Below are 55,154 nucleotides of genomic sequence, written 5' to 3' on the forward strand. Positions count from 1 at the left end.
CCCAAACCTTTCTATGGTTCTAAACACAGCAGAGTACAAAAGTAGTCTCTTTGTAGTTTAAGTAAAACAAAAAGGACTTTTTTCTGGATTAAATAAAGTTAACTAATTGGCAGAGTATTGGTTGTATTTTTCTACGTTAAAGATACATTGTCAGTTGTGCTCAAATTACTGAAACAACCTTTCAGGGTTCTAGTGTTATCGCCTAGTGTGAAGCTGATTTAGCCCCAAATGATTGCTTCTTGTATGTCTAACTAGGGGGAAAATTTCTACCCTGATTTGAGAACATGTAGGAAAGGCCAGTCCTGTGATGACACTTCATTTTTGGGAAAGTGGAGATCATGTTAGGGAATAACAGAGGTAAAATAGCATAAAGTACACTCACAGATTAATCTGTGCATGGCATTCTTCAGGTGTATCTGTGTAAAGAATGGGATTTGTATGTTTGTGTTTTAGATGGACAAACATTTCCAGTGCATTCAGCATTTATGAAGGCATGCTAGTAATTACGAGTTTACCAAATAATTGAAAATTCTTTCAGAAAGTAGAAAGGATATTTACAAAAGGTTATGAATTATATTATACAAGTCCTATTGGCTCTGCAGAAGCTTGTGGATAAATCACTTGTGCATACTTTATAGAGTTACTAGCTTTTTCATAATCACTGGGGAAATAAAGATTGAATTTACCACCAATGAAACATAATTCTAAATTTCTTTTGAAAATGAAATGATATTAAATCTTGTAATCCGCAAGCATAATAATACCAATAACTATTCCAGAAAGCTGTTTTGTCTATAATGTAATGAGGTGTATTACATATGGGAATTCAATTTAATTAGAAGAGTAGGCATACTACTTGAAGAATGGTATAATAGCTATAGTTAAGCACGTTTGTAAACAATTGCGTACCTTGAGGCTTGTGGCTTGTTTTACTTCTCATTATATTAAAGAGATAATGTATGAAACCCAAGCTTCCTCCAGCAGTATCTGTCTTTGTTAGGGAATGCTTGCAATATCTTGCACAAATAACAAAGATGGGTCAGAATCCTGTCTTCACTTGATAGTCGTGTGTGACTAGACTGAAAAGCTGGGACTGAAGACTTATAGGGTGTTGAAGGTGCAGAATGATGGAGCTGTTTACATAAAATACCTTTTTAAATTTTTTTTTCCCCTACGGAGACTTTAAAAAAAATATTGTACAATAGACTGATGATAGAAATTTTGTGCTAAATCTGAAAATAGAACTCAGGAAATCATCTGTAAAATCATAACAAGGGTCGCTTCTAAAAATTGTATTTGAGTGTTTTAAAAACATAAATCACAGGTATGGTAAAATGTAATTGCCTTTAATTTAAAAGGAATTTTAGAATTTTCTTCATTTTTGTCTTCCAAATAGATTGTGAATTATTTATTGTTCACTTTGTGTTTTATAAAAGCAAAAGCTGGAGGAAGAGAAGGAGGCTAAACGTGCTCGGCTGGATGGCAGGCATGATTACTTACTGGATACTGTTGCCTCTTGTGTGAATCTGGACAAAGCAGAAGTAGAAGATGCTATACTTGATGGTAACCAGGTAATCTGATGACTTTGATACTGAAGCTCATAGGGTGCTTTAGAACTGATATTACTGTCAAATACTCAGTGAGCTAGTTGTCATTCGTGTCTGAGGTTACTCAAGTCTTATCGAGAAAATGTTTCTCAGCATTTTGTAATTAAGCTGAACAAAAGTGTCCTTAGTTTCAGGACATATTGTAACAATATCGATTTTTGAAATTGATTGGAATTTCTGCTTTCCAATGGTTATAGATAGTACAGTAAAACCTGTGACTATATTTCATATTGGATCTATAGCATGAAGTCTCTCAAACCTTTAATATAGCGTACATATAGATTCGAGTCCTGTCCCCAGCATGCTGCATGATACTGTTTCCATTAGGCTGCCACCAGCATTTGTGACACTACATTGTTATCTAGTTCAGGAAAGTAAATCAGGTGGAAACTACTTGACAAGGTAGAATGGCTAAGTGATCTGACTGACTACATGAGGGTTAATACAAGGAGTAAGCAGTTAGAAATATGTATTTTGGGGAAATGGTATATCAAAGTTGATGGTAAGTATCATATGCAATGGAGGTGCATATTGTGGTTTGAAAAGAAATCGTTATTTTTTTTTAAACCTGGGTAGATGGCAAGTAGATCTTGTATTACTCCTTGACACTGAAGTAAACATGGTTGTATTTTGTTTCCTCTTGTGTTCCCCCATCATTTGTATATTTTCAATTCATACATTCCCATTTTAGTGTTAATATTGTTGAGAAACTGAAGTAAGTCCAGTGGAAGACTACCAAGGTAGTGAGGGACACAGGGCATGTAAAATATGAGAAGAGGCAGAACAAGGGACTTAGGGGCAGTCAGATAGCCTGCAGCTGCTAGAAGAGTGGTTACAAAGATGACAGAGCTGAACTCTTCTCAGTGGGTGCAGATGATATGACAAAGGCAATAGCCACTACTTACAAACTGGATATTAAGAGACCCTTCTTTCCCAGGGGTGTAATGCAGCATGGGAATAGCTTACTCGAGTGAGTTGTGTAATTTCTGTCCATGAGGTTTTTGAGACTCAGCCTAGGCAAAGCTCACCTGAGCTGCTGTTCATGGTACGGGAGACTGGCCTCGAGTTCTCCCAGAGGTCTCTTCCAGAATTTCTGTGATTCCATGTAATACAGGAAAATAAGCTTTGGAGAACACTGTCACACAAGTTAAAAAGCAGAACTTGTTTCAGCCTTTGTGCATCCTTTCTTTAAATAGGTTTTCTGGCAAACTATATTGCCTGAGAATAATTGTCAGATGAAGAATATATTGGCAGCTGTTATACTTGGAAAGAGAAAAGTGTAATAGATGCTTTGACCTCATCTTGGAGGGCTCAGCCAAGATTTTCTGGAATAGCAGTTTATGTGATCTTGGTGTAACTGCAATCCCTTATTAATGGAAGAGGGATAAATGTGGCTTTCTTCCTGCTGCTGGTGATCTCTTAGCCTTTTTTCTGCACTAGGAAGCACAAATGGTACCAGCAAATGTTTCTGAAGAACTTACAGATGTAGGAGCTTTTTCCACTGGAAAATTGCTATGTAGTTAGGGACTATATGAAACAATGACTCGTAGCTCTAGAAAAATAATGGTTTAGGCCAGACTTTCAAGTGCTGAAACACAAATCGGCATACTAGCATAGAGCAATTGACTTTCTTCCTAGACCTGTGTGGCCTATACGTGAGATTCCTGGACTGCACTAGCAATACATGGTTCAAGGATGCTTGATGGAGAAGTGTGGATTTTTCCTGGTGCTTAAAAGTATAAATAAATAAAGGCTTCCTCTGTGGCTATGATATAGAATAAATGCAGCTGTGTATTTTCTGCTTTCAGCTAGTTAGCTGAATGGCAGTGAGCATGACATTGGTGAGGGACTTCAGTGAGGTGTTGCTGCACTTCACTAAATGAAGAAATGCCCTGTGCCCTCTGTTTGAGAGATAATACACAACACGCAGAGTAAGTGGTTTCAGTAAACTGAAACACGGCCTGGCTATATTCAGTTGTGTTCAGGATGGGAAAATTTAAATGATTCTATTAAGTAGTTGTGTGCTGCTAAAGGACAAGGCAGATCAATAATTTTTTTGGCAGGTAGTAACTGGGCCTGGTATAACTTTATTATTGAACAATGATAAGGTGATGAGTATTTGCCAACCCTTTATGTTAAAAATCTGAGCAAGTTAAACTTTTCATAGTGGGTACGCTATGCATAATGATCTTGACGTGTTCTCAAACAGATGGAGCGCATTGACAAATTCCTGGCACCTGGAGGTCTGCGCCATCTGATGTTCTACTATCAAGATGTGGAGACAACGGATACAGGTAAAGCAACTTATGTTCTCTGGCAACATGTTACAGGTGTGCTGAGCAAGCGTACAAGAAAAAAGCAGTGAAGTTTTTATAAAATGGGGCATAAGACAGGTCAAGTTTGGTCATGCTGGGACATCGATCCTTGCTCATGAAACGAGGATTGGTGAAATTACTGAAGCTGATTAGTACACTTCTGCATGTTGCTAGTACGCAGCAGCAAGATACTTCCTTGTGAGCCCAGCAGCTCTTGCCTGGGAAATGGTTTTCTGTAGTTAAAAGATGACCTTCATACAAGGTGAGTAGTGTCAGGTGCTCTGCCCCCTCCCCTCCAATCATGCCACTAGTCTGCCCTAGAAGCCCCCCACATTTCCTCCACAGCCAGAGGTCTGGAGCCCGAGCGCTGCCGCAGCAGATTCCAAACGAACCCTCTCAGCGATAGCAGCCCGGGAAAGCTAAACAGACCCACCAACTCCCTCACAAACCGGCCAGCACAGGAGTTAGCAAAGCAGCTAATGAGTGAGTCAGGGTGAGGGTTACCAAGTGTACGGGCGCAAATGAGACAGGGTAAGGGAGAGTAATGGCTCCCGGCCCCCCTCCTCGCCTCTGCCCCCAGCATGACGTACTATGGAATGAAATACTCCCTTGGTCAGTTTGGGTCAGCTGCCTGAACTGTGTGTCCCAGCACTGCCTGTAGCAAGACAGTGAGAGCTGGGAACGCAGCTGCAGGATCAGAAGTGGAGAAAAGACCTTGAATCTGGTGCAGGCATTCCCCAGTGCCAGCTAAGAACTTATCAGTGCTGCTCCCTGCATCCAGGAACAGCTTCCTAGCAGCCACGGTAAAGAGGGTTAACTCTTTCCTTACTGAACCCAGCACATATGTGTATACCTAAAACATATGAAAAGACTGTTTAATACCATATAAGCAACTCTAATAATTAAAATTTAAATGCACAGAGAAAGAAAATTAAATTAAAGTACAAACTCAGCCAAGAATTTAGAAATCTGCTGAGCAAGTTTGAACATGCCTGAGTTGAAGGGGTGGAAGTTTATTGGAGAGAGTGTGAGGCAAGGGACAAAGCCTGGGAATCTAATCAGAGTCCCCCTCACCCATCCCCAATTGATCAGATGATCCTACAGCATGACTGTGGTGGCCTTTGGTCTTCGGGATGTGATGCTAGATGTAGGCAACATGGAAAGCTGGAGAGGAGAAGAAAAAAAAAAAACAACCCAAAAACTGACCAACCAACTGAATAACCTCCAAACCAAACAAATTCACAACAACGTGTGCATTGGGTGAATAAAGACAAGTTCCAAAAAGACCATGCACAGTGAGGGGGGAAAGAAAAAAAAAGGAAAAGAGAAATGAGCTGGTTGCAAAGGAGAAGACACAGGTGAGTTTGGGATGAAGTGAGTGGGTTGAAGACTGCCTTTTCCCACAGTTGTAAGTGTACACTTACTTGTGATACCAACTCAGTGTGCAGCTTGTGCTGTACATTTTGGTTTTTTAGGTGGAGCAAAGTTCGTGAAAGAGTTTTCTGTGGTGATTGTTCTGGGGCCGTGGTTCACAGGCCAGTAAAGCAGAAGTTGCAGTTATAGTGATGGCTACTAATCAGTAAAGTGAAGTGTATTTTTGCTGTATTTTGTGCATCTTGTTGACAAGAGGACTCTACTGTACACCACCTCAAATGCAAGCTGATTTTCTGACCCTGATGTGGATCAGCAAACACTTGTGTTAGGGGTTGAAGATGACCTCATGCAGAGTGCCTGCAAGATATTTGGTGTCCCTGCAGAGCAGGAGACTATATCTCTGAGTTCAGAAAGATGTACTCCAGAGCCCTAAGGGGTCATTTCAAAGTCTGGTTTTATGCCCACCCTCACTTGCAGAATTTTTGCAATGTTTTGAATGACAGTTCTAATATGCAGCCAAACTTCGAGCATCCTTTTCAGTAACAGTACATCTTTTCTAAAGAGACTGCAGTATATTACCTCCTCCAGCTACTTGACTCTAGGTCAAGACTGTTTTGCTGGTGACAGAACCATTGGTGTAATTCTGAGGTAAACAAAAGAGGCTTCTGCAGGAGCTGGGGTGAGGAAGGTGAGGGAGAAGGTGATGTGAACCAAAGAGTGTGGAGGAAACTTATGGGTGGCCACTCAATCCAAAATAGGGGTCTCTCTGGCAGGTGGTCATGTGCCTAAAAAAAAAAAAAAAGGGCAAGAGACTTGTCACTTTTTGGAGTTTTTTGGACATTATCCTTTAACTGCTGGTATCAACAGCTCACTTTTTCATATTGTTATTCCTGCAGTTTCTCACTGAGATGTGTATGCATGTGACTTTACTCTGAGGTAACACTAGAAAACAGAAGTAATGTGGCCAAAAATCACAACTTAAAAGAATTACTGTTCCCCCAAAGACACTGCTAATTCTTGGTGACTCTTTACGAGTGTTACCAACAGCCTAAACATGGGAGCAGCATCTTCATGTTGGGGGAAGGAGAAAGGACAAGGAAGTCCCTTGTAGCTTCCTTATTGGTTTTTTTTGTTGGTTTTTTTTTTTTTTTAATTATTGTTGTTGATTTTACTTTTAAGAATCTGCTCTGGCATTTCTCTGCTTGTTTTCAGAAGCACACTTTTTTTTTTTAAGCAATAGAGCGTTATCTGCTACTGCATGATAGAGGGCCAAGTAAGAGAATCCTGAACCTTTCCTTAGAAGAAACACAAACCAAATAAATGAATAGAAATGAAAGACTTTTGATGTGAGAATAGCAAAACTGGAGGAAGTAGTTCTTACTGTGCCGTGAGGACTCTGGATGCTGCATACAGTCTGGGGATAGTCTTATGGGGCAGCGCCAGGGGACTGGAACTCAGAGATACACAAATGGTGACTGAAATGTTTGTTTAGAAAACTTTACTTTGAATAAATAAACAGTGTTTCTTAAATGTGTGGGTTTTTTTTTTTTTTTTAATTTGAATCTATAGGGCACTTTGGCCTTCCAGGAACACGAATGAACTCTCATTTGACAAAGAAGAATCCTAAAGTATTTGTGACAGAGGGAAAAGAAGTTGCTTTAACTGGTGTATGCATTTTCTTCATTAGATCTAGTCTTTTTAAACCCATCACAACTGAGAATATATATCAGGTAAGAGTCAGTCACTGTTGATCACTGCACATAATCTTGTTTAAAATTCACTTTCATCTAGGGGTATTTGCTCTCAACATGAAATTTGACAGCCTTTGACATGGAGGAATAGGCAAAATGACTTGTTTTGCCTAAATGAAACACAGGACAAAAAAAGAGGGGAATGAAAAAAACACAACATTACCTAGCTGCAGCAACTTGAAGTGTATAATTGCTATAAAGAAATGTGCTAAGGGGGGAAAAAAAAAAAATCCCAAGTGACATTAGTCATTAATCAATACCTAAATAATAAGCTGTTGAATTTAAATACATGTTAGCAAATCCATTAAAAATCAATCAAAAAAGATTTTATTTTTGAGAGGACATAAGCAAATTATATATAAACAAGTTTTTCCTGGTGAAAGACTCCTTAAATCTGTGACTCTCTGAAGAAAAGAAAGCTGGATCTAGTCCTCCAATAGAGGGGAGCACAGAGTAAGATCTGTAAAAACTGTAGGAAATCCTACAGTTGTAGACAAACTAATCACATTGTTAAATAAGAACGAATGGACTAAAATATTTTAGTGTTGTGGAAAATTTTCTATACGCCTTGAAATGGGAACTTCAAGTACAGATCCTAAACCAGCAATTTTAACTTCCCCCATCCCTTCTAGGAAAACCTTTAAAACTGTATTTTGCCCAGATAGGCAAGAAATGCTAGAGCAAAGGTTGAGTGAGCTGGCTGTCATCACCAGATTATTGTTTGATTTCTACAGGTATATCCTTTAAAGTATTATGCCTAACCTCTTTAAAAAAAAAAAAATATTGTTTTTAGTTTGAAAGATCTGCTGTAGATTGTAGTCAGTTATATACTATTTAATATTTGAAGTTTTTTTAATTATTAGTAATGCTTGTAAGATGGTAATTGCAACTGAAAAAATGTGTAAAGCAGACTTCTTCACAAGTAATGAAATAGCCCTTGCAGTAGATAATACCTTAAAACTAGGAAAGACAAGTTGAAAAGTAGAAATGGTGTGTCATCAGACACACCTAATGTGTGACACTTAAATACAAGTTGTTTGGTGTTAAATTGTGTTGCTGAAAAAATTCTTGTCGTACCTTCTGATAAAGCAAAAAATGGCTGACAGATTCATGTAACTTACTTTAGAATTCTACAATGTCTTTTTCAGAATATCTAAAAAGCAATTGTTCTGTGAATTGCTCTCTTTCGAACTGCATAGTTATTCTTCTTGGACCAAAATCTTTGGGCAACTGGAAGACAGAGTTAACTGTAGCTCATAATTCTTTAGGCATCTAAGCCTTTTAAGTGCATTGATATCTGCCTATATATATAAATATAATTCTGATAGCTTTAGAAGTGACAGGCTGGAATCATTTTACTCACCCATGTAAACTGAGCTTTGTAAGAACAAGTGTCTTACACTCTCATTATATTTTGGAAGTGTTTTCACATCTTTGTTTCCTCAGTTTTGTATGACAAACTGTGACGTTGTGCAAATATATTAGCCCCTGCTAGCAGTAATTGTGCTGCTGTTGCTTCAAGAGCATCTGTGTGCACTGGTAATTCTTGAGATACTTAAGGCAATAGGATTGGAATAAATATAATGATGAAAAAATTTTGTTTTCTATTTTAACTTATATTTGTTTTCTTTTGCAGGAAGTAAGTTTTAATATGATGAATGTAGGTCGAGATGGCTTACTAAAAAGTGTCGAGCAGTTGATATCAGAAATCTTCATTCCAGCCTTGCAGACTATGGACTGTGGCCGGGTTGAACCTCAACAATTTTCCAGTATCAAGCAGGACTTCCTTTTTTCCCTTGAAGCATTTGTTAGTGTGCTGTCAGGAACTCAGCAGAGTCTGTTGGAAAAGGTAGTATGCTCACGTTGCAAATAGAAATTTAGCTAGTAGAATGTCTCTTGCTCTGGAGCTTTTGAACTAACTGCTATTATAGAATACTTGTAAAACCTGCTTTTGTTAAACTGGAGAAAAAAATAACACTTTTAAAAGTTTGTTATCATCAGTAACTTGTTATACTTTGATGGCTTTAACAATTCTGCAGGTGCTTCTGTTCTTGTTTGTTCTGGCAGCAGTTCTTTAGAGCTATTAACCTCTTGACTTTTCAGTGTCTGTGGTCACTCTTAAACCGAGTGATTAATGTATAACACACAGTTCCTTTAACTGTTAATTTCTACTCAGCCTTTGTGAAGGGAAGAGCATGAGAGCACAGCTCCCAGCCTGGTGAATGTTACAGATTCTGGAGTTGGGTTCTGGCTCAAACCAATGCAATTTAAACTGAAGTGGGAATATGAAGTGAGATACCCCAAGTGGGGCAACCAGTTACTTTTTAAAGTTCCTGGATTATTTGTCATGAACATTTCAGCATTTCAGGGGTTTTTAACTTGTGTTTTAGATCAATCTGAAGAAATATGAAACATATGATCTGAAAACTCTGCGAGGACCTTCAGATTACCTGATGGTTGCTAATAGCATAGATGCCCTTGAAAGAATAGAAGTCTGCATGAAAGGGTGGACCAAACAAATTGAACAGGTGATACACTGAAAAAATGTGAAATACGACAACATCTGCCTGTTACTTTCTATAAACTTAGATGTGGCCAATCCCTGTGTTTTAAAGTACTGTTATGTTTTGTGTGCTTTTACTTCTCAATGAGAATATTACTGAGAGCTTTTTCCATCTACTAGTAAATAGAGCATACACATATCTTTGGAAGCTTAGTCCTCTGTTTTTGATAATCACCTATTTTTAAAATAGAAAACAATTATTCCTAGTGGGTTTAATGAAAGCAAAAGGAACACAATAATTAAGTGAACACTATTCTCAGTGGTCAGAATTGTACTTTGAAACGTGCTTTGCAGGTTATTTCCAGAAAATGTAATTGTCTGTAACAGTGCTCTTGAGATACTACTCCCTCTTTATCTCAGAATGAAAAAGGTCAAGCAAAATTGAGGTCTCTTATGTGAGGTGGTGGCTGAGTTAGGTAATATATCATGGGAGGTTAATACTTGGGGTTGAATTGTGAATTAATCCATGCTATCCATGCAGATAAAAAATATTAGCATATTTCACTAATACTACTGTATGACAAAAGGTTCTTGCAGAAAATGACCAGTTGAGGAAGGAAGCTGATGACCTTGGACCACGAGCAGAGCTTGATTACTGGAAGAAGAGACTGACGAAATTCAACTATCTTACGGACCAGTTGAAGAGCCCAGATGTGAAGGCAGTACTTGGAGTACTTACTGCAGCTAAATCCAAACTGCTAAAGGTTTCTATTTTGAATTACGACAGATGTAAAGACGAGAAATGCTCTGCATAAACTACTCAGTTTTGGTGATGTATATAACATTGCAGCTGGGGAAAATATTGAGGCATCTTTGGCTTTCGTTTTCTTTGTCCTTCCCTATTTCTCACCTTGAGTAGATGAAGTTTAAATCTAGTTTAATTTATTGGAAAAGATTGGGAATCCACGTTATCTAAATGCTGATAATGTACTGCATCCACATAGATCAACAGAAATAAATATTTATAAATATTTGAAAAGTTGATTATTAAATCAGAAAATTGAATTAATGAACTGTGTATTTAATGAAAAGAAAACAGAAACTCCCCATTTTTTTAAACCTCTTTCTCATGTTGTTACAGTGTCTGTCAAAACTGCTTGTGGGGTCATAACTTCTCACATTGACATAACAAAGTTAAAGACCCATTACAAACAGCAAAATAAGTGAATAAACCAAAAAGTTTGGCTCATCAAAATGAGACATGTGAAACAAATACATGGTTATATATTCATCAGTCCATTAAGCAAAAACAGTTAACAGATGATGTCTATGTATTTTACAGCAGCTTAACTTGACACTTCTACTGACACAACTTGTTGAGCCGAGTGGTCTAAACAAACTATATGTTCGGTCTAGTTATTGAAGCAAAACCTGTTCCTCATTTTGAGTAAACAAATGTAAACTTGTTTAAAGGTTAATGAAAAAACAGGGTAATCTCACAACAGATTTCTGAAATGCGTGGCTTTCTTTTTTTTCAACTTTCTATTCTTAGAAATGGCGAGCATTGGATATTCGCATCACCGATGCAGCAAATGAAGCTAAAGATAATGTGAAGTATCTATATTCTCTGGAAAAATGTTGTGACCCATTATACAATAGTGATCCTGTAAGCAGAACTTTTAAATTCTTAACATAAATCTCTTGAGGCAACTAAAATGAATGTATTTTGTAGGATCAGTTTGAAAATCACATAGATACCGTTTTGGGTATGTATCTCCAATTTGAGATTTTGAGTTATGCTAAAAGTGTGCTAAAAGTGGCCTAGTGGTAATTTCTGGCTCCAAAATAAAGTACTCGTTGTTTTCTTGCCATGGTACCTATGAAGCTTTTGGTCTGATGATGAAACTGTATTCTGTGCTATGGGAGGAAGTGTAATCTTTGCAATTAAAAAAAAAAAAAAAAAGGAGGGGTGTGTGTGACAGTAAACTCAGTGGTTTTTGTATTTGTATTAGTGGCCCGGTCATGCTTAGCCTAACATTTATAAGGCAATTTTCAGCTGTTTGGTTTAGAAAAACATATATATGATTATGAAAACATTAAGGTGTAAATATAAGTCAGCTTCTCATACCACAGTAACAGGATCGTGCAGGCATAACAAGTAGTAAACGAAACGAGCCACCCTAAAGAATGGTATAGAAAGAAGGATTCTCATGTTATCTGCTAAAGTAGGTGGCAAATAGTTCCTTTTATTAAAACTGGTAACTGACTGCTAGTTAGAAAAATATGACAAGGAGTGATGAAGACTCAAAACTTTTTGACCATCCTAGCTACCTCTCCCTCTCTCCAGACTTTTTCCAAAGTGAAATTGCTTCCAGTCAGTTCTGTGGACAACCATGGTATGGCTCTGTTTGTTTCCATTTACTGGATGGTATTATAACAGTGTGTTCTTTCAGTGTTTCCCAATCTGAAATTTGAGTCTCTCTGATGTAAGGTTAGTATGATACCCTTACAAAACAGAGTTAAAGTGAACATGCTTGCTATTGGCACTGTGCAGGGTCTGTTGAACTTGATCTTTGTGCTCCCCGTATTGACTTTTGCTGAGGAGGATGTGGTGCTGGCCTCAGAAGAGATGTTCAGTTTTGAGAGGGTGTAGCAATTGGGGTAGAAGCCATTGAGGCATGGAATGTGAGCCTTTCTCTTACTGATACTTACCTGTAAAATGTTGAGAACCAGTTTGTCAGGAGAGTAAAACTGTCGTTGCTTTGGAAAATCAGATGTGAGGAGGAGCTGTCTGAAAAATCTTTGGCCCATTCAGGGCTGAAGGCAGGGGAGCTGTTCTTTTGAATGATGCTTCTCTTCAAAGTATTTAGCAGAAGGCATTTGTCTTGTACACAAGACTTACTGAAAGTGCTCTCCTCCTCCCCAACAGAATCTGTGGGGTGTGTATGTGAATATAGGGTGAAAAAGCTCATGGATATTTGAAAGACATGGAGATCACTTACCTGTTATCATCATGGGCAAAACATATTCGACTTGGGGAAAAGTAACTTTATTGAAAGTGAAAAAAGATGGGGGTAGTGAGAAACAAGGACCAAAACTAAAACCACACCTCCCCACCATCCCTCTTTTTCCCAGTCTCACCTTCACCTCTTCACGCCTGACTCCTCTACATCCTCCCTCTTAGTGAGTGGTGTGAGGGGATGGGGGATGTGGGGCTGTGGTCATGGCTGGCGGGGCTGTTTCTCACACCGTTCCCCTCAGCCTCAGCTGCGGGGCTGCGTTTTGCTATTTATGGGCTTTTTTTATATGCAAGCTTGCATCAGGTTTAGCAGAGGAGTGTACAAACATACTTTTTGTGAAAATAAATGGCCTTTGTCTCTATAAAATTTTACTTCCAAACCAGAATTCCTCTAGACAAGATTCTGGTGAAATCTTTTCCCCACAATTGCAGAGCTTGGAGGGTGAAGTAGGGCAGGCAACTCCACAGGAGAGGCCCAGGGAAACAGAGGCAGAAATTTTTCAAAAACAATGTCTGTAAGGCTCCTGCATTCTCTAATTAGGTGTCAAGCTAATGTATGGCAACAGAAGTACTGAGCAGAGTTCAGACTGTGTGTTTCTTTCTAGGTGTCTATGGTGGATGCTATTCCAGGACTCATAAATACAATTAAAATGATTCAGAGTATTTCTCGGTATTACAACACATCTGAAAAGATATCCTCACTGTTTGTGAAGGTTGGTGCTACAGCGTGAAAGGAGATTTTCACAGATTTTTTTGTGTGTTGTTGCTTGAGAGACACAAAACACAAAGGGACCAAGTAATTAAGGAGGTCAATTTAATTCTGCTGTTTGAATGTATAAAGAATTGGAAGTAGTGGTAAAACTACTTCAAAGTTAGAATTTATTTCACTGTCTAATTTGGAGTTGTAAGAGTTTTTTCAGACTTCTTGAAGATCAGGACTGATCTCAACCTTGATATGAATAGATCAAGGAACTTTTTGTAGAACCAATTATGTTAAATTCATATAGCCATTAAACCTTTTTATATTTCCATAAAGAAGGAAATGGAGTTGCAAGGACAATCTATTCTTTAATGATCATACTCTCATAGGCGCTTGATTTTACCTTTGCTTTCAGAATTGCCAGTGTCTTATGACTTTGTAGGCCTCAATGTCATTTCAAGGTTGGTACAAGGTGTTTAGGATGAGTATAATCTATCAACAACATTTTGGTGGTGTAATGGTATGGAGGCTGGATATTGCAAGGAGAACATTCTGTCTTTGTGGCTGGTATTTGATACTACAATTTTGCGGGCTAAAGCTGGTTGCGTTAGAGGTATGGGGTGAGACTGAAAGAAGGGTAAGATCTGCTTTGTCTTGACATGTTCTTTTCACAAGATCAAACCTGCTTTTAGGTGACAAATCAGATGATCACAGCATGTAAATCTTACATTACAAACAACAATACAGCCACCATCTGGAATCAACCTCAGGAAAAAGTTATGGAAAAGCTACAAGCAGCCATTAGGCTTAAACAGGTAGGTGGGAAGGAAAACAGAATATAAGATGAGGTTTATGAGGGCATGATTAGGAAACCTTTGTACGAGGAAGCAAGGTTATAATGAAGAAAAATGTAGTAACAGAAAAATACCCTTTGCAACTTCAGTCTTTTATCTTAGAGCTAACATGTAATTTAGTCCAGTGTCTGTTGATCTTCTGGAAACAGGATTTCAATGCTTAGCCTAACTTAGCCATTCTTCTTATATGAGAATTATGTGGATTTTCATGTCTGAGTTTCTCTAGTAAGTTTTTCCTCATGTGACGAGGAGGGATGTGCAATAGAAATGAAAAAAGAGGAACTTACTGAGCTGGATATATTCCAAAGATGTGTGGACAAGCTACATCTTTAGAAAGGGCAATTTAATGAACTGAGAAGGATTCAGCTGCTCAGGTTGCTTATGCTTGTTGGGAAGTGAGCCTTTATTTTTTTTTTACATACACTTCCATGACCTCTTTTTTTTTTTTTTTTTTCCTCCTTTTTTCCGTTTAGAACATAGGATCATAGGATAATTTAGCTTGGAAGAGTCCTCAGCAGGTATCTAGTTCAACCTTCTGTTCAGAGACGAAGCAGGGACAGCTATGAGATCAAACTTGGTTGCCCAGTTTGTTCAAAGCCAAAGCAGGAACTGCTATGAGTTCGAACTTGGTTGCCCAGTTCTTTATGCAGCCTTTCTGAGCAGCTTCATAACTGCTTGAGTGTTCTTAAGGTGAAGGATTTTGTCCTTTCATCCAGTTAGAACATCTTCTGTTTCAGTGTATACCCATTGCCTCTTAGCCTCTGTCCATGTGTTATTGTGAAGAGCCTAGCTCTGTCTCTTTGATACTGCCCTGTAGATCAGAAGGTTCATATTAAGTTTCCTATGTTAATACTTTTTGTTTCCTTAATAGTATGTGCTTGGAAGACAAGAACTTTATCCATACACCTTTGGAAGAAACAAATCTTGCATAGTTCTAGCACAGATTAGTGTGGATTTATAAGACATCTTACCATCTGCAACAAGTTGTAAATTTGTGTATTTCTATAAAGATGTAACAAATTATTTGGTTGCTGCATTAAAATATGTTGAAGGATTAGGTTTTTATTTGAGTCTTATTAGTTCCAAAAGCTTTCAGAAATTCAATAGATTATAACTTAAAATTTGAGTCACTAACAACTTAGGAAACTCTGGGCTCTTTATATAAACATCTCCAAGTGGTGTAATTCATACATATACGTGATAAAAAGGAACATTGTATTTTAAAGAGAACTACTCTTGAAAGAAGTAATTTCAAGCAAATCTGTTGACTGTGTCTGACTTAGTGAAGAATTTAATTTTAGCTTGTTTGGAGTAAACCCTGTGCCCATTTAAGAAAGCAGAATGAAAACTGGAAGCTGCTGTGGAGCAGCATTTTAAATTCAGAAGGATTTTTTTATCCTGGAAAGTGATTTGGGAAAATTTGAAACATTATTACTCAGTAAAACTGCTCAACACACGATAATTATTTTCAATCTCTGAAAACTGAAATCTGGGTTGTTATCTTGGGTATTCAGTAAACTCATGAATCCCTGCTATGAAATGGAGGGATAAACAGAATGTCACTCTAGCTAAAGGTGGAATCTACAAGTACATATGTGTGCAGTTCATTCATTTGATGAAATCATAGAATGGTTTAGGTTGTAAGGGACCTGCTGGTCACTCTTCTTTTGCTGCAGTCCGGGATCCATTCTCCACCCAGCCTGTATTTGTGCTTGAGAATGCCCTGACCCATGTGTGATCCTGTAATTGCTGGGTTAGTTTTCAAAGACAAATTCTTTTATTGTCTATATAGTGGTCTTGATTGTTTATTTATTGAACTTCTACTTGCTATCTAGTTAGGATTATATATTAAATTTTGCATAAATCTTGTTCTAGCTGATGACACTGCCTTTTATAATTTGCTTGATATTCTTCTTTTACATTCTTCTTTGTTTTTAGGAGTATCAAACTTGCTTTCATAAGATAAAAGAGAAATTGGAACAAAATCCTGGTGAAAGACAGTTTGATTTTAGTGAGATGTATATCTTTGGAAAATTTGAAACCTTTCATCGGCGTCTGGTAAAGATAATACATGTTTTCAATACTATGAAAACCTACTCAGTACTACAGGAGTCTAACATAGAGGGATTGGAAGGGATGATCACAAAATATGAGGTACACAGTAAATTTTGGATATCCTATCAGTCTGACTTGAACTTTAAACAATAAATAATTCTGAATATTAGAAAAGTGTTTATCAAGAAAAATTAACTCTGTGAGTTCTGCTAAACTTACTGGATATTAGTGATGTAAATATGTGATTGCTGGGTGAGACAAGATGAAAAGGGGCAGGTGGATGTGTGAAGATGGGTCTGTTAAAATCAAAGGTAATTGAAAAAGCAATTCAATGGGGGGAACTTTGTAACAGGAGTAATTGAAGCCGTAGTTTTGTGCTATGATTGGGAGAAAAAGTGAGAAGTGTAACATTTCTGTCTTTACAAATGTTTTGCTGCCTATGAAAGTGTATTGTGACCAAAACTGCAGACTGTCTTCATCTCTTGGCCATTATTCTAGGGCTACTTGATCAGTGCCTGCTACTGAGGTTGGCTCACTTGCCATGGTGGTTGATGCTGCTGTTAGATTGTCCTTGCAGCTTGGAGTGAAACAAGCCCCAGTTCCATTTCTCTGCTGCATAAATACAAACAAATATAACTTTGATTTCTTGAAATAAGTAATAATAAAAACCCAAAAAACAAAACAAAAGGAAAAAAACCCCACAAAAATTCCACCAAAACTTGGACTCTCAGATTTACTTGGTTTCATTAAGGACATACCAAGCTTAATTCCAGCAAACCAGATTTTTAGGTTTACTTAAAATCTAGACTCTAGATCTGGAGTACAATCACCAGCTTTGTGTTTTATGAGGGAAGAAAGAGTTAATTCACTGATGGCTATCTTTAGGGTGAGGGAGGAAGAGAAATGACTTAGCTGTTTTGCTCTGAAAGCTCTTCAAGTTTAGACTTTTTCTTTTGTAAAAATAGAATCCCTTTGCTTGTTAGTATTACCATTCAGGTTTCCTTCCTGGTGTTTTTATTTAGTAGGAATGAGACTTGAAAAACAAGGACATCTTCTAAGAATATAAATAAACTAAATCATGTTCTTTTCCTTCCTACTTTTGAGCTTAACTTCCTTTTCTAGCAAGTAGTCTTCCCTGATTTTACAGAGCCTGAGTTATATTGTATCTCTATCTTAGTGCAGTATCATAGTTACGGCACTTGTAAGTATTAAAATAAATCAGAAGTAGTCAATGTGTGGAGTTTGTAGACTGCTTTTAGCGATCACGTGATACAGTGGCAGTACAGGCAAATGTGGCATTCCAATTTGCTTTACTTTGTCCTTTTCATTGTGGCCATGAGTAAATCACTTTGCTTTAGTTAAATAACTGTGGGGTAAAATGTGAGCATTCATTCCATGGTCTATCCTGGTTTGATTCACTCCCTGTTGCAGTCCAGGGTTTTGATTCCTTGACTGCATCCTTCACAGTAGCCAGTTTTCTCCTTTGTTCTCTTCTATAGTCTCCTGAGAAGAAACCTGGGCACTTCTGAAGTATAGCTTGGTCCAAGTCTATTCCGCATGGGCAGTGTGAGCTGCTCTAAATTTTTGCTTCCTTCACTGACAGCTGCTCTGTAAAACTATGCCAGCAGGCTTCTCAGCAACTGTGGTTGCTGAGAATTTTCAGGTCATACTATGAAGGTAGTATTTTGGTGGGCTGGAGCACAGACATCTCATTTATTTGGGGCATTTGTATTTGAAAAGCCACCTATGAGCTTTAGCCCAGGCTGTGACGCAGTCTGCAAACTCTCTACAGATATAGCACATTATCCATTGCAGCACTCAAATCCTAAATTAAGAGCTTTGTGTGGGACCTAGTTACTGTGAAGTGAATTGCATTTGGGAGGTGGTGTAGTGAAGGGAATTTGTACATGCTTATGTAGAAAATACTACAGGGAGTGTTGTTGGTAGTATGCATTAAGGGCAGAAAGTGACTGTACTTTTTTAATAGAAAATTGAGGTGCTGACGTATTTGACATAGACTATAGCTGTAGTTATGTGTTTGTATGACTTGAAAAATGTTTACAATAGGAATTTATTATGTTGCATTTTTTTGGGCTTTACCACTTAGCTGTTATCTAGGATTTGCTTGTTTTTAGAGGAAAAGATGGAATTTCTATTGACAGCAAAACAATAAAAATGAAGTTCAGTTGACTTAGAAAAAAAATGGTGGAAGTCTGCTGTGCTGAAAATTTGTAGAGCTTCACAGCTGTACTACGGTAAACTGCTAGGATATTGTTCATCATTAGAAATCCTTTAAGTGTGTGTACAGCTCAAGGGAGATGCTGATTAAGATGTTCTTACGTTTGAGTGGACAACAGCTACGTAAGGGAAGCCAGGAATAATAAGTCCTGGACTGGCGACATGCTGCATCTTACTGTGACTTTTGAATAGTCTGGTTTTCTATGGAATCAGTTAATTTAAAGACATGGAAAATACTAATGTGAAAATATTTTTCTTTGTTGAAATTTGTTAACTTTTAAATAGAAATAATGAGCCTCTGCATGAGAGAATACTTAATGGGTAACAAATTTCTGATGAAAAGCAAGCGTCTGAATCTTCTGTCAGAAGTAAATAATATAAATGAAATTCATATGGCCATGGTACCAACTTGTTTCCTGCAAATATGTCATTTAAGTGGTTTTCTTATATTGCTTAGCAATTACTGGTAACTAAAGGCAGAGGTAATATGTGAATGTGCACAGCCAATTGTGCTAAATATTTTGGTGGGTAAGCCTTTTGATAAGACAATTTTTTTGGTGATAATTTTAATTTTCTGTGAAACTGTTTAGGGCATTGTTGACATCATGAAGAAAAGGTATTACAATTTCTTGGATCAACGCAAGACTGATTTTGACCAAGACTATGAAGAATTTTGCAAAGAGATAAATGATCTTCATGTAGGTTTTATGATTCAAATAAGAATTTAATCTACTGATGAGTCCTCATAAAAATGAAACTACCTCTATCTGAGTTACCACCAAACAAATTATGCAAATCTCAAAGTTTGTGTTCTAAAACTGAAAAATTATTCTAATGTATCTCCACTTTAAATGTTGCATTAATTATGTAAATTTCAGACCAATTTCATAGAATAGGCCAGAATGGTCCTTGTGGGCTTCCAAAGAAAGGATTTTTTTATTATTCTAAATTATTTGGAAGTTATGCTAGCAAGAATAACACAAAAATACATGATTTCATTGGGTGAATGGGAGCATAACATAGATAAGTAACTTTCCCATAGTTCTGAAATCACAAGTTGGTGGAAGGAATTGGTACCTGTAGAAGAAAAAAAATTAAAATAAAGGCTTGTTGTGCTTTGGTTGCCAAAGACATAAGCAAGCATTCTTTGAGGGCTCTCAGTGTGGTGGAACAATTGAGAGTGCAAAAGCTGTTGTTGGTTGCAAGCTACAGAGGGAACCTGGAAAGAAAATGCCTTGAAAGTTAGTTGTATTTTGTTTCAATCTTGAGGGAAGGAAGAAAAGAAAAAATTATACTTACTGAGGTTAGTTTCACATAAGCAAATTATGTCCTAATATAGTGCATGATAAATCCTGTCAAATATTGCCTGGCATATTCGAGGTGTGTCCCTTATGTAGTTCTCTGCTGCAGAATTATTTGCTCTCCTTCAGGATCAATTAAGGATTTTCATGGATATCACCTTGGAAAATATTTTGCATACTGAAAGAGCACTGAGTATGCTGAAGAAATTTGAAAGGTACTATGTCATATCTACATTGCTAGAATTCTGCCAGGCGATAGAAATAACATTTTGAGTATGGTGGGAAGTTGGGAGGGAGGTGTGGAGGGGCTGGGCAGAGCAGGAGGCGTTTCCTTAAATAAAAATGAAAAACAACCCAACCTCTTCTCACTCAACTGTTCAGCTCTGTTAAAGGATGTCTTCTCAGTACTGTAGATGAATAAACCCAGTAATTTTTGTATTGGAAAATGCAAAATGTGAGTGCACTTTGAACTTTGAATTCCAAAATTAGCATAAGTACAGGAATACTTTAGTGCTGTTACCATATTTGACATAGTTTTGTCCTTGAACAATGACACGATTTTGCTACCACAGTGCAGTTAGGAAAGAGTAAAATGCTTGTATTAGGAAACAGTGAAATTTGCCTTCATAAATTCACATTGTTGCAAAGCAGCCTCAGTCTTTATTGCATCAGTTTTCTTACAATATTCTGTTTAATGGAGTAGACTGCTAATGGTGGATTGGTCACAGTTTGCTGTAGATAATTTTAGCTTAGTATTTGAAAACAGTGACAAAACAGAAAATGTGTAGGCTTACTTGGAAACTTTTATCATCTGGTCTCAATTTTGGTTGCTTGGAATCAGGTTGTGACAGCATTTGCTCAAGCTTTAGGGAAAACTGTTGCTGAAGTAGTTATTTTCTAAAGAACGCAAGGGAATCTGGAAGGACTATTTTCTAGCAATGCATCAGAAAAATTTGAGAAGTATCAAATGAATTTTGTTAATGATCATTATTTTTCTAAGCAGATTACAAATCCCGAATCTTGGCATTGATGAAAAGTATCAGCAAATACTTCAAAATTATGGTCATGACATAGAAACAGTCTGTAAGATCTACACTAGGCAGAAGCAGGACCCTCCACTGGCTCGTAATCTGCCGCCAATAGCTGGCAAGATCTTGTGGGCACGCCACCTATTCCATAGGATCCAGGAGCCCATGGAGTCTTTCCAGCAGCATCCGGCTGTTCTGCAAACACCAGATGGCAAGCGCATAATCCGCAACTACAACAAAGTAGCAAAAGTTCTTATGGAGTTTGAGGTGATCTACCACAGAGGATGGCTTCAGCAGGTAAACCAGCTGTTTTTGATTTGGATATTTCTTTAAAAAAAAATGTTGTGGTTTTTTGGGTGTTGGTAGACTAATAACATCTAGCTTTATGGTCCAGATTGGATTCCTGTTGTTTCAGGCCTCAATGAAATATTTGGTTACAGCAGTGTGAAGGAATCTCTGGTTAATAGCAGTAGTCAAGTATGCTTAGCTGTAGATTTAGGATGCCTCTTCAGTGAGGGATGGAATAAGAAAAAGTACTTTCTTATAAAGTGTTTCTATTAATAAACAGTGCCTGTACTGCCTGTGGCTGAATTTAGGAGCAATTGAAAGACAGTTATTATAACTAAGAAATTATAGTGAAAAATACTTGTTTTGGAAATGTATTATGCAAGATTCAGTGGTAACCTTAGTGGCCCCTCTGTCTCTGCTGTATCCTACTGACTCTGGTGCTAGAAGGTCATGTGTGGGGTGAGGAGGTTTTTCACCTGGTTAGCTTAAGGTAAAAGCAGACACAAAGGTTTCCTCTGGTCTGGACAATATGGATTTGGTTTTTGAGTGATAATCCTGATTATGGGTATGCTCTGAGTTAACATACATGTAAAAATCATCCAGTCTCAACAGAGAGAGCATCCTGTAGAATTAATAGCATACTCAGTCCACAAGTTTGTTTTGAGCCTGTTGTGGGTTAACCATGGTAGGCAGCTATGCACCACACAATCATTCTGTCATTCCCCGCTCCCCCCTCCCCCCTCAGTGAGACAGGGAAGAGGAAAGGAAAAGTAAAAAGAAGGAAAGCTTGTAGGTTGAGAGAAGTTGTTTATTAAGTGAAGGAGAAGTGGAGGAAGAGAGAAAGAAAACGTGTTGCAAAGGCAATTACTCACTACCTCCCATTGGTCTCCACAGGCAGGCCAGCGTCTAGCCAGTTCCAGTGTAAAAGATGGCTAACACCCTCAATCCCTCCCTCTCCCTTGTTATTGCTGAGCATGACATTATATAGAATGGAATATCTCTTCGGTTATTTCGGTACATCTGCCTGGTTTTGTCCCCTCCCAACCTCTTGTGCATCCCCCCTGTCTATTCACTTCAAGGGGCAGAGCGAGAAACAGAGAAGGCCTTGATGTTTTGCCAAGAATAGTTAAAACATTAGTGTGCTATCAGCATTGTTTTTATTACAAATCTGAAACACAGCATCATACAAGCTGCTGTGAAGAAAATTAACTCCATCCCAGCCAGACCCAGCCAGATCCATTTCATTTCCTATCAACCATTTGGTAAGACAGAACACTCTGTAGTCTGAATATTTTTCAGAAAACATGGTTTACCTTAAGTTCCAAATCTCACTTGACTGATTTTGATCTCTTGGGTTTTGTGTGTAGAACCTCTGACTGCCTTCATATTATCAAATGGCTTCTGCAGGAACTACTTAATAGCCTTGGAATCTCTTCAAGTTTCTACTATCCTGTTGGCATATTTTCCACCTCCAGTTTCTCTATTGCCTTGTCAATGAGCATGTGGTAAAAAAATTGGTCACAGTCTCTCAAATCTCAGAAAGAAGGATCAGAATCTCCAGATGACTGTTTTGAAGGTGGTAGCCCAATTAGCCATGCATCTACCTCTTGTTCTTGGAGCTCAGCCCCAACTTTTGTACAATGTGAAAATCTCTGGTGCTGATAAACATCAGTCTACTCAAAGTAGTCTTATACCAGATCTGAGACCTGAGGTTCCTGCTGTCTTTTACTCGGTCTGAATGTACAAAGATTTCCTGAGTTTTCTTTCCCCCTTCACACTTGCATTTGACATGGAGGTTTAAAGGATCATCAGATTTGATTGTCTGATACTGTAAGAGGGAGTGTTTGTGTCAATTTGATATACTAAAACAGAAGTGACTATAATAGAGGTTGTATAATATGCTATATTCAGATTTTCTTGGCTCTGGTGATTGAGGATCATGGTCTAGTGGGTATGGTAGTGTTGGTTTGATGGTTGGACTAGATGATCTTACAGGTCTTTTCCAGCCTTAGTGTTCTGTGGTGCTGGATGTATGCTACTGATGCTTAATCTGGTGTTAACTGCCAGCTGGGAGTCTAGGAACCTGTAGAGTATTACCTCAACTATAACTTAATTATAGATTATGTTTCAGGTACGTCAGGTCTGAGTTCGGCACTATTGACCGCTGTATAATTGGTCCTTCTCCCAGGCAGTAATGAAAATTGCCACTGTTGTACTTAGCAATGTCTTTAACTCAAGATCTGAGCCTGGAAACTTGAAAAGCCCATCTTTGATTTCATATGCTCTTCACAGAGAGATGGTATGGTATGTGTGTCCTCATGTTTTATGGAAGAGGAATTGATGCTTCAGGAAACCTTTGGCATTTGTTTAGTGTTTCTATGTTGGACTCAATTTTGGTGACAGTACTCATTCCAAGTCTGCTGATGATAGCTTTCACTGAATTGTACTGGCTGATGATACTATGTTCTTGCCTGGGCACTTTTAAGGTATATTCCCTGGGTTAGCTATGAAGACTAAGGAGCATGTATGCTTCTTGTGGGGCTATATCTGGCTTGTTTGATCAGATTTTCTGACATGTACCATCACTTGACAGAGCAGTCAAATACATTTTCCTTTCATCTTTTACAAAATGAGTGTAATATCCAAGGCATCTCCCTTAACTGGTTCCTTTCTTTGTGAGGTCCTAGTGATCCGCGATCTGATTCTGATCTGTGCTAAAAGAAAGCGTCTGCTTTCTCCTGAGGCAGAGTCATAATCGCACTTGGCAGCCATATAAACTTGCTGAACCTTATACTCATTAGGTGGTAATAAGAAGAAGTGGTTTTGAACACAATTTCAAGTTTTTGAAAAGAGCACACATGCCTTGAAAATACATGAAATCTATATTCACTTTAACATCAACGCACTCCTCTACTAGATATGGCAGAAAAATGTGACTATTCAGTAGTCTCTCGAGGCAGCAAGTGTAGGTGGATGTTGACACGAGTGTCATAGAACACAAGGTGGAGCTCCTGCTCTACTCCTGAACAAAACTAAAACGAGGCGAGGGGGCAAGCGTCCTGTGGGGAATACAAATGCAACAGAAATAGGACTGTAGCTCCTACTACTTTTGATTCTTCTATAGAGGGGCAATAGTTAAGCTTAGTGGCACTTTCTGATATATTTGAACATTTTTCCCCTCTTTTGCTGGTTTCTTATTGGATGGTTATCACCTTATTTAGCCACTATTTTTTACTAGCATAAGATTTAAAGATTATAGATTTTTTTTTTTTTTTGGTTGTTGTTGCTATGGTTAATGATGTTCAACTTGGATATATTAAAATAATAAAATAGTGGGAAGGGGGAATTTACACTGTGGTAGGATAAGATTTGTGCCTTCAATGTAGCCCTTAATTCTGTTACCTTAGTAGTTAAAACTGCATGAAAAAAACCCATAAGTGAGAGAGGAAGAGATTGATAGTGGAAATAATAAGTCTGACATCAAAAGAAGAGTGCAGTAAGATTTGCTAGTGAACTCTGCAGAAAAAAAATTTCAGTTGCTATTTAAGACAGCTGTGCTGAGACACTTCGACGCTAGTGGTCAGTGCATGAAAACATAAGTGACAAAACTTGATTATCTGATTTAATGAAAAATGCTCTGTAAAATGTCATGATAATACATGATACAGCTGAAGCAAGCAGTATAGTCAAATATATTTTGGACATTGAAAGCAGGTGCAAATTTTCAGTGTGTGTTTCATAAAAAAAGAAAAAATACACAGAGAGAAATCAATAGGTTATGAAACTATGGCTTAAAAACAAGCTCCATCTCAATGTAATGTGATACATGAAATTTGAAAAGTGAATAAAGAACAATAACATTATGTCAGTAAAAGGACAACTGGAAAATAGGAATAGCAGCGAAGTTTTTCATATTGGCAATATTTCCCTGCCTAAGGCATGACTTCTTCCTGGTATCAGCCAAATTTTCCATGTGTGGTGGTCTTATGAATTCTTTCCCTTCTAATCATATGGAGAAGAAATGGCATTCTAATATTCAAATAAGACAGTTAAACCAATAATGCGATTAGGCTTCCCTTTTAAGAATGAAAAAAAATCAATAATAAACATTTATTTTAGTATTTTGAAAAATTTACTCAGAGTTTGGATATAATTGAGGGTTCCATTAAGATTGGAACGTGTTATATCTGTTAGTGGAAAAGAAACAAAAGGAGAAATGAGGATGAGTTTATTCAAAAATATCTGAAGAATTTATCCAAGAATAATTTAGTTCATAAAGGAGGTTGTGTGCAGCCTTACTGAAGAATGTGCAATAAATTTTAAGGGAATGAGAGTTCAGATTTAATAATAGTGAAGCAAGAAAATCTATGGTTCTGCTTTTGATGTTAGACTGTGGAATGCAGTTTATGATAACCAAGAGCCATCAGAAAAATATATATTGGATAAAGAACAGTTAATGTGATTGGTAAGCATTTAGGTACATACAGTGTGTTAATAAAGTTTAATTGTTGATTCATACCATATCAGTCTTTATTGAATCAGCAGTACCTAATTTTAATATCTGCCAACATGATATTTATGTGCAAGACAAAGTATTTTGTTGTACTGGCATGTCTGATGAGGAATGATGACTTTGTTTTCTGCAGATTGAATTAACTAAAAGAGGACTTCAAGCATCACTCTTGGTAAAGGCTCCAGAAACAGGGGAATTATTTGTGAATTTTGACCCTCAAATACTAACTTTAATCAGAGAAACAGACTGCATGGCTCACATGTGCCTTGAAATCCCACCATTTGCAAGCATTATTCAAGAGAAGAGAGACTGGTATAAGAAGGTTGTCAACAATTTGCATGTAGGTTTATTTTAGTTATTTTATATATGTGTAGTGTACGTTAAGATGTCTAGATTTGTACATATGGAAGAGAAAAAATGAAGATCAACTACTATGCATTAAGAAAATTGGCAAATCTATTTTATATCTTTATGATTGTCTTGAGACACCTTTAAAAAGATTCTTTGGCTTTGTGTTTTCTGTGAAGTCACTTCAAAGATGCATGGGTTTAGGGAAGCTCTTCAGAGCTTAGGAAAGAAAGGAGGAAGGGAAGGAATGGAGGCTTATAAGTTGCCCTGCTCTGTTGCCTGCTTTCTAAATGTTAAGAAGTTTATGTTTCATCCAATAATGGCGTCAACATTGGACACGCTTTATTTTGAGAGGATAGCTGGGAAGGAGGGACAGGTGGTATGCCTTTAAAAAGTAGAAAGCATCCAGCAAGTAGCAGCATAGTTCTTGCACCAGTGTTTTATACAGATGTCTGTGTAATAGTTTAAAAAAGAGAAGCTAAAACTCCCCTTCCTGTCATCTTTTAAATTCTTTGGATCATTTTACCTACCTATGAACAGATAAGGTTCTCTGTGACTCAAGACGAAGATTCAAAGATAGGTGTCCAGAAACTATAGCTTCAAAGGGCTCCTTGATTCTAGGATGAGAAAAAAATGTCATGTTAATTCATAAAGTTATTGCAAGGATTGTTTTTTGCATAACACATGAAACAAGATCAGCATGTTAAAGTTGCATTAGAAACCAAATACCATATTAAAGTTCTGGTAAGGCTGGTCTAATAAAACTGCTGAAAAGCTCACTTACATGTGTTTTATTCCTTGGGCTTTTTGTCTCCTGGAATACCCATTTAGAGACTGAAATTTGCAAACCTTTTTTTATATTGTGGTTTAACCCCAGTAGGCACCTAAGTGTCACACAGGTGCTTGCTTACTCCTCCCAGTGTGATGCTCCAGATAATACGAAGGTTAAAAGAGATGATGTGGGTTGAGATAAAAAGTTTGACAGGGAAAGCAAAAACTGCACGCAGAAGCAAAGCAAAATAGGGAATTAATTTACTACTTCCCATCAGCATGCTGCTGTTCAGCCATCTCCAGGAAAGCAAAGTTGTATCATGGTTACTTGGGAAGACAAATGCCATAGCTCTGAACATCCCCCTTCCTTCTATCTTTATTTATTTGTTTTTAAATTTATACTCCAGGGTTTTTTTTTTGTTTGTTTGTTTTGTTTTGGTTTTTTTTAAGCATGATGCCAGTCCTATGGAATATCCCTTTGGTCACATGGGGTCAGCTGTCCTGGTTGTGTTCCCTCCCAACCTCCTGTGTGTCCCCAGCCTACTCACTGGCAGGGTTGTGTGAGAAGCAGAAAAAAACACCATGCTGTATGGGCACTATTCAGCAGTAGCCAAAACTTCCTGTGTGTTATTAACAGTTTTGGTCACAAATCTAAAACATGGCACCATATGAGTCACTGTGAAAGAAGTTAACTCCATCCCAGCCAAAACCAGTACAATTATAATTTCTTAAGAATTTCAGAGATGTACATCCAGAGGAATTTTCTTGAGTTATGATAAATATGTGTGTGTGAAGAGATTTGTATCAGTGTATATTAATCAATGCTTTGAATTTCCCTTTATTTCAGATGATGCTGGCAGAATATAAAAGAATTAAACTGAAAATACAAGAACCTATTGAACAACTGATGGCTCCTCGGTTAGCAAATGTAGATAATGCTATCCAGCCAGGTCTAATGTTATTGACCTGGACATCCTTGAATATTGAGAAATATATTAATACAGTTTTTTACAAGCTAGGTAAGTCACCCTCCTCCTTCCATTAACTTCTGCTTGTTTGTTTCTGTAAAAAGGCCAGCTATATTATTAAGCTCACTGTCTTTTATATGATTTGCACTTAATTGACTTATACATGAAATAAATCAGAATTTTCACCTGTCCTGTGCTTTGTCAAAGCCCTGCTTGTTAACAACACCTTCTTTTGGTCTTGCCTATTTGTCAAATTTTTACTAATACGGATGGGGTGGCAGTTAGGATTAAACCAAGCATAAGGTAGTGTGCATAACATCATGTGTATTCTGACTTCAAAGAATGATAGTTACTTTTTAAAAGAGCTCCTATGTTTCAGATGTTTTCTAATCTTGACTTTTGTCTCTATAATTTACAAACAAGTTCTCTGAGAATTATATCTTGACTGAGTTGACACTGTCACTGCTCAACAGCTTTTCATATTAACCTTTAATTTAACATTACTCTCTTTAAAACTAATGCACACACATCTTAGGCAACAGTTTTAGAAAACAGATGAGCTTGTAGTCTGTTCAAAAGTACAAGATTTTACTGAGGTGTGTGTTGTTCCTGAAGATACCAAGTTCCTTTTGCTGCAGCTCTATTACTACATCAAACATTTTTTAAATGATATAAGTACTTATAGTGGGAATTTTATTTAGTTGAAATGACAAATTAAAATGTATTTTGCATGCTAACTTGACATTACACTCAATTTAATTTTGAATAATACAGTAGTTTGTCTGGAACAGGCACCTTGCTGCTATTTCAATTTCAGCATTGAAAGCAAGTTGCTATTAAACTGTGAATATTCTAGTAATTGTTTTCTGTGAACTGTTATTTGGCTTCTAACATTTTGTTGAAGGATAGATATTTATTTGTCAAAATTTTCTATTGCTAGTAGTTTCTCCAAGTGGTAACAAGTTCAAGCTATAGGAGAAGTATTCCTGGACCTCAACTGAATTTGAATGTTTTTGTGTTTGAAATGCACATATTTTAATTTCATCCTATCTATATTTATAATATTTTGCCTATTAACTTTTAGGATACATGTATAGCATATGCTAGATGAGCATATGTTATGCAAAAAATTAACACTTATTTCAGTGGTGAAGCTTGCCAGAGAAGTTTATATGTTTGAAGTACGCTGGTTAAGGTATAGAGTCATATAAAATTAAATATAATATTTTGCTGAAGTAAAAATGTAAGCAGGATTGCAAAGACTATTGTTTCAAACTTTTAAGTTTTTCTTGAATTGTCTCTTTGATTCAAAAGCTGGGCTGGAGTTATTGCTTGATCGAGTGTATGACTTGATGGAGTTTCGTATTGATGCTGTCCTTCAAGAAATGAATAGAGTGCCGCTCTGTAAGTTGCCAGAAGATGAACCACTGAGCTGTGAGGAATTTCTCCAGAAGACTAAGGTTATTAGATAAAAGTTTCGTAATGATTAAATGACTTTGAATTCTTTTTTTTTTTTTTTAAATATATATGAGATAAAACAAATGTAGAATTAATGAAGCATCTGTGGGAAACTGAAGTAAGGAGATCCCCACTTGCTTTGCTGGAACCTTAAAGAATAAAAATACCAAATGCAAAGAGGTCTGAGCTTAGATGTTCCTTTCTGAGCTTATTCATGCCAAGCCAATTATTGCATGATATTTTTTTTATGCTTTGATATCACTCAACTTAAACGTTTTTCCTCTGTGGTAGTATATTTTTTTGTCATTGATGCTTGTTAGTGCATTTAAATGAGGGAATTGCCCATGTGATGTCTGTGAATAGCTCCATAACAAGTGCACTTCATTGCCTGGGAGAGTAAATACTATGGAAATGATTGTGTTTACTGAATATTTTTGTTAATCTCGAGCTCTTATGAGTTGGCAATGGGATGTGCAAAATATACTCAGAAGTACCTGGGGGAAGGTATTATGGGAATAACCCCTTCCTTCACTCCATCAAAATACTTTTATGTTGAGGAGGATTAACTGCAGTCATGTAAGTTGTTAGTTAGTTAGAAAGATGATTAAGCTGATAATAAAATTGAATGTCAGAATGATTTTTATTAGGCAATGGTGAGATATTCTGACATTTTAGGATATAATGTCGAATTTGTGTTTGCTGCTGAAATAAATTTTGCTTTAGAAAATATTGTAGAAGATCATGTGTATGATCCCCATCCCTGGCCTCTTGTAACCATAAATAATACAAATGAAAGTTTTGTTTTTCTTAGTGTACTTAACTTCTTGGCCTTTCCTCTTTTGTCCCTTGTAACAGCTCACCTTGTTGTTAAATACAAACTAAAATTTAAAATAATAGTTTATGGAATGAATGATATTTTGTAAGCATCACAGTCCATCTCTTTTTTTTTTTTTTTTTTGGTTAATCCTGCTACTGCTTACTGCTTTCCTGATAGGGCTGGTACTAAAACGTATACTAAAACTAAAGTGAAAATAAGTGAGAGTGAGCACAAAAATCTTCTCAGCACTGTTTCATAATTGATAGTGCTTAATGTTGATCTTCTGCAAGAAAACTTGAACTGCTACATAGCAATTACAATACCACAACAGTAACCAGTTTGAGTTAGCAGAGTAAGTGGTATATTGACCACAGTTATGGATACATTGAAAATAGTGACAGTGCTTGTAAAATGTAGTTTTTAATAAGAAGGGACTGGAAATAAATTCTATCACTTACAGGTGTATTTAAGTTCCTAAAGAAATTGCTGCAAGAAAAAAATTATATACCATGGGAAAAACCCCCGAAGTACTTTGTTTGCTAGTTGCTGTGATATAGCAAATCAGATTCTCTATCAACTGGACTGAATCATAAGGAACATCAAAGATTGTGTCTTAAAACTTGGAAAGAACTAAATCTTGCTAATATCTGATTTTTTTCCAATTACTGATTTTTAATTAAATGGCAGTAGCTAGGTTTGATTAAGCTTAAAGTAATAAATAACAAAGAAGAAAAAATTAAAAGGCACTTATAGTTAAAAATTATAATTGGCTAAATCATACTTGATCAGTTTTTCCATAAATATTAAAGAAAAAAGTGCATAATACTTTAATATATTTCTGAATTTTATCAAATCTCATCCTTTGATTCCTTCTCCCCCCAGTTAATGATTTTCTTGTTTATTCTAATAATAAATACAAGTTTTGATATATTTTATCTCCTGTCTAGCTATAAATGTGAAATACGATTTGGTAATACTCCTTATGCATGGTACAGCCAAGTAATGTAATGGCAATGATTAAAAGAAAAGTTAAATCTTTCATGTCTACATTGGAAAGTTAAGAAAATTACGAAGCACTTGCTTTTCGGAGGTCTTTAGTGGAACTAGGCTTTATAAATATTGGTTCATAATATTAACTATGGATGAATGGTGATTTAAGAAACAAGACACAGCAAATTTGAAAGCCATTTATGGTATCTTGTTAGACACAACAAGGAATCCAACGCTAAATAGTTTGGAACAAACCAATTTCAAAATAACATATATTGATCTTGTTTTTCACAAATCTGAGGCCTTGACATTTGTGTTAATGAAGACTGATGTGACCACAAAATAGACATGAGGACTGGGAAAATAAGAACACGTATTTGTTTTGGTTTGATACAGGAGCTCTGTATAAAAGGTTCTTGGACTTTACATTTAAAAAGCTCACTGGTGGAAGATGCTGCTAATGAGCTGATTAACATGTTACTTGACGAAGAGGTGCAGGTCAGGAAAGATAAGAAGTCAGTTGTATCCAGTGGTGAAATAAGAGGAAAATATACAGGTAAGAAGTTTGTATTGTAGCTCTGTGCTTATGTTTCTTTTGCATGGTGATAGTATGTGTTCAGGAATATTGTATCTCAGCTGACTGAAGTATCAATCAGTATCTAATGTCTAATCTTAGATTAGTATCTAATCTAAGTTTTTTGTTTGAATTTGCCTGGGTAATGGATCATCTAAAAAACAACTGTTATCTGCCGTATAGGTCATTATTACTATTCTAACTTGCATGTTGAAATGTTAATGCCATAGAAGCAGGTACTTACAGGCCTCGGTTAACTTCTGGACTTCCTAGAGAAAGAATATGAGAAATAATATCTAAGTTTTGGTGATAGTCATGCTGGTTTGTAGTGAGTAGAGAATGTGGATATGAGTAAAAGAACTGGTAGATTGAGGTACAGATTATAAATGAGTATAATCTGCACTTCTGTAAAAGTTAGCTGTATTTCAGACACCTGTGGAGGTGTTGCTTTATTATGTTTTCAGGTTCCCTAAGTCAATTTAACTAACTAGATTTATGATGTTTTAGCAACAGAAGAAGAAAAAAGATCAAAAAGCTTGACTTCCTCCCACAATTCCAGCGATATATGGGCTGGACTGTCACCTCCAGCAAAGAGGAAGAGAATGGATTTAGAAATGTTAGAGGAAAAAGCCAATGAACTGCTTTCCTACTTCAACCATTGTAATATTGACGCCCTTTTGAAAGTCACTCGAAACACTCTGGAGACCATACGGAAGCGCATCCATGCATCTTCCATGATCAACTTCTTAGGTGGCCATATTGCAATACTTTACTTTCTTAGCCTATCTAAAGAAATACGTAAATGTAATATGCCAGAACTATATAAAAAAGAGCCACATATGTAAAAGAGGAGAGAATGAAAGGAGTTTGAATAAGCTGTCTTGTTAAATCACAACTGGTTACATGGTGTATTTCCAAAGGAATTTTTTTCCTGGGACAGTAGTAATGTGTCATTGCGATGCCATTTCTCTTAGGATTGACTGTACTGTTCTGAAGATGGATATTGCATTTGGAGCTGGACTTGATAAGTGGTTACCTGTTTGACCTTGGCTTTTACATAAAACTGTATGAAAAAAAAAAAAGCACATTAGAGAAATGGGTGTGTTCTCTTTCTCTTGGTAATTGTCTTCAGGTCTTTCTATACATTATGATGGAAAGCTCTTTTGAAGTGTTTTCTTGTTACATACTTTTAAGAAACAAAAATAATGGCATTTGAATTTAGTATCTATAGGATATAAGACAGACAATATTATGAGATTCTAAGGAGTTTTTGTGATCAGTTTAATATACTGACTAGGAGTATAAACCAGATAAAATCTTCTGCTAAACAATGCTTAGCTGCACAGACCAAGTTGAAAAGGAGCTTCATGGAGAGAAATAGCATGACATTTAGTTTTCACTTTATAATACATCTTGTATATTATTCAAGAACCATTTTTTTCTTTAAGAAATTACACCCAGTACTCAACACTAGGATATATGTATTGGTTTACATCTTTACAATGCCTAGTTTGATGTCTTGAAAAAAAATGTGAACAAGTTTTCTTCTTTTTTTTCCCTTTCATTTAGAAAATCACAGTGATTCTATGCAGAAAAAAGGTGCTCATCCTATAATTAGGACAAGTATTAACCTATCTATCCCTAATATTATCATGACACCCTCTTTGGATGAGGTACAGCAGACACTTAATAAAGCTGTAGATTATATTGTTAAAGTAACAAAAGGAGTTGGACAGTGGAGTAAAGAGAGAATGTCCAAGGTTTGTGTCTTTAACAGCCTTACTTAAAGCTGATGTTTCAAAACTAATGCAAATGAAAAATGAAATTTTACTTTTTCCCCAGAAGAAGATGTTAGACAGAAAAGTGGCTGTGTTGCGGTGTGAGAGCAGAGACAGTGATTCTGATGATGGAATGAAAGAGACTGGAAAGAAAAACCTTTATGGTAAAGATGAATTCTGACATCACTGAATTTGAATGCTATGTAAATGACTTACACAGAATGTGTTAAAATATGTTAAATACAAAATGCATCAAAAGCAGTAGAACAAAGACTTAATGGATTTTAAACTACCTCAGAGAAGAAATAGTATATAATAAAAATACCAGAGCTTGTCTTTCTGGTTAGAAACCAGGCTTGTCTGAAGATGGTTTTCTTTGTGTGGATTTGAGTAGGGATTTTTTTTGTGCTTCTCAGAGCTATGCTGCCTTGTGTCTACCTGCAGCATGTGATAAAGCTTGTCTGCTTGGGCAGCATAGTAGAAATTGTGAATGAGATGGAAAACAGTTACAGTCACTGTTGCTACACAAAATAGCTATGATTTGCCAGTGTGGTTAGTGACTTGACATGTTCAGATGCCATCTTAAAACTTGTGCTGAAATTCCTTTAAGACGTGTAAGTTGACCTTAAACAAAACCTGGTATTGAATACAAATGTCTGTATAAATTGCAGTATTGGTGGGGGGAGGATTGTGTAGAGGATTGAATAGACTCAAATTTCTAAAAGGATTTTGGCTTAATTTGTTTTGTGATCAGGCATGGAATGAAGGTGTTGAAGGTATTAATTCAAGGAAATTTAAGATGGTGCCTTTGGTTGCTGGGTTTTCCTTGTCTGAAATGGTGTAGAATCAAACCAAATCACTGTACTTCAGACACTTCCAAAATATATTGAGTCTTTTTAGTTTAGCTCCTTCTTATGCACCTAAAAAGAAGGAAAGTAGTACTTGAGCTGGTTAAGAAATGAAATTGTTCTTTCAAAACTAAGATTGTCTCTTACCTGAGATGAAATAAGAAATGATAATATGTTCAGTCTTGTGGGTATTTGCTAACTAATGGACCTTCCTTGAATTTCTTTTCTTTTGAGTACTGGCTGTGATTATCATCTCTGATTTAATGTTAATTTGTATTTCAGATTGTCAGTTTACCCCACATTATTTCAGAGAATAAAAATCATGTCAGCTCAATGCTGACATATTAGTAAATCGCTTAGGTGAAGTGTACAGGATAAACCTTGGGGAAGGGTGAGAGAAAAGGAAAGATTGTATTTGAAATATTGGAGTGGAACTTGTTCGAAATTTGACAAGGTACCTAGATGAAGGAAGTTTCCTAAAATGGAGAGGTTTATGAATTTGTGGCAATTACATTGGCTACTGAGACTTCTAGTTGCCTTTTTGATTAATAAGAAGGCATAACTTTAAAATGCATGCTTATTGAAAAATGGGTCATTATTTTTTGTCTACAGAAATATGTTTGGCCTAAACAGTGTCTGTCCTAAAACTGCTTTTGTATTTGGATCTGCCTTTTCAGAGAGTGTGTCAGATGCAGCATCACTCAGTTTGTCTGATCCAGTGCAAAGCCAAAACTACTTCAAGAGTGTTTCAGAGAACAAAGAAATAATTAAATTAGTATCTTTACTCAGCACTGCTATTAATTCTACAAAAAGGGTAAGACAATTGAGATGTTAATTTAATATCACTGTCCAAGGGATATTAATGTATTACTTTTAATATCCTCAGGCAATAAGGGCAGGCATGTAAAGCAGTGATTAAACATACGAATGAAAAAGTGTAGGATGGTGGAGGGAAAAAATGCAGCTTCAAATTTGCAAATATGCTTTGAAAGTGTAACGTGGGTTAAGTGTACTCTGTTCAAAAATGTATGAGGTTTTGAATATTTCATAAAGTAGAACTTAGGCCTGATTAAAAACATATCTCCAATCGGTAAAACATCATAAAAAACTCTAGGTATAGTTGAGTTGTGTGTATTTAATATAGAACTGATAGCAATTGTGCAAGTGTGTTAAATGCAGTTTTATTAACATACAAATTCTAATGAAGCTAGCAGGACTTCTGGCCTATTATGAACAGTTTATGAAGGTTTCTGGAAGAAAAACTGGCTGTTAGCTTGGCATTTGTAAAGCGCTGCATAGGATTTGCTGCTGAAGGTTAGGAGATAGCTTTAAGGGATATGCATAGTTTCTTTGCTTTTTTTTTTTTTTTTTATTCTATGCACTCTCTAGTAAACTGTGTGTATTGAGCTGATACTTGTTTGGGGAACTTTTCATCAGTTCCTCCTGGGGTCAGTCCAGCCTTACAATGGAGGCTTGCCAGGGGGGAATTTTTGACTTAAAGCCTTGTAACTTCAGTGCTACTACAGCATAAGTAGCACATGAAATGCAGGCTTGTGCTGAAGACAGAGTGCAGTTGATAATTGTGGATAGTTATCTTGTTTTCTTGATACCAAATGTTTTGTAATTAGAAACTTCTATCATTTAGACATGTTTGAATGTTTGCAAGCACTGTGTTTATCATAAGTCATGATGTGGATTATCTCTTGTAGTAGTAGCAGTCACCTCTCATTTACTTGTTTAATTAGCTGAAGTGATGATGATTTAACTTTGACCTTTTCCTGAACTCCTGAGAACCAGAAAAATGTTTTTGTTGCACACTCTTTAAATGATATTCAGATCAATGATACCTGAATTGGGTCTAGAACTTAATGTTAACATCAGCAATATAATACATGTAAAAAAAATTATAACTTTGTTATTCAAGAGCCAATTGAGTTACTGCTGTTGTTATGTTGGGCCCTGGAGCTCAGGTTTCAGTTGCTAGTGCAATAAGTAGTAGGGAAGGCTGAGTGTACTGTATACTAGTCTTAAAGGGGTATTTTACTTCCCACTGATTCCTAGGATTTTATTGACTGACAAATCACTTCATTGGAAAATACTGTAACTGATTTGACAAACTGAATGTGATTATTTCCTGGCAAAGCTTGTGTTTGCTAATGGCACTTGCTTTAACATAAGTTTACTGTAGCTTTCTGTTTAGTGAGGTGATGCAACCTGCTCCACTATGGACTTCTTAATGTATTCTAATGAGCATACACTAAGAAATATGTATGCTATACATACAACACTGAGAATCTGTCTTTGAACTTCTAATGTGTTTCAGGAAGTTCTTACAGCTTTGGAAAGTTTTAATTGTTACCACCATGTATGGCAGAGGGACAAGGAGGAAACCATTGATAAATTAATGATGGGAAACCCATTACTTTCTGAATTTGAATCTGAAATTCTACATTTCCAAGCCCTGGAGCTGAAAATCAATTCTGAGCCTGAATACATCTGCGTGGGAGCTGTTGCACTGTACACTGGTAGAGTTCAGCTTTCTGCTTCTCTCTAGACATAGACTTTCTTACTATAGGAAGTGGCAATGTGCTTAGTTTTGGATGGGTGATCCAGGTTAAAGCTGGAAAGGAGGAAGAGAGAGAATGGCTGTTTGCTGTTTTGGTTGTAAATGCATGCAGGCAAAAAAGTAATGCAGGGGTGGCTGTGGGGCACAGCTGGAATTTCTTCTCCCACCTGGATACTTCTGCTAACTTATGGGGTGGATGGTAGATATTTTCCTATCCTTCAGTCACTGACAGACTTTGGATTTAGATGAGAATATTAACTAATTTGTTAGTGACGTGTAGGACAGAAATGTCTATAGTGATACATGAACAAGGTGACAAGTGTGCAGGCCAGCCTCTTCTTTCCAGTAGGAAATCTGAGAAGATTAGGAGGAAAGCAATCTGGAATTGCAAGCAATTCTATAAACCACTCAAAGGTTTCAATGTGATTTCATCTGCTCTGTACATGAATGGTTAGACTGCAAACCCAAAACTGGGAGTGAAGAGAACACATATTGAAAGAAGATTAAAAGTGCATCTCAAAAAAATATCTGCAATATCTAATATCTGTTCATTGTTCAATGTTTTCAGCTGATCTGAAGGTAGCACTGAGAGCAGAAACCAAAGCCTGGATGACTTCTCTGGGGTGTCATTGTAATAAGAAGTACCGAACAGAGATGGAAGCAATTTTCACTTTTATAGAGGAAACTGGCAAGAAGTTAAATCGCCGCATCAAGGATCTGGATGATATAAGAATAGCCATGTCAGCTTTAAAAGAGATCAGAGAACTACAGATCTCCATAGATTCTAAAGTTGGGCCCATTGAGGTAGTTAACAAGCATCTTGCAAGTATGGGTACTATTTCAACAGAGCTACTTTTTGAAGCAGGAGGTGGTTTAGTGAATAGTGCAGAAACTGAGTGATTTGAGTAAGAGGAAGATCAGAATACAGATATTTAGTTCAAGAAAGCTCTTGGTACTTTGTGGAATAAGTGTGCATGAAAAGCATTGATTTTTCCTCTTTTTTTTTTTTTACTTTGCTTACAGAAGAGGAGAAAGCTAACGTTAGCTATGAGAATGTGTGAGTGTGACTGCTTTATCAGCTATGTCATAGATTGAAATGACCATAAATAATTTAGCTCTTTAATGAAATTCACTTATGAGAATACATTTAGTGAAAATCTGACAAGGTAGGGACTTCTGGTCAAATGACAGAATTAAAAACAGATAGTAACTGTTTCTCTACAGTCCTGACTGGAGTATGGATTTAAGAATACTGTAGTTTGACATAACGCACCATTGACTAGACATGTTTTTATAAGACATTTCCCTCGTTATTCCTGATTATCCATAATTTTACTGTCAGGGTTTTGTTCTTATTGTTTTAAATTAGAGTAACCTAACACAGAATTCATATCTACCAAATACTGAAAATTCTGATACTCTGCTTTGTCAATGAAAAAAACTGTATTTGCTCTCAGACAAATGTCTTACACCTGTGTTTTCTGATGCTGTTTTCTCTGAGCTGAGGTAAACTACGGAATGCAGAATGTATTTGTATGTGCAAATAATGGAAATTGGCTTGGAGTCCTTCCATATTTTGCAGAATACAGCTAAGAAGGAATGTATCTCTCAGCCTTAGAAGTTGTAAGGGTCTCTCTAGTTGTGTGAAGGAGCGAAAATAGGACAAGTAGTTTATGGTGAAAAGCAAACCATTCCTACATCTGCAACCTTATGTGAAACTGTCATAGGGAACAGGTTCTGTTAGGAAGTGACGTTTTGGAAGTTCCTGCTAAGACCTGTCCTGGTTTGCTATGTTATATGAAGCCAAGGCAAAAGCCCTGGTAGCCAAGGATACCTCAGCTTCCAATTTTACAAGCAGGAGCATCGAGTCCATGGGAACAAGGAGTTGTTCTTCAGATCTTTGAAATGGAGGATTGTGGAGCATTTATACATTGGAGATACAAGTGATTAATATTCTGAGAAAACAAAAGACCATGAAGTAGATTTTTATTTAGATTTGTCATTCTGAATGGTAAATAACTATAACATTTGAAATAGTTGCAACATATTAGTTGTGGTAACTTTTGATTTAGTTTCCTAATTCTTTTTTGTTGAAAACATGAAGTTGGGCTTAATGAAGGTCTTTACTGAATAGTAGTTTGATTCAATTACTTGAAGGCCTCTGCTTAGTTGCTTTCCCATGGCTCACTTACTGTAATATTCAGCTTGGGTCATAACAGATAACTGAAGAAATGGATTGGGAAAATATTCTTATTAAAATGAAACAAAAACCTGCAGTCTTAAGGAGTACTTTAACTGGAAATAGATTTTTAGAGAGGCAAATTGCACTAGGGCAAATAATCTATCTGAAAGCAGAATTCTGTGTGAAAGGTAAGGAGTTAAGGAGAACTAGCTAGTTTTCATTTTTATGTTTCTTCCAGGTTTGTATTAGTTTGCCAGATTATGATAACTGCTGTGCAAAAAGAACAGATTTTTATTTTCTAACAGATCATTCTCTGTTTTAAGAATTCAAAATTTTAGTATACATATATGTGTAAAATTAATTTTAGTTACCATTCTGTGTATCTTGATCCAACCTTTTGACAGGAATCCTATGCTTTGTTAAACAAATATAATCTACTTGTGGCCAAGGAAGAGACAGAGAAGGTGGACACTTTGCACTACACTTGGGAAAAACTGTTAATCCGTGCAAATGAAGTGCAAAATGAGCTCATTGCTTTGCAGCCAAGCTTCAGAGAAGAGCTTATTAGCTCTGTGAAGACTTTTACTGAAGAGTGTGCGCAGTTCTATTCAGATTATGACCAGGCAAGTGTTTGTGGTGTATTGTATTAGAGGAGTTTTTGAAGAGCAGTGAGAGCATGGAAAGATTGTGGAGTTGAGTGATGTGGCACATCAAATGTGCCTCCACTGTCTGAAAAAGATGCTTATTCTTAATGTTGTATTTGAGTTTCCATGCAGAGCAGGCTTTGCTTATTTGTTGTATGTGACTAAAGTATGTAATGCTGGTAATCAGCTCTTAAAGATTAAGACTTGAGACATCCAGGTTTTATGATAAACAACTAGTTAGCATGAACAAATGTGAAGATTGTATTAATGAGAAATTATATTACCATGTAAGAAGCATTTTCTGATGTACTTATATCCAAATGACTTAAGCTCTTATATTCTTTCTCAGCAGAATATAAATAAGTCAAGCTGAACCAGTCTTGTATCATTTTCCAAGAAATTCTGATTTTTACTTGAAAAAGAAGCTACCATTGCCTAGCTTTTACAGTGTTACGAAACTTTAGTATTAAAAAGATATTTAATTGCCTCCTTTGTTTTTTGTTTTCTTTTTTTTGTTGTTTGTTTGTTTGGTTTTTTCTTTGTTTTGGATTTAAATAAAGGGCTTGTTGTATGTAACTGAGTTCGTGGTTCAGTTGTTACCTGACATAGTGATGGAATACTGCAGCTGCAAAAATTTTTGAGTTTAGCCTTGTTGTAGTATGTAACTGAGTTCAGTGGTTCAGTTGTTACCTGACATAGTGATGGAATACTGCAGCTGCAAAAATTTTTGAGTTTAGCATTTAGACCATGCTGATTAGAAGTAAGTTCTGGCAATTTTCACTCTCTAAATTAACTTTTTTTTTGTTTTGTTAGAATGGACCAATGGTGGTTGGCTTAGAGCCTCAGGAAGCAAGTGACAGGCTTACTATGTTTCAGGTACTGTTAATTCTAAGACATTGCTTAATACTTATTACAAGTAAACTAACACCTGAAGTCTCTGAAAATAGAATGGTTTGGGTTGGAAGGGACCTTAAAGATCACCTAGTTCCAACCCCCCTGCCGTGAGCAGGGACACCTTCCACTAGACCAGGTTGCTCAAAGCCTGATCCAGCCTGGCCTTGAACACTTCCAGGGATGGGGCATCCACAGCTTCTCTGAGCAACCTGTGCCAGTGCCTCACCACCCTCTCCGGGAAGAACTTCTTCCTGATATCCAATCTAAATCATCCCCACTTTCAATTTTAACCCGTTACCCCTTGTCTTGTCACTACAGGCCCTTGTAAAAAGTCCCCCCCAGCTTCCTTGTAGCCCCTTCAGGTACTGGAAGGCTGCAATAAGGTCTCCCCGGAGCCTTCTCTTCTCCAGGCTGAACAAGCCCAACTCTCTCAGCCTGTCCCCAGGTGTTCCAGTCAATTTCTAAAGATGTGACTCCAAACTAACTAAAAGTTACTTTTCTCATGAAAAGTGTTGACAAAACTCTTGACAGTGAAAGTTCAGTATCTCCTATATGTCTTTCTAGTGTTTACTAGATTTTAATCACTAATGAGTTCTAAGAATAATGCCAGATCTTAAATATTCATGTTATTTGTTTATTTATTTTCCCCTTAGAATCAATTTGATAATCTTTTTCGGAAATATGTTACCTATAGTGGTGGTGAAGATCTTTTTGGTTTGCCTGCTACTCGGTATCCTCAGCTGTTTGAAATAAAGAAGCAACTGAATCTGTTACAGAAACTGTACAATCTGTATAACAATGTCATTGATACAGTCAGTGGCTACTATGATATTCTTTGGTCAGAATTAGACACTGGAAAAATTAACAGTGAACTTCTGGAATTTGAGAACAGGTGAGAAATGGCTGCTGAGGTAAAAATGCCTAAAATATTTTTGTTACTTCTTAAATATGATTATAACTGGTTAAAACCAATAATCACATCTGAGTATGTATTTGTTCATTGTAACATGAAAAATGTGAATTTTAGGTGAAAAATATATATCCTTTACCAACTTCATATAATGAAGAAGCCTGTTGAGACTAAATGCTGAGGATTATTGTTCCTATGAGAGCTTATTTGTTAAGTTTTTTGATGAGATTGGAATATATGTTAAAATTGCTATTTATTTTGTTCATGAAGGGAAATTTTACTTGTTTGTTGTAATATTATTATTATTCATGAGGGACAGATTTACCATATATGTCTAAGGCAAGTTAGTGAATTGCTGAATAGTTTTCCTACAAAATGGTATCTAGGGCATGCATAGAAGCTGAACTTCTCATCAAATCGTGAATAAAATGATTTAAAGAATTAAACCTGCATGTTCTGAGGAACATGGTTTTTTTCTAGAGCACAGAGCAGTGCATATCATGAGCCTCACCAAAAGATGAAATCAAGATGTAAAGTGATTCTGTTGCTTTTGAAGATTGCTTGGACTAAGTGTATTAGAATTATGCAGCTACATTCCCTAATGGGAGCCTGTAGGTGCCTGCCCAGCTATCAGTCAATGAAATATATGGGAAACAGTTTTTCTCACCTGCAGAATAAACATACAGAATCTTCAAATACCTTCCAAATTCAGGTTACCTCTATGTGCTCTGCTATTAAGACCGTATACTGTTGTTAAATGGGTAACAGAAAGAATATTTGAAGCTACTGAAAAAGGTTGCATTATTTCTACATAGGTGTCGTAAGCTTCCTCGTGGTGTAAAGGAATGGCAGGCCTTTTTTGACCTAAAGAAGACCATTGAGGACTTCAGTGAGTGTTGCCCATTGCTTGAGCATATGTCAAGTAAAGCAATGATGCCTCGGCACTGGAAGCGGATTACGGATCTCACTGAACACAACTTTGACGTGGAAAGTGAAACATTCAAACTGAGAAATATAATGGAAGCTCCACTATTAAGATATAAGGAGGAAATAGAGGTATTGTGAAGGAAGAGAAATGGGTGTATGAAACAGAATAATCTGCTCTAATAGTGTAGAAGTAATCATAGTAAGAAGGAAACCAGAATATTTCTAAAGAAGGAGCAGGGAAATGGATGATCACTTCACCTTTCTGTATAAAAAAATGCCAAAAATGTATTATGGTGCCAACTCCTCTTTTTAAATCATGCAACTTGGTCCAGGAGTTAATATGTGAGGATGCCCTGCTTTGCAACGTTAAAGATAAGAAAAGCAATTACTGTATTATTCTTTTATTCCCTCCCCAAGCTGGCCATATTGTGATGTGGTATACAGATTATTAGCTATGGCGTTTGGTATGTTTGTAGATCTTTCCACTTGATAAGTAATTCCTCATCAGCCTTACTAGAGTTAAAGGAAATTGAAGTTAGATTTGTATATTGGACACTTGAACCATTCATAGCTTGTTTTGACAACTTATTTATTTAAAAGGATATCTGCATAAGTGCTATGAAGGAGAGAGACATTGAGCAGAAGTTAAAACAAGTGATAGCTGAATGGGACAACAAAACATTTATCTTTGCAAACTTTAAAACCCGTGGGGAACTTCTTTTAAGAGGTGACAGCACATCAGAAACCATTGCTACCATGGAGGACAGCTTGATGATTCTTGGCACTCTCATGAATAACAGGTAACAGGAAATGGGGTGGGGTGGGGGATGGGAATGATAAAAATATTGTCAAGAGGCTTTGTTTTACTGAAAAAAATCTTTCACAGAAGAGAAGGAAAATAAACGTCTAGATAAAAACTAAGAGCTTGATTGTCCTTGAACTGGTCATGGGCTGGTTCTCACTGCCTGTATCCCTCCAATAAGTTATTTTGAAACATATGGATTCAGTTCAGACTTCCTGAATAATGAACTGGGCAGTTTTCATCGATGCAGAAAGTGTTGATGGGCTTAAAGGAACACTGCCTGGTTGTGACAGGCATACTATGGGAATTACAGGCACTGCTACTCTGCCCCCTGGGATAGGTCACTGCCTCATGCCGAAGGTGCTGAAAATCACAGTTAAAATGAGCTTCAGATTGTCTGACTTCACATGTCAAAGCCTGCAGATAAGGAACACAGAACCTGATCATCAGGCAGATGTTCAAAAACGGGAGTTCAGTTGATAAGGAACTCTGAGAGTCATGTAGCTTTCAAGGTGTTGCATAGTCCTTTTTTCAATCTACTTTATCTTAAATTGAAATTACATTCTTGCTCCTATTCCCATTCTATTGGACCAGAGCTGCAATACTTACCACGTGTACAAAGCAGCAGGTTGGAGCTGATGTGGTTTGTAGCTGCTAACTAGCTGAATTGAGTCAATTATAGGTTTTTTTTATATAATTTCAGTTGACAAAGATACAAGCAGCAAAATTATTCCTCATCCTTATAAGTAACATGCTGGCTTTTGAGGGACTTGTTTCCTTCTTGAAATAAAGCAAGTGTCTTCTTTTTATTTTAGATACAACACACCCTTTAAGATGCAGATTCAGAAATGGGTGCACTATCTTTCCAACACAACAGATATCATTGAGAACTGGATGACTGTGCAGAACTTGTGGATTTATTTAGAAGCTGTTTTTGTTGGTGGTGACATAGCAAAGCAGCTTCCAAAGGTTTTCAGATATGTCTTTTTTCAGTTTGGTTTTCTACATTTTAAGAATAAATCTTAACTCTGATGTAATTGATGCAATAACATAAACTTAATTTTTTGGTATTCAGCAACATTAGTCTTGCTAAGAAATTAGATGAACAATGCCAACAGAAATATTGTGTTAGAAACACGAATAAAATTGTGTGAGCCAGTTTAGCTTTCTATTTTTAGATTGTAAAATTCTTAATCAACATGTGTTTAATTGTTGTGCCTAGTAGTAGCCTAGCCAGGCTAGCCTAGTAGTTAGTACCTACCCCTAGCCTAGTAGTACCTACCACTAACCTAGTAGTACCTAGGAATCCTTATCTTAAACTCCTCTTATACAGCTTTTCAAATGAAAATTTAGTTTTTAGAAAAAAATATCTTCAAATTTGAAGCATGCAAATCAAGCATAATGAGTTTTCTGCCTTCTTCTCTAAGAATGATTGAAAGAGAAAGTAGAAAGCCTGCTGTATTGTTTAAGCAGAAAGATTTGTGTTTTCCTAAACTGAGAAATCTTTACAAGTTGGGCATGGGATTACTAGTGAGAAGATTACTGATGAGATTACTGGGTGTCAGTTCTGCAAGCAAGTGAATTTTCCCTCTTCTCCCTTCCACTATCTCTTGCCTTCCACATTCATTGCCATTTTTCAACAGGAAGCAAAGCGTTTCTCTAACATTGATAAATCCTGGGTGAGGATCATGACTCGAGCTCATGAAACACCTAATGTTGTTCAGTGTTGCATTGGAGATGAAATCATGGGACAATTACTGCCACATTTACTAGAACAGCTGGAAATCTGTCAGAAATCACTCACAGGGTAAGAGTACTAAAAGACAACAGACTTGGTCAGATGGTTGTGAATTGTTTAACTATGGAAAGAGCAATTACCCGAGGACTGTCCCATGGACTTTACAAAGATCATGTTCTTATATTCTACTATGAGTTCAGTTGAACTGAGCAAACAAGTAAGCAGAATGATACAACACCTCCAAAGAAATTGTTGGCAACTCACTGATAAGTGTTTGATTTGTGACTAAGCTGTCACTCACTGTCTATATCAGTTGAAACAAAAGCTTGTTTCAGCCTAATTTCAATCCAGAAGGCAGTCTAGATATATATATGTCCTATTCAGACCCTTCACAAATGTGGGAGAAATTCAGCATGAGAGACCTAAATAGCAAGTAACAGACTTAATGTAAAAGCATTTTATTTTGGTTCAGATTCTTTTCTTTTTACTGGCGCTTACTTATAGCAGATGATAAAATCTTTCCATGAAATAATTTCTGATGCTAAAAGAATAGCTTTAAAGCAAGTGCTTAACATGAAAGTATAGTGGATAATAATTGTTGTTATTGCCACTGTTAAATGCTGCGATGATACAATGTGAGAAATGCCACCTTTAAAAAGGAAAGGATGTATAAATTAACCTAATTCACTTACCATCTACCCTTCCCCTCCCTCGCCCCCCAATTTTTTAAAATGCAGGTATCTAGAGAAAAAACGCCACCTATTTCCACGATTCTTCTTTGTGTCAGATCCTGCTCTCTTAGAAATTCTTGGCCAGGCATCAGACTCTCACAATATACAGGCACATCTGCTGAATGTCTTTGACAACATTAAAACTGTCAGGTTCCATGAAAAGGTATGTACTACCCAGACCTCAATGTACATTCTTTCAAATTAACAATGCATGATACTTTTTATATAAGAAAGATACCTTGATTCATAGGTTATTCCACTGTTTTACCAAGTGCATCAACTGTTTGTACCGTGTAGGCTTTCTTCATTCAAGATTTGGTTTCATATCCTCATTTGCATCATAGGAAAACTGTATATAGAATAGCAAAACAAACAAAAATTTGCACCAGTGATTTGGTTTCAGAAAAACCCCCACCCAGTTCTGTCTTCTGTGGCTTCATATAGGCTAGCATCCTCTCAGATAAGGTTTGGATTCTTTATGAGCATATTTTTATTGTTAGATTGCCTGTATTTGTACTTTTTAATTTTTTTTTTTTGATTGTAAGAAGTGTATCTAGTCTCTCACCTGTTACTAAATTATTCTTAATATCCCTTCAAACATTCTGTTTGAAGAACAATTTTCTTATATACTTTATAAGCATTTTCTTAGAAATTCATTGCCTCCCCATGCATTTGAAATTACTTTGATTGACATATTCCATAACTTTCGCATGTCCTTTATTTTTTATTGTAAGGTTGTAAATTTTGTTAGGATATTAACCCACCAGTAATGAGGGAAGGTATACTTTATTGTGACTGGGAAGTGGATTGAAACTTAAGTGAAATTTAGGAATTATATTGCTGTTTGTCTCCTTGTTCAGATGTCAGTGTTTTATTTAGTCTTTCTGCACACCAAAAGTAATGATTTAATTGTTTCTGCATTTCACCTCACAGGTTGGTATAATCTTTTAGTTACCTAAACTGGCCTAATGAAATGATGGCATGAAGATCAGACACCTATGGTGAAGACAACAATCTGTAAACACAAAATGTTCTTGTTTTGCTTTTATCAGATATACGATCGTATATTGTCGATTAGTTCACGAGAAGGTGAGACTGTAGAGCTGACTAGACCTGTAATGGCTGAAGGTAACGTGGAAGTTTGGCTAAATTCTCTGTTGAAGGAATCCCAGCTGTCACTCCATCACATTATTTGCCAGGCAGCTGCACAAATCCAGGAAGCTAGTTTCCAGCTGACTGAATTTCTTTCTAGTTACCCAGCCCAGGTAAAATTGTTAAACCAATAAAGAAATGTTCACAGATATGTAGCACACTGGTGTTTGTTTCTTGTCTTTGCAATCAAAATCGCAACTGGTGTTATAATGCAAAACTGTTATTTAATATTATCTTAATCAATTCAGGCTTTCAAGTTACACTTTATATATCTGAAACCAAAAAAAGCAGACTTGAAGGTCTTGTTCAAAAATAATGCTGAATGCAATAAATTAATGCAATGGAGTTAGCACTATTTGTTTACCAGCTCAATACTTGATTAGTCTGATGGAAGAGTAGTAAAATTGTATGTTTGTTTATATATTTGGGGAAACACTCAGGATTCTCAGGATAGTGCTTAGGAAAAATTATTTTCATAGTAGAAGCTTCTTCCCTTGTGTTCAGGAATGTTGTTGAGGGAATAGTTTGTGAATTATGGGAAAAAAATCTTAAATTTGAGGCATTAATTATTCACTGATTAGTTATTAATTATATAGAAACTATATTAATTATATCTAGTATTTATGTATGCTGTAAATTATATTGAACAGTTGTATCAGCAGTGCACTGTAGGCAGTATCTACAACACTTAAATGTGGACTTCACTATGTGGTTATGAATGAACATGTAAAACAAAGGCATGGGTTGAATGACCTCTGTATGGATGCACACAAAATAATTGTAAACAAATAGTAGAAGAACCATTACTTTATGTTATCTGTGTCTGTGAATGTGCATTTTATGTGAAGAAAATTATGAAGCATATACTTCTTTTTTTCATAAGGTTGGGTTGTTGGGGATCCAAATGATTTGGACAAGAGACTCAGAAGAAGCTTTGACTAATGCCAGGTATGATAAAAAAATTATGCGAAAGACGAACCAGTTTTTCCTGGATCTTCTAAACATGCTGATAGATGTGACAACAAAAGACCTTAGCCCAGTCGAGCGAATTAAATATGAGACATTAATCACTATTCATGTGCATCAGAGGGACATTTTTGATGGTCTGGTAAGTATTGAAAAAATTACAATGACCTATCAGGTGTTTTCTATGTAAAACAATGTGAAAGGACAAGAGAAAAATATTACTATACCTGTGAAGTCCTGCCTCTTTAGCTAATTATTTAATTTCAGGATGGTAATAATTATGTGACTTGGAGTATTATAAAAATGCTGATGTTGCTTCAGTCCGTGTCTTAGTTTTCCTTTAAGTAATTCGGTGTGTTTTTTCCCCTACAAGCAGCAGCAAAATTTTCACATATTGTGTTACAAGTAAATGTCCTTTCTCTGGACTACATTGTGAGTCTCAAGGATTAAATAGAATGAAGGTAGAGTTATATAACAGGAAAAAGTTTGACATTGTTTGAAGCTGCTATCCCCTGTTATAGTTTCAGTAGCATACCTAAATATTACTTAAGGATTTATTTATTCAATTTACGCCTTCTCTTGCTGCCACAGGATACTAAAATTAGGGAAATGAAAGCATTTACTCTTTAAACAATCAAATTTAAAGGCTAGTATACCCTTTTACCTAAAGGAAGCTATGGACTTGACTCTGAAACCAAGCTGCCTGAGAAAGTTACTGAGTTTTAACTCACTGCTGATAGGCAGACACCTATTTTTTCATTGTAGAACCAGTTGTTTAGATTTATAATCATGTTATGTAAAATATAATTTTAAGATACAACCTGCAGGGCGCTTTCTTAATCCTGTTTTAATATTCAACTTGTCAACTTTGAATTACTCTCAGCTCTGTTGAATTTCTTGAGTAATATCTGCATCGTGGCACTGTCTTGAAATACCTTTTTTCCGGTTTTCATGTGGTTTCATACAATTTTCATGACATTTTTAAAAATCAAGAATTACATTACATGCTTCCTACTAATATGTAAAAATAAAATGGTAGAGATGAGTAAAAGAAATGGCAGTTTTAATGTTAACTGAACTTAATGACTTTTGTTTGAGGTTTATGCAATGTTCATTTGTATTTAGAATTTTGACACTCACCTAAAGCCTGAAGTTCCTTTGCTTTAGTATTGCTTTCAGGGACAGCAATAACACAATAGCAATTTTTGTGGTAAAAATCAAGATAGGCTCTCCACTGTTCTCGTGTTACTAGCTATTCTTATGCCTCTCATTGTGACTGCAGTGCTGCTTTTGCAGTACTACTTAGATGAGATAATATAAATGGAAAAGTAAATGTTAACTGTTAATACCACAGCCTTTTGTTCCATCTTTTCTTAGTGTTGCATGCATATCAAGAGCCCTACAGACTTCGAGTGGCTGAAACAGTGTAGATTTTATTTTAATGAAGACTCTGATAAAATGATGATTAAGATCACTGATGTGGGTTTCACGTACCAGAATGAATTCTTGGGCTGTACTGACAGGCTTGTCATAACACCTCTGACAGACAGGTGATTTAATTCCTTTATTCTTTGATGCTAACGCTAGGCTTTTATGAGAGCAATTTAGTCATTCCTTCTGGATGCAAAATAGATCTCTGCAGAGTTTATCCTTCACAGTCTTATCAAAGTCAATAATTTTACATAGAATACATGAATATTTTTGTTTCTGTGCCTTGCAATATGAATAGCGTCCAGCTTACTTTCTGCTACATACTGTTGTGATCCCCACTTATATGATGTGTGGAACCCTTATCTTGTGTACGTGAGGCTACTATACCTGAGGATCAGGTACCTCCAACAGATAAAATATGCAGAGAGAGATACAGAACAAAACCAAGTGTTTCCATATAAGTGAATTAAAAAAGCTAAGGAAAAATAGACAGTTAAAACAATTTAATTCAGCTACAATAGATTAGAGGTCTTTGGTCTAAAAGGATGTTGAAAAAATTGCAGTCCTATTAACAAGGAGGTCTACCTACCTAACTGGAAAACTACAAATAATGCTTTATAATCTATCATTGGCAAAATAATTTATTTATTTTTTTTAAAATATTCCATACAGGAAGTTCTCTTTAGATATAACTGTGAGCTGGTGTTTTAATGCATGACACACAGAAGTTTCATTTATGAAAATAGGATGCACTGTATGATCAAATTTTAAAAGTGGATAGAAAAGAAAAGTTAGCTATCTTTCATTATTGTACTCCACAGTATAATGTAATTCAGACTGCTTCAGTTAAAGTAATGCAGGCACTAAGCTAACCAAACTAGATTAGGCAGCATGGCTGTATCTGCTTTCTTCCTTTCTCGTGACCTTTCAGGTTGTTGATTATTAAGGATTATCTATTCTTCCTCTTTATGTCTGAGGAGATGAACCTTAATATTACCTGCATTAGAGGCTGCGAGAAGGGTTTTCCTTCTTACTGATTTAAAGTGTAATTAAAGGCAGGCCACTTCAGTGTTTCCTTCTCTCTTTAAATCAGACCATCCTCATGTAACACGCTTGAGTAAGTTCCTGTGGCACTGTACAGAAAACTGTGCCCTGGAGCATATTAAGTGATGATAGCCTGTTGCCTTTTAGATGTTACATCACTTTGGCTCAAGCTTTAGGCATGAACATGGGCGGTGCACCTGTGGGACCAGCAGGAACTGGAAAAACGGAAACCATCAAAGACATGGGACGGTGCCTTGGAAAATATGTCGTGGTCTTTAACTGTTCAGACCAGATGGATTTCCGAGGACTTGGGAGGATCTTCAAAGGTAAGATGTTGGCCAAAAGCATCAACTGTATCCTGGAATGCATCAACTGTAATATAAGTAACTAGTCAAAAGAAGTGATTGTCCCACTATACTCAGCATTGGAGTGGCCTCACCTCAAGTACTGTGTACAGTTTTGGGGTTAACAATGTAAGAAACATATGAAAGTATTAGAACATGTCCAAAGGAGAGCAACAAATATGGTGAAAGAACTAGATGGCATGACTTATGAGGAATGTCTGAGTATACTAGGTTTGTTCAGCTTAGAGAAAATGAGACTGAGGGGTGCCATCATTGCTGTCAAGAAATTCCTCATAATGAGGAGCAGGGGAGAAGATGCTGATCTCTTCTCGCAGGTGTCTGGTGATTAGGACATGAGGGAATGGCTTAAAGCTGCGTCAGGTGAAGTTCAGTTTGGATATTAGGAAAATGTTCTTCACTGAGAGCATGGTCAAGTACTGAAACAAGCTCCTCAAGGAAGTAGTTAGGGCTCCAAGCCTGTGAGTGTTTATGTACTCTTAGATATATGGTTTAACTTTAAGGTAGCCCTGTGTGGAGTCAGGAGCTGGACTTGATTGTCATGACTCCTTTGCAACTCAGGACATTCTGTGATTATATGATTCCATGGACTCTGTGAAAATTGCAAATGCTAAGAGAATGTCTTTCTAAAGCAAGGTCAACACATAATCAGCAGGTGGTTTTCAGCCTTTCAATAAATGGAAGTGATTAATATTTTTTTATGAAGTTAAAATACACTTGCAACACTGTCTCCAAGAAATAGAGATGTCTGGAAACATAAGACAGTTTAAAAAGGATACATAAAGTCACTTAAAATAATTCAGGAGGACTTCCAGTACAAAAAGAAAAAGCTGTGAAATTTATTGCTGAATGGATGGAAAGTTCTTATCAGTTGAAGGAAGTGCATTAGTAGCACTACATCTGTTAAAAACAACTGTCACTTATGTTAGCTGCAGGTGACACTTTTATAGGCACTTAAAATTGATACCTGTCAGTCTTGTCAGATGTTGAATTAGAGATCAAGTGGAGGGCCTTGACTATTGTTTTGTAGTTGACAGTGTTGATGATTTTTTAATTTTAATTTTCCCAAAATATCTGAGGAAGAATGCAGTTCTGGCACAGACAGCCCCTTAACTTCTTTCCAGGCAAAACCCAACATTTTTATTCGTTTTAATCTCTACACAAAAAACTATTGGCAACCTACCTTATTTTCATAGAGTTATTGCAGGGATTTCTTTAGGAGGGTGGGGAAGAACAGGAAAAAAAATTCCAGCTACTGAGAGAAGGAGCAGAAATCAAAGGGAGTAGCGTCCTAGGCAAGCTTGAGGACTTTTGGAACTTCGTGAATTCTTGCTTGAAAAGAGTTGAACTTTTTTCTCCTTGTGCCTTTCCAAACCCTCAGAAATAATCTTGATTTTTGAGGTAGGTTAACTCATTTTTGGCTTATGAATTGCACCATAAAAGGGTTAGCAACATAATGGTCAGATGCTTAGTTGCTTTTCTCTTTGAAGGTCTTGCTCAGTCTGGCTCCTGGGGTTGCTTTGATGAATTCAATCGTATTGATTTACCAGTACTGTCAGTAGCTGCACAACAAATTGCAATTGTGTTGACCTGTAAGAAAGAACTTAAAAAAAGCTTTATTTTTACTGATGGAGATTATGTGGAAATGAATCCAGAATTTGGCATCTTTCTTACTATGGTAGGTATCTAGTTGTCTTCTAATATGCTGGTGATTGTACAATAATTGTTTCTAACCTGGTATATTAAATATATTTGCTAACTCTTACGTCGCTCAGCTCTTAGAACTCACTGATGGTTTGAGAACATTGAGCATTACTACAAAGACAGTAAACAGGGTCTTGTTTCAATGACATCAAGCACATGCAATTAACAAATGCAAACAGCATTGTAAATACAATTTTTTATCTCAATGTCAGATTCCTTCTGCATGCTACATTCTCATTCCCAAAGTAAACGTTTTGCTACGAGTACAGAAAAATGGCCATAGAGTTAGAAGTATCCAGTAAAAACAGGACCTATAAGACAAATGCAGATATAAAGTGTTTAAGTGGAACATTTTTCATACCTCATGGATGCAAGAGAGGTTAAAATGCTGTATAGATATGGTGGTAAATCTGCATGGCAGTAAATTTTTATCTGTGATTCAAAGCCAAAAAGATATTTTTGTCTAACCAGATTACATGTTCCTTTGCTGATTCTTCCATTTGTGCAAGGTGCAGTCAACTTCATAATGTGTTCTTCTCTCCAGAACCCAGGATATGCTGGACGTCAAGAACTTCCTGAAAACTTGAAGATCAACTTCCGTTCAGTGGCTATGATGGTTCCTGATCGTCAAATCATAATTCGTGTCAAATTGGCAAGTTGTGGTTTTGTTGCTAATGTTGTATTGGCGAGGAAATTCTTTACACTGTACAAGCTATGTGAAGAACAACTGTCGAAGCAGGTGATTATTTTCATATGATGAAAAAATATCTTAGGGAAAAATTATATATGGTGTCACAAATTATTAGCATCTAGATGAAGAAAATTGAAAAGCTCATGTTCACTATGTAAGCTAAATGACACTTGCAGTTTAGTAGTGTAGCCCTCTGCAGTCCTGGAAGATTAACTCTTGCTACAGGTTATCTGCACAGGGATGGAACTGCTATTCAGAACACTGCTTATTACTAAGATTTAGCTTTACTGAATGGTGGTGATTGCAGCAAATAAAGGGTTTATATATTAGTTGGTCTTATAGAGTGCATTGAGAGGCATTTGTTTTGTGCTGCCTGTGCTTGCTTATATGTTTCTCAACTAAAGTCAATTTCCAAGGCTCACAGAGATTTCAAAATAATCCTTCTAGACTATTCCTTAATTGTCCTTGGGAACCTTATTTTGGTTCAAGTACTTGTGATTACATTATGTTTTTCTCTTATGGCTTACAGTTTAGCAGATGGTAGTAGAGGTGGGGAATGAAGCTGCCCATCGTCATACAGCCAGACTAGTTGTTGGGTGTTAGGAAGCATTTGTGGCACATGCACTACTCCTCGTAACTATCCATAACTTAAATGATAAATAAGAATTGTTTCATCCTTGTTAACTCAGGGAAAGACTTCCTAAACTTTGCATATTTTCTAGGTGCATTATGATTTTGGCTTGCGGAATATATTGTCAGTGCTACGTACATTAGGAGCAGCAAAAAGAGCAAATCCCACAGACACCGAATCTACCATTGTCATGCGTGTGCTGAGAGACATGAACCTGTCTAAACTAGTAAGTTCCAAGGGTCTGGTAAACTAATTAAACTGTATTTTGGAGCTACGTGTTTTTTTTATGGAAATACAATTTAAATCTGTTAAGGTGATCACTACAAGATTGGATGTGGCCTCTACACTGAAGCTAGATTGGAAATGTTCCATTCTCTAGATGGTCTTGAGTACTGGTTTTGGCTGGGATAGAATTAATTTTCTTTGTAGTACCCTGTATAAGGCTGGGGAGGGAGTGAGCCAGGGCCTGTGTGGTTCTTGGCTGCCTGCCCAGGTTAAACCACAACACCTTCAATTGCTCAGATTTTTCTTTTTTTAACATATTGCCCCTGCTACCTATAGAAATAAGTGAGCAAACAGAAGTCTCTCTAGTAAACTCCAGAACCTTTGACCTAAACTATTTAGTCACTCACTTGAAATAATGTAATTTGTAGTAGTGAGTACCATCTCATCGGTCGTAAGCAGCTAACAGAATCTATTCTGTTGCTGTGATACTTCATCTGCTTTATTATCTTTTCTCCACCTTAGACAATTTACTATTTGTATAAATATTATTGCTAAAATCTACTTTAATAAATTCAGTCTCTGTGTTAGTGGCATATTTTTAATAACTTTTGATTATTGGAAGAAGCATCACATGATCTCCTGCTGTGTCCTGCTAGTGTTTAGCACCTAGAAAGTTACTATAGATAGTTCCTTATGTTTTCAAATATTTCTTTAGCTCTGCAAGAGTTAAGGATTGGAGTTTTTTTAAGATGCAAGAATAAATAAAATAGGTTTTCCCCTGATTTTCACTAGATTGATGAAGATGAACCCTTATTCCTGAGTCTAATAGAAGATCTGTTTCCAGATATCCAGCTTGATAAAGTAGGCTATCCTGAACTGGAAGCTGCCATTGACAAAAAGGTAATGGTTTTTTTGATCTGTGCTGTTGTGGCACAACTATCATGATGTGACATCTAAGGAAATTATTGTTGTTGAATCTACCCAGCTATTAATAATATGTTTTATTATTTAGAGGAAAAGTAAGCTTTCCTATAAATCTCTACCATTGGTATACATTACCCTTATTCTTAAGGATGTCACTAAATTGTGATTGTAGTGTCCTGTGGCTTTCTTGTGAGCAATTGTTGGTGACCAGTTTGAAAAATGCATGTATATACACTTGCCTTATGTTGCCCAGGATTTAATATTTGAATGAAGTCTAACAATCGGAATATAAATTTTAGAAAAAAATTACCTAAAATGACATTGCATCTATTTCATCTACCATTAGAGTTTCTTGGAACATTTCAATAGGGCCAACTTTAGAACATCATTGGGGTATAGAAGGCCAATGAAGTATGTACACTTAAATGATCATGCCTATTAAACTTTCCTCCAGAATTTCAGTAATTCCTCAGATAATTATCTAATAGTTAAACAATTAAAAAAAAAAAAAAGTAAGCCCCCCCCTCCAAAT

General features: G+C 36.5%; 1 protein-coding gene across 1 annotated transcript; it reads left to right on the forward strand.

Moving 5' to 3' along the window:
- Nucleotides 1-1,436: 1,436 nt before the first annotated feature.
- Nucleotides 1,437-54,598, forward strand: LOC104516143 (dynein heavy chain 5, axonemal-like; the record flags this gene model as incomplete). The annotated part of the gene is given in 39 exon segments (XM_010160371.1): nt 1,437-1,571; nt 3,817-3,901; nt 6,866-7,026; nt 8,684-8,896; nt 9,438-9,575; nt 10,138-10,314; nt 11,103-11,216; nt 13,175-13,282; nt 13,962-14,084; nt 16,062-16,277; nt 19,007-19,114; nt 19,847-19,932; nt 20,721-21,042; nt 25,680-25,886; nt 27,513-27,684; nt 28,948-29,093; nt 31,295-31,427; nt 31,947-32,222; nt 33,042-33,232; nt 33,315-33,414; nt 34,788-34,912; nt 36,422-36,623; nt 37,233-37,468; nt 39,251-39,469; nt 40,304-40,366; nt 41,038-41,276; nt 42,110-42,350; nt 42,822-43,021; nt 43,839-43,992; nt 44,667-44,830; nt 45,499-45,655; nt 46,545-46,757; nt 47,528-47,752; nt 48,988-49,160; nt 50,233-50,411; nt 51,938-52,125; nt 52,696-52,890; nt 53,565-53,699; nt 54,491-54,598. Coding segments are annotated over 39 exon segments (6,627 nt in total), but the record flags the coding sequence as incomplete, so codon positions are not given.
- Nucleotides 54,599-55,154: the final 556 nt, after the last annotated feature.

Source organism: Eurypyga helias, unplaced genomic scaffold, assembly GCF_000690775.1.
Source record: "Eurypyga helias isolate BGI_N326 unplaced genomic scaffold, ASM69077v1 scaffold20841, whole genome shotgun sequence".
Lineage (NCBI taxonomy): Eukaryota > Metazoa > Chordata > Aves > Eurypygiformes > Eurypygidae > Eurypyga > Eurypyga helias.